Below are 72,089 nucleotides of genomic sequence, written 5' to 3' on the forward strand. Positions count from 1 at the left end.
TCTCACCTAATTCGCCTTCAGTAGAACTGAAACGTTATAGGATGAAACTAATGACAGTCTCAAACTATTTAAACAGACAAGTTGTAAAACTGTCGCTGTCTGATGGCAAACAAGTTATGTTCTAAAATCATGGTGCAAAACATAATAAATTAAGGAAGCGGGGGGGGGGGGGGGGGGGGGTCCAAAAAAAATTCTCCAAAATTCACCAAATTTGCTGATATGTTTCATATTATCTTAATTTTCATTTTAATATGGACGACCACATTACAATCATCGTTAATTTTATCATGTATTGCATCTGAAGAAATTGCACATTATGTAAAAAAAAATATGAACAATATTTGAAATATAAATAAAGGCAAAAAACATACCAATAACATCACAAAAAATTAACAGTAAGAAAAACTTAACATTATTTGTGATAAAGAAAAATATCACAATTTTACCAAAAATATGTATGTCATACAAATGCAAATATGTAAAACAAAAAAAAGTAGCCACAAGATTATTTCCAAATTTTAACATAATTAATAATCAATACATGTGTAATAAAGATTGAGCATTTAAAAAAAAATTTCGATGGTGAAATTAAAAAAATAAAAATAAAAGGAAAATATTAGAACAAAATATTTGAAGTTTTACAAGTTACCTCCCTTTGAAAAGTTAGAAAATGCTGAAAAACAGCTGAAATAATTTTTTTGCATCTTGTAAACCTTGGTTTACCATCACTTGACTCTTTAAATAATGCTTCAATACCATCATATCAATTTCTTTCAAAAGACAATTTCAGTACATTGTTTGAGTTATAGAACATTAAATTGGAAATTTATTTTGTATAGAGATAAAAACGCTTTAAAATGGCAGCCACCCCCAGCCTCGTTAGGTGCTTTCACTTACACTTGCGCACAGACCATACACACCCATGGAAACTACTTCCAAATATAGACATAGTGTAGCTATTACCGGTGTTGTATAGCAGTTTTCCCCTATAGTAGCTTTTCCCCTCGGAAAACCTACTATATTGTAGCCTTTCCCCCGGGGGGAAAAGCTACTATATAGTAGCTTTTCCCCCATAGAAGGATTTCTCTCGCACGTTTTTGGTTCAGATTTTATAAAAAATATTTATGGAAATCGAGTAAGGATTAAAATCAATGTTTCTACACTCCCATGTTGCATACATGTATATCTGCATTCATCTGTACAGGTTAAGTTTCGTTTTGCCGATTTATTATCTTTATAGACGATGCTGAAAGTTGAACATGTGTGTAATGGAATTACACATAGAACTTAACTTATGGAAATTTATTGAAAAAGTTTTACAAGTTATGCACTTCTGTGTTCTGAAATTGTATTAAACGAGAATGTTTTAAGAATTTCTTGATAAATCTATCAGACTGTTTGTCTGTTTGTGAAAATTTCATCCAGGCTAAACCTCTCTTTTAGAGAAATTTTGTTTCTGATGTTTCATGATCAGAGCCCGATTTTTAAAATCCTATTATAATATTTATAGTGCATATTCTTTAGGGTCCAATGTCTCATAAACTAGAGATGACCATATCACCATATTTTTTAAGTTGCAAAGGTTTGCCACTCTGAAAGATGACTCAAAGATGACTCTGAAAATTTCAGCCCTCAGGGTAGGGGCCCTTAATGTTTCAGGGCCCGATGTTTAAAACCCCATTATAATGATTAAATAGTGTTCTATGAGTGGTGACCCGAATCTCAAATTCTAGAGATGACCAATTAACCATATTTTCACAGTGATAGTGGTATACCACTATTAGATGACACCGAAAATTTAAGCCCCCATGCAGGGTAGGAGCCTTTGTTGTTTTCGAGCCCGATGTTTAAAATCCAATTATAAAGAATATGTATTTTTAGGGCCCCATATCTCAAAAATTATTGATGACCACATGAACATATTTTTACGGTCATTTAAAAGTAAAACCATCATTTAAAAGTACACAGCCACTCATATATTTCTTTATCAAAATGATTGAGAATTACTTTAATTCTGCTTCTTTTTTTTTTATTTACAAACAATTTTTTTTAAAAAGGTTCGCGGGTCAAATTCATTATTCTTCAAAACATTTAATCAATTCATAAGATGACTAATGATATAATACCGTTGTTTAATTGTTCGAAGAAATAATATGGTACACAAGTAAATCTGTATTGCAAAAATATGAAACAAATAGTATACATTTTTAGGTAATGGAATCGTACATCTTGATTTATATGGCATCGTTTTCAAAATTGTATATTTATAAATCCCGTTGCAAACTTAAAAGTGGAAAAATTAGCAAATAGTGAGTGACAATACAAACATAAAGTTAGTTCAGGATCCATTTCACATTTTCCAAAGTAACCAGGAAAGATACCGACATTGTTCTGGTTGTGAAGACATTTCATTGTTTTTTAAAATGTTTAAATCATAATATCTCGCGTTTCATAGAAATGTGCTTAAAATATGAATATGCGTAACTTTAAAACGAAATGGTAAACACTAACATCACAAATGCTTTTAATACATAATTAAAATACCCCTTACCCATGATTTAGAACCCCATCAATCAAAGTAAAACTAAAACATTTCAGTTTCTCGTCATATCATTGCATCCTGTCTCCCGTTTGATATTTAGCAGAAGAAATATATATAAGATCGTCAATTCTAACGGTATTAATTTAAAATTGATAACCTTTTGGACGAAGGGAGTAATATATTTCAATTTTTTTATTCACGTTCTCTACAAAGTTAAGTCAAGATTGGTCAGTTAGTTCCCTGGGAGAAGCTTATACATTGATGGTAATACATTGGAAAATTAAATTTCCAAACCAGCGTATTTTCACTCAAATGTGTGCTCGCGTGTTCAAAACGTCGAAGTCAAAACTGTGGATAAGCATCGATTAGATGAAAAAGATTCGAGGAATTCCGAAATCCGTGTAAAAGGTGTTCCAAAAAGGGGTGAGAACAGGTTAAATAAACGATGATGACACGTGCATGTTATGAAGGCGCATGTCTTAGTTCATATTTGGGGTTGAAAAACCATGTATTTTATTCTATGTATTAAAAATGCCATAATTATCCTTTTTGTGAGAAATAAATATCATATCAGTTATTGCAAATTATTGTCACGAGTGCAGCAATAAACATGGCCGGAAAGTAAAAATGGGGGAAAATCCACTATATAGTAGGTTTTCTGTGGGGGTAATCTGGCTATAAAAAGGGGAAAACCCACTATATAGTCAGCTTTCCGTGGGGAAAAACTGCTATATAGCCATTTTTCCGGGGGGAAGAACTGCTATATAGCCATTTTTCCGGGGGGAAAGATGGCTAGGGGGATAATGCACTATATAACACCGGAAATGGTGAATCACAACCCGAAATGACAGATTCACGTGACAGAACACGAATACCAGTCAAACACGAGTACACCATGAATGAATCAATAATGAAATGTATGGATGAATTTATGAGTAAATAAATAATTTATTTGATACTAGATTATTTTTAATTGTATCCTAGTGACACATTTTTACTTAAACATTAAATAGAATTAAGTTTTAATGGCTATGATTTTAGCATTTGGTGAGAAAAATAAACTTCTCATGATATAATAAAGTCCTTCATTGATACACTGTCACGCCGCTATTATTGTATGACCTCCTGGATGATTTATAACACAGGGTTTTCCATTGATGAGTTAAAATATCTTGAAAATGTTTTTTTTTTACAGAATATATTAACGTTTAAATAAAATGAAGTTCATCATCTTTATAAATGCATTCAATTGCATGTTGGTGGAAATACTGACATACAGTGCACATGTTGTGAAGTTGTTGGCTCATTTGAAAGCGTCGCCTGATTTGTTGGGCCCCGGGTTCAAGTATTGTTTATTGCTATCGCAGTAACGTTGTAACCTTGGCCAAGTTTGTTTACTTTACTAGTGCAATCTTTTCACCATAGGGTTAAAAAAGGCACCTGGCTATGTTAATGATAAAGCTTAGCGCCGTAATTTGGCAGCATTCTGTGTATGTTTCCCAGGCAGTTGATGATGCTATGCATTGAATAGGTCTCGCAAGGGGGTAATATAAAAGTCGTACACTTACGAGTAAATCTACTTAACGAACAAGACTATAACCCCCCATATTAACATTTACATTTAAATCTTTTAAAGAAGGTACTTTATATCATTTGAGAATTTCAGGTAAATTTCATTTCTTTCAATTAGATATGATGGGATTAGCTCAAACCTCTGCATCGAACATACCGCAATCACTATCAAAGAATGCAACGAAGACTATAACTCGGTCCAGTGACTCATATTTTAATACTAATGAATCAATTTTCACAAAAACACCGCCTTTGGTGTTAAACCCGAAAAAAGAAGACCAAAAAACATCAATCAAAGTGTCAATCTTAATCCTCGGAGTTGTATGCGTCGTTCTGTGTGTATTGTATGTTGCCTCATATGCCATCAAGTCCAACGGAAATCCAGTCAATTCATTTACATTAGAAATCGAGGAAAGAGAGTTTGACCTGAATTGAATTTTAAAAAGATACAGAAACAGTATTATTACCATTTTATTTTAAACATACAAAGTTTCGATGTAGGGATCTTTTCTTAATGAAGTCTTAAAATATGATGTTTATCTGTCATTATATTATAAATGATAATATACAGAATAAATTTACATTGTACAATAACAAAATGCCTATTATATATATGTAATTTAGAAGTAAATAAAATGTACTTTGGATGATATATATTTCAACGTATTTGTAACAATAAAATGAGTTGATATATGAAGAAATACAGATATCTTCATCTATATCGCGGTGTAATTACTTGAAATATAATTGATATGAACACTGGTGTAAAATGTATACGGAAAAGGAAAAGGAACTATTTCCTCAATTGGAAAACCAATATACTTATACTCAGATTTTAATATATTATAAATAAGTTAAGAGGAAGAATCCAAAATCACCCATATACAGACGATTATTTATATTCTTGTTTTGTATAAACGTATAAAACTGTACATGTTTGTTCCGAAATTAAGAAATTCCAACGTGAATATACCTCCTCTAAAAGAAAGCAAGTGTATTGGTATGTATAGAATTACCATTTGATGAATATTGGTGCATTTAAGTGTGTCACTATCTGTTTACCCACGCCCCCAATAAAACAAAACAAATAATCGCCAATATGACAGTGACTGATTGATATGACTATACAATACTAAAACTTTAAAAACAACTCAATGTGTCAGATGGCTTTAGAGCCAACAATTTATTATATCATTCTAAGGATCTTTGAAAGTTACATATAATATCAATAATTATTTTGATGCAAAGAATTATCACTAAACCTGAAAAATTAAAGGCAACCTAACTGCATTAATCTTTAAGGAAACAATAAAAATGTATATATAATTAGATATGGACATGTAATATTTGATACCAAGTTATTAACATTATTCTTTTGTCTCAATATTTGCCTTGCTTTGCAAAGTTAATACTCGTTCAAAAAATCTTTTTCCTCAACTCATTTAATTCCAGATGAATAAAGCTTAAGCAGGTGACATCAAAGTATTATTTGTATTCTCTTGATCTAGAACATGATTGAAAAGGAATGCATGTACTGTACGTCCTCATTGGCCCATTAGTATTTTCTTTACAAACAAAATATTAAGTAACAATATCTACCACCAAAAAGCACAAACGTGATCAGCTTAATCTATCTGATAATGCATCATTTCACACATTATAAATCCAATCATACTCATATTGGGTAAATTTGAAGTAACAGTTTCGATCCAGTTAGACATATCTAAGCAAAACCAAACAAAGCACGAGCAGGTATGTTGTCAACAATCTGAAAGAAGAAACAAAACAAGTACTGTTATTTTCTTTCGCTGTCATCATACATGTATACATAAATTGTTAATACAAACGCACGCGAGGAATTAATATTCGCGTAATATCGCGTGAAGCAACACTCGCGAATTTCAAAATCTCGTTTCTATTCTCCTGACAATTTTAAAGTAGACGAAATTATAACAAAAAAAAATATGCTTGCAATTCTATATTTTTGCGATTTAAAACACGATAACGGGATCGTGAAAATACACTGTAAGTAATTGCAGAAATAAAGGACTTTACCATATGGAAAAATAGAGAATAGTGTGTTGCATTAAAACTTAGTGTACAATTACCTTTCTTGGGAGGAATTGGGTGAAAGAAATCGCCTATTGTACACCAAATCATAGCAGGACTGATCTATAGATAATCACAAATATTAAAAATACAGTGTTAAATGTTCACAAAAAACAAGTATGATAATCAAAGGTGGTGATAACAAACATTGTTTTAATTCAAACGTCTAAAGGGAAATACAAAAGAGGAGCAGAGCAGACAAGAGCCTATGCAAACATTAAAGGTAGGATCAGGTGCCATGAAGGAGTGAGCATCCCCTGCTGACCGGTCTCACCTGTCGTGTACTTTTTGTCGTAATCGGAAAAATGGAATAAATAGCAGACAATTTGGTGATTAATAATGGCTTTACAAGTAATATGAAAATCGTCAGTCATCATTAAACCTAACAGAAAATTGTATTTGCTGACGATTGTACAAAAATATATCGACCACAGAACTTACAAAATAATGACTTCAATCAAAACTGTTGATGATCTTGTTTTATCAACCAGTTTATCAGTAGCCCGCCGACTTTTAGATACTGTTAATAAGTAGAACAAACCTTTCGCATAAGGCACGTAACCGTTTTAATTTTGTTATACTAGACTTTGACACGGGTTGACATTGCTTATGATATCGGACATTTACGAAATAAATACATCGACACACCGCGTATCGTTGACATTTACATAACAATGAAAGCTTTAATATTACAATAATGCTATTAATTTCCATACACTCTGTTAGTTAGAATAATCTAACTGTGTCTCTGAACAGGCCCTCACTACAGTTTAAATGCCTCCCACATGGCCGTTATGTAGCAAAACATTGCAGAATTGTTCCGAAACGATTTTGTGGAGAAATTTGATGAAGCTGCATTGAAAATAACAGTCAAATTATTCTTAACAAACTATTTTGAGGCAGAAAATACCTTTCATCTAAAAATTTAATTCATATTATTAAAAAATTCAACACTTTTTAACCAACTTTTTTACTAGCTTCTAATTTGCACACCATGTTGACATATTTTCATTCCAAATGCGTTAGAGTTAGAGTTATCTCCCGTATTCTCTTTGATGAACAGAATGGATAGCAAAATTTCCATGAAAAATTACGCGTATTTGTATTATCATATCTGAGTTTATCTATGGAAATTTGATACTGTGGAAACATTTACTAAAGAGACTCCCGTGATTCAGCGTGAATTTAATGCGCACGCGGAAGATTGTAAAATCCAAAAAATCGAGATGATTTCCGGATTTTTAAAATGAATTTTCATTGTTTGTTTATTAGCGAAGCTTGATTGGGAAAAATAAAAACAAATTGGTCATCTTCAAGTACCAATAATGTTTAAAATATATAAAACAAAGCACAGTACTCTTCCGATTTCTCGGTATTAAAGCCCAAAAATTCGAGTCTATTATTTTAAGATAGTAGTATAGATAGCTCTTTAAAAACACATCAAACCTGTCAGCTGAGTCTAGTTTATAACAACAAAAAATAATCTTCACACATAAAAATATACATTGTACAAAAATGTATATGTGTAATTGTGATCAAATAACGTGGGTTTTTGTATATTTGAATTCTTGTTAATGATTTTTTTTTATACATGTACATGTACCCACAAATTATCATCAAGCAAACAACCCCACAGAAGAACAAATCAGTTTTAGTGTAAGTTTTTCTATATTGTTGACGTCACAGCAATCTCTAAACGCATTAATACAAACATAAAATAACCATCATTCTTATTTTTTGCCTTTCTCGAATCTTATTGTATGTGTTTATGTACATTGCTAAGAGTATATGAACTCGGTAGATACGTTATCATACCGTTTAAAACAAGCATGCTATTATCACGTGACAAACCAAGTTTGAATTCATGTAAAATGCATGTTTTACATAATGATTGCTGTTATTTTCCTTTTTAGTATGATAGTGAAAACACAGTTTAAATTCTGTGCAAACATCATTACAGAAACTAGAAATTAAATATGTTCCCTTCCAACAAAAAAATATTTTATGTCCGTAAGAAATCGATGATAACTGCGTAAGCGCGGGGAATCGCACATTACACACTGATAATTGTTTAAATGTCTTTATATTTTTTGTAGGACCGAAATAAAGCAGAAACAGCTGGATATGTCGAAGGAGCGGGCGAATATAAAAATCTAAACTTAACCCTTTGGTTATATGATAAATATTGATATCTACTGTTTCCTAAAAGTCATAATAGATCAGTGCGCTTGCATACTAAAGCATAGTAAAATGTAACGTTATCTTTTGATTTATTTTATTTATTTATTTTTTATTAAACACTAATAGAGCGCCCTATATATAAAACTCTAAGGTGCTGTACAACATAAAAAGTAAAACAATATAGATCACGGTCTATTTAAATGTCATAAGCTTTTATAAAAAGAAAAGTTTTCAGTTTTTTCTTAAAAATTCCTAACGAATCACATTTTCTTAAAAACGGAGGAAGGGAGTTCCATAGGGTAGACGCTGCTTTGTCAAATCATCTATTACCATGATTTTAATGTCCGGCATTGGGAAATAAAGGCATGCATTTAATTGCATTTTTTGCCATTAAGTATCATATCATATCATATTTTTAACTACTTTTTTATGAATCTATAAAACATGTGTCAGTTAACTAGGTCTAAAAATATAACTCACATTTATAAGCCTCTGCTGAATTGTAGATATTTGGACATGGCAAATTAAATTTTCTACAATCGGCATGATAGTTTTCCTGTATCAAAGCTCCATCTGTATTGAACTCTGCACAGTAGCCTAATTAAACATCTAAAATTTAATTGCATTGAACAATTTCTAACATACATAATACTATTGTTATTAAAGAAACCCCATAATTATATCTTCGATATTGATTTAAAAAAAATTAAAAAGTAACTTTTCTCCAGAAGAAAAACTTTGCATTTACCTAGAATGGAACGGTTCAGAGCACACACTTCTACAGTGGCATTCATCCAGGAATTTATCAGACAGTGGTACTGGAAAGTGTATCTTTGAGAATCTAAGCCCAAAGACTTTGAACACTCCTGTTCAATATAGTCACAATTCATTTTGCTCGCTGCCATATGCCAGGAAAGAGCGTCTCCGGGACAATGGCTGACATATCTTACAGAACTTATGGAGGATTGACATTTGGTGAATGCTGAAACCTAAATAAAAGTTTTAGTTTGTAATTTCCTGAACTCATTTGATCATTAAATATTAAACTCAAAGAAATCCATCATACCGTTATTATCTCTTTTGCCATATACCTGTAGATTGAGAAATCAATGCATATGAATGTTTCCCTTTCCTTTTTGATTACATAACTCGGGTACAGTCATGCCATTGTCCTACTCTGAATTCAAAACCTTTTGAAAAAAACAAATATGCATGCACAGCTATACTGTACGTGCATTGTAACCGTCTAAATTATTGAGATAATTTAAACGTTTTCCTATACATATTCCTAGTATATCAAACTCTGGAATTCGTCATAGGTCCCATGATTGTCCAAGTATGACATTTTTAAAAAATAATTATCAATACTATATCATGTTGTTTTAATCTCGTTTGTTTGTTTTTTGTTGTTGTTTTTTTTTTTGTTTTTTGGTTATTTATTTGTAAAAGATATGCACTCATTTTAATTTTGCCTTTACATAGTTAAGTTTTAGAAGAAGAAAAAAAAACCAATTGGAGTCTTAAATATACTGAAACTGTACTTTGAGTATTAAACAACTTGCAACTGCATAAAGTACAGATTTAATTCTAGAAAAGTTATAAAAAAATGTATAACTTCATCATGTGATTTCACATATAAAATATATATATTTCGTTGTGGGCGACGGCTGCGGACACCTTCTCCTTTTAAAAAAAATTAAAAGAAAATGTGGGGTTTTTTTTCATCATTTTTGACTAAATCTGCCATAATGTTAAAATATGCTAAAATGCAAAATATGCCATAATGTTGAAGTCATAATTATTTTTTGAAGCAAACAAAAAGTGTGTAACTTGATACTTTTTTCCCACGCATATTCAAGATGGTATATGTGTCTGTTCATGAGATTTAAACAACTTTTGAATTTTAGAACAAATATTGAAGGAAACTGTACCCTGTTCTTTATTCTTGATATAAATATATATTATAACAAAAAAGTTTAAGGGTATGAATTTACTTACAATGTCGTTAGTTTAACCAATAAACTATCAAATTTAAGGGAAAACAATGATTTATAAGGATTGTGAGACCAAAAAAAAATGTTAAAATGGTTTCGCATAATATAACAAATGCATAACCAATAGCCTACTCATATTTTAATATTGAATTTGTGGGACATTTGTTGTAGGATAACGACAATTAAATATTTGCTTTAATAGATACTACTAGCGACAGTTTTAGAACGCTTGAACTGCAATTTTTTTTGTTTTATAAACATATTTCCAAATTCATTTAATAATGATCATGTCTTTATAAAAATGAAATACACGTATGCTTATTCATATAAAATGAAAGGTGTACGGTTGAAAGGGTTGGATTTGGGTAATCGAACATAATGTATTATGGAATAATGAAATAAGGTATTATTCAATATATGCTTTAGTTTTATTTACACATACTCGTACATGTATAGACAAAAATGAATTTTAATGAGAAAAACTGCTCTATGACAAATACAGATACTAACTTAATGCAATGTTTAGCTTTATTAATTCTTAGCTTTTGAGTAACTCCGAACAGTTTTTTCGTGAATTATAAGAATGTTAAAAGACTTGCAAAATGCATTTACGTACATGTATAAGGAATACTATTTACCTCATTGTAAAATAAAACCATCAGAATCAGTAAGGAATGGCCGATCTTCATTTTCTTAGGTTTTAGATCAATGAACTGCAAAGAGATAATACACAATTTTGTGCGTGTTAGCGCAGAAAAAAAAATTACGATTACAAATTAACACGCAAATATTGTTAAAACAATACCAATCAATGATGACGTCTAAATTGCTATAATCAGCTAATTGCATATAACAAGCCCTGAATGTGGCATTGCATATCTTAAAATATGTCAATTTTAGTCTTTGTAAATTGCAATGTAAAGTTTGAAGTTTTATGTTAACATTCCATGATAATAATATGTATGTTCTTCAAATGCTATGTTTATACTAGTAATAATAAGTCAATAAATTGTTGGTTATGATTATTTATGTTTGATTTTAAGCTAAGAACCGAGCAACTATTTGCTATTACAGCGTGAGAAGTTTAAGTCATCAATAATTAGTACTACTTTATCTGATTTATCAAATGTGAATTACAATATTTTCCACCAAAGGCCTTCTGATAGATTAAATAAACCCACCCCTTCTCCTTTAATCTTGAAAGGATCTCGGCTCATAATCTAGCTCATAACAATTTTTTTTTGTTAGCAAAAGCTAAGGAGCGAAAGTGTCTTGGTATCAAATACATGTGAGTCGATTTTCCTGGTCATCTTTGTTTTATTTTAATATCGCGACGTATACATATCCATTATACAACTCATTGATGTGAAAAATAAAACCTTTGAACATTTGTTAAACTCACCTCATTTTAATAATGCCGTTAGATTGTATGATTTAACCTCCATGTTCTGTAATTTTTTTCCAAACAGTAAAACAAAATGGATGCGTAATATATGTGATTATGATGTAATCATCTAATTAGCTGCGGCAGTCAATAATGCCAGGAACGTAGCATTGTTTTTGTTAGTGATTGAGGTAGAAGTTGGGGAGACTAATTTGACTGAAATAATGCTATGCAGATTGAATGTTTTTACTTTTTAAAAAAATCTAAAATGTTGTCAAGATATTTTCCAGTATTTTATTTTAAGGTTTTAAATGTATGTTAAAAGTAAAAATCTCACAACTTTTATTTACTATCGTACATTGTAATAATATTATTTTATCAGGCTGCAATCATTTTGAAATACATTTACCAAAGGACTGATTTATTAAATATATTAGTCCGGGGTCACGATTTGAACAATTTAGAATCTTCACAATCTGAGGATGCTTGCATAGTTATACCAAAAATCATAGCATTGAAGTTATTAAGAAAAATATTTCATCCTGTGTTTGTACTGTTTTGTAATTATATACCCTTTGTTTCGCCTTTTATTTTAGCAATTTATAAGGGTCAGCTTTACAGACAAGACAAATTCTTATTAATCTGGTCCAGTGGTTCTAGAAAGAAGTAACAAGAAGTAACAAAATGTGAAAAGTTGATAGACAGACGGACGAACGGAGATACGGACAGACAGACATAGGGACGATGGACAACAAGTGATCAGACAAGCTCACTTAAAGTCTTCGGTTCAGATGCTTTCACATTAGCGACAATATGTAGATAAAATAAGCTTAATGGAGTCATACTTAAAATATATGTACAATAATGTATTATCAAACTCTGAATCCCTTGTGAGGCCAAAGAATCGTCCAGGTGTCAAAGTTTAAGCATTTTGTCAAATTGTTTGCATAGAAGTATAAAACCATACATTATAAAATTTCATTTTTTGTGAAATAAAAATTGTGGCCCCATTCTACCCGGGGGGATCACGGTTTAAAAAAAAATAATAAAACCACCTAAATCTACCTGAGAATGCACATGAACCATACAAGTTTCAGCTTTCCTGGCTTATAGGTTTCTGAAAATATTTTGAAAGATTTATTCTACATGTATATAATTGCTGTTTGTGAACTCGCACTCTATTTGTGAATTTGGATCCAGTTTGTCCTATATAGTTGTGACCACTAGTAGAGTACGTCATGCAGTACATTACAATATGTAGGTTCTTTGATTTGCAATTCATTGTTGAATTGACGTTAAAATGCATGCCTGTCTTTAAAAATATGGATGGGCCGGTTTGGAGAAAAGGACATGCCCCGCATTCTGGATCCTCGCATTAAGATACAGTTAGTTTAACGGGGTTTGAAGTGAATTTGGCTTTGGTAAGAACGTTCTTCAGATTTGAAGGTTGAGGTCTGCTGTGATGTATATCATTAGGCTGGATCTGATCTTGTAAGTTTTCCGATTGTTGTAGAATGGGAAAAAAATGTTTGGCTAATGCTAACATGCTATGATTTCTAGAGTTGTGGGTGAGAACAAAAGGAATTGTTCGTGTTGTTGCTTTCCTCGCGTTGTTTAACTGATATAAGTTCTGCAGTTGGTGTTTCTTTTGCCTTACGTATTGCTGATTCGATAAGTTGTGTAGTATATTTTTGTCTGGTAAGAAATATTGTAAGTTCGGACAGTCTTGTTTTTCTCCGTTCCTCATCTACAACGATGGTACACATTCGCCGGGCCATATTAATAGCAATGTTTCGTTTTCTGTGAGTAGGATGACATGAATCAAAAATCAAATATTGGCGAGAGTCTGTCTTGTAAAAAAGATCTGTAGTAATTTTCATTCCCTCTTTTATCAAATGTCTAAAAATGGTAATTCTTTTTCACTGATTTCAATTGTTAATTGTAGGCTGTCGTGTAGAGAATTAAGTATTTTGTGGAAATTTTGTAAGTGATTTTGTCTCAAAAAATGAAACAATCGTCTAGGTAACGTTTCCTGTTGTTTTTGATGTACATGGCACATTCGTCTCCAAAAAATGTTTTGCACTCTGGAATTAGTTTTTTCTTTGAAGTAACCAAGAACCAAATTGGTGTAAGTGGGAGCAACCTTTGTAGCAAAAAACTGCAGAATCGTCCCGATACGATTTTGAGAAAAATAATGAAGCTTTATTGAAAATAACGGTCAAATTATTTATAACAAACCATTTTGAGGTTGTAAATACATTTCATTAAAAAATTTAATTCATATAAATGAAGAATTCAACACTTTTTTGCCATCGTTTTTACTCTATTCAAATTTACACAGTGACGATGTTGACATTCGGAACTCTCGGGATTTGTCATATCAAATGTATTGAGTTAGAGTTATCTCTCGTATTTTCTTTTATGAACAGATTATTTACATGTAAGAAATTTTCAATGAAAATTAACACGAATTTGTATTATCGTTTCTGGGTTTATCCATCCAAATGTGATATTGTGGAAACACAAACTAATAAAAGAGCCTCCCGTGATTTAGCATGAATGTATTGCGCATGCGCAAAATTGTAAAATCCCCAAAATCCAGATGATTTCCTGATTTTTAAAAGGAATTTTCGTTGACTATTAATTACCGAAGCTTGATTTAGAAAATTTAAAAACAAATTGGCAATCTTCAAGTACCACTGATGTTTTAGAAATATAAAACAAAAGATTTTCAGATTTATCGGTCTTTAAGTCCAAAAATTCGAGTATATTATTTTTAAATTGTAGTATAAATTGAAAAATGACACTTATGTGATGATTTTGAATTTATATCATGTAATAAATACCATGTCATCAACTTTGATTTTACGGAGGCGCATGCTAAAGTGCGGCGCGTCGTTATTTTTCTTAAATTTTTCATGAGAAATACTTGCAAGTTCTAAGAAATGAGGTCAATTTCATCATTTTGAGATTAATTTATGAAAACAATTTGAAAACAACTATTAGAGTGTGCTAAACAACTTTTTGTGATAAAATACTTCAAAACTTAATCACAGGGATGATTTTACTTTATATTCAATACGAGTTTTGAAGTAGATCGAAATATACATGTAAATGATATGTTCACTGGCTCACACTCTGTTAAATAATCTTTGTAGATGATTACAAATAACCCAAACTATAACATAAAACTCGTCACAGTACTAGGACATTCCCTAAAAAATGTGTGCATGATAAATAATTTGTATTTCAATATGTAAAATTTTAGCAAGGTCAGCCACTACTTGTACCACATAAATTGTGCATTGATGACGAAGAAGAGTTATATTTTTCGTCATCAGCGATTTTTCATAGAGTTTTAGTGATTGTGACATAAAATTTAGAATTCGGTGTTCATAACAGTCAATCCAATTAGGTGCGTGATATATCTGGGCAAAGCACATTTGGGTGGGTTCGTCGTCCTTAAAAATTGTTTCACTTCTCTTTTTGATTAAAGATACTGGTTGAAAAGCGTTCTTTTGAAAAACAAATTAAATAAAATGATGCAATAGATTTTCTTTCCAAATCAAAATATACTTATACTTATTAGTTTAATCTCTATGATGTAAAAATGACAATATGCATGTAATTGACTTCTTTATTTCGGGAGCATAATTATGTCAAAGGTCGGTGTGTCGTTATTTTTCGTCGATTTTTCATGAAATGTACTGTGCAAATATAAGAAAAAAGGGTTATGTTCATCATTTAGAGGTTGATTAATGACACAGAACAAGTATTAGAGTGAAGAAGAAACAACTTTAAAACGTAACCACACGTTTTTTAACACGAGTATTAAAGCGGATCGAAATGTAATTGATTTGTTCAAAGGCTTAAACTGAGTTAACTTATCTAGTATGCAGATGGGTATAAATAACTAATATAAAGCCCCCTACAGTACTGACATTACTCGACCATGACCATTTTGTTGAAAAGCGTGCAACGCGTGTTCGAAATGTTTTTCGGAGGTGTATTTAAAAACCACTCTATTTGATAACGAATCGATTCGATCGGTTTCTTGCAATTAGCGTCTTATAAAAAATAAAACAAAATTAGTTAATTGCGGCGCATGTCTACCCAAGAACCTTAAAGATCAGTTGACGCGGTTTAAGCAAAACGCGGTTCACGATAGGTTTCTTTTACAATATTTGCTTATTTACATTTTTCAGTGATCATTTTAATTTGCCTTTGATAACACTACGTATCAATGTTGAACTATACAGTGCAAACAATTCATATTAATTGCCTGTACGCAGTACAGATAAGGCTACCCATCGCTTTAATATGCTAATGAAGGGATGATGAGATATGACGTCTTTTAAAGGTCTTTCGAGTGTCGCATGACGTCATTGGGAGCATTCCGGAGTAATTTACCGTTATCGTTTAGAATATTAGTGTTATGTGATGCATTGTATTGCCAATATTTCTTGATTTAACTTGTGTTTTACACATTTTAAGCCCTTTAAAGTGAAATGACACTAAAGTTTAACAATCTATAAAGAGTAGTTAAAGTTGAAATCGCTGAATTCATTGAAAAACTGATAAAACCGTACATAGGAAAAGTTGACAGAGACTACAATTCATATTTTTTTACCTGGCAAGGTAAATATTTCTTTGCAGATTTCAATAGGAGATATGACGAGTTACAAATGTACAAATTTTTAGTGAGTGTGCACCATTATTTCAAAAGTTATAGACGGTTTATGTTGCTAAACTGTACTTATTCATGGTTGAAAATTGCATCAGAATTCACTCTAATTGTGATAGCTTGCACACTGGCAAGTTTAAATTAAATGGTCTTTTAATGTTAAAATACATAAAATAAAGTGTGCAATTAATTTCTTTAAAAAAGTACTTTATCATATAGAAATCAGTAAAAAAAAAATGAAATTTGATTGGAGAGCATTCGTACCTGTGTTAGCTCCTATAGCATGAACAAAATATTTGCAACATACCAATATTTAAGTTCAATTTGATTGTTTACATATTAGTCTTCAAATTACAACAAATATCACACGGATTTAACCATAAAAACATCAAGGGTTGAGAAGCCTTAAGATATGCCCTGCCTCCGCGGTGGCGTTAAGGAAGAATATGGAATCTGAGTTGCATGTAATTCCGTGAAATCATAAATCTTAGTTAGTATGTACATATTCAAATATCTAAGCAACGAAACGTAGACCAAAAACAATTAAAAAATACACATTGATGACGTCATGACTGAAAGTTGAATGTCGTGTGAATTTGATCGGAAAGCATTGTAAACATATTCAAAATAAAACAAAATAGAACTCTAATAAAGTATTGTGGTGTGATATATGGAGAATTGAACATAAGAATACTGGGAGAGATGTTAGTTTGATCAATCATTCGCTATAAGGTATGTATATTTGCTTTTATTTCTCGGCCAGGCTTTCCTCTGTCGTTGTTTACGATATAAAAATCCGACTAGAACAACGTTACCCCGTATATATTGAACTTGAAATTTTATTCGTATTCGTAGTTTGATCAATGCTTAAATTAAAAAGTGCTGCTGGAATCCCATGTTTTGTGTTGTTTTGATGCAACATACCGTTTTCCGTGCAAACTTTATAAAAGTAGGGGAGGTTTTAAGACAGCCGGATGAATAACTATTTAATTAAGAAGAACATAGAATTCTAGCAGCGGTTTTGATTAAACTGAGATGCTTTGCCTTCACTTGGTATGTTTATTTTATTTTGGAAACCGCGGGATAGTGTTGTTCTATCACATTTTATGTAAAGGAATATACGTAAGCTATTTATAGTTGTCACGTGATAATGCACCAATGTGGCAGTAATGTACTACCCGATATTATTGCACTGGTATCTATTTTAAAGGATAATATTAAGTTTTTCATATTATTCAAAATAGTTATTTAATGTCACGATTTTGAGTAACAGTCAAAATAAGACGCTAAATTGCCCATATGCTTCCTTAACACCCCCGCGTCTGTATTTCCATGTATGAAAAATATACCAGAAACAGGAGTTTTGGCCAAAAAAATACGTTTGATTTAATGCTTAATGAGAAAAAAAAGTATAACTAAAAATCACTTATATATCTATAAACTTACAACAACGAAAATATACGAAGAATTGCCATGACACATCTGTCGTATGGGTATGAATCTGCGTCCTAAAAGCGCTCGTCAGGCGCTGTATTTAATGTAAACACCCGCACGTGTAGCTGGTGTTCCCGATGATAGCGGTCTTTTGATGATTGATCAGGTATGTAGAATAGATGTACAGTGTATATTTGTAATGGACCAGACAACCAAGTAATTTTTTTTTATTGAGTTTTTATGCAGTGGTTTAATTTCTGATCAACTTATTGTGTTGTTTCGTTCAAAATATAAGAAGAGACTGCATAGTTTTTATGTATACAATGTATTCATGTAGGTTTAATTTATTATCTGTCCGTTAAATTGTTAATCATTTTCATCTGGAACCAATCGACACGATCGAATCATTTCATAGCATTTGAGCTGACAATACTAAGCTTACACAACAGTTGTTTGGTGTGGGTTTTTTTCAATTTGTAATTAAACACAGAGTAAGACTGTGACAGCTGGTTGATCTACCAAAAATCAGTACAGTACAGGTTAGAGGATTATATACAGCTATTTTTATTTTCTGAAATTCAGTTGATCCATTGATGAAGAGCTGACCAATAACATATTGCTGCTGTATTGAAAATTCTTCTATGACAGCTTATTTTTTTTTTTTTACAAAAAAGGGTCAGGGAGTAATTGATATAAGATGCTCATGCACATTAATTCTTATTACAAACGTATTATATCACTCATAACACTGTTTGAAATCTTGTTACCTTGATTCACATTTATGCTTTTGTACTATTGATAATGAGACGCCAATTGATAAACAAATAAATGTATGTTACTCAATGTGATTTACTCTAAATGAGGTATCTATATAAACATGGTATGTTTGTTTGGAATATGCATTTGTAACTTTTACATTATACTTAAAGTGTTGGTCAATTTACCCATCCATGCAATAATTGTGCAAAATAGATATAGCTTTTACAGAATGTTCAAATTAATTACTGTTTATACAACGGAATCATGTTTATGTCAGCTGGTATCTGATTTGTTTTGGGATTTAAATAAATGATGTTCTTACTGGTGACATTTTACCCGCACACTTATCCTTAGAATATTCAAGATGAAAATGATAACATCAAAAACTTCAGTAAGAAGTAAGTTAGTAAAAAGATCAGTAAGACTGTGTTTTTTTTAAGAAAGAAGAGAGTAGAACTAAGAAGTCAAACAATACACAAACTGCAATCATATTATACATAACATATCTTTTTATTGTAATTGTTGTCTGTGTATGCATATGTCGAGTGCACATTTTGTAACAAACTTTTATCATTTGAAACTTTCAGAAAGTCCTTTATCTTCTAAAATAAATAAAACAAATGAACCAAATAATTCCTTTTTTTATTCATAATTTTGTTTTTGAGACATTAACTTAAGTCAGCTATTAAATATTAGATTTCTATATGCTGTTTGCATGCATAGAGGATGTAAAGGGGGTTGGCAGGGGGGGGGGGGGGTCTTCATCTCCTTACATAAGAAAATTCAGAATTATTTAAATTGTATGTATTGATGTGAACCAAAAATGGCTTTCAATCGCCTTCTCACAAGATCTATACACCCTCTTTTCTTTCTCGCTAATGAAAAATATGCAATTTATTTTTTGAATTAATATATGCAAGTCATCCCATCTTCAAATAAATAAAAATAAATGGGTAACCCCTTAATCAGTTTGCATGTACATGTGGGGAATTAAAAAAAAATGTCAATTTTAATAAGTGCTAAAAATAAAATGTAGTACAAAGGTGCATGTTGTTGAATGCTTAAATTATGGGGGAGGGGGGAAGGTCTTATACATGAGCAAATCCATAGTTCACCTGGAATATTCTAATTCATTGAATTCACAATTCACATACTTGTATGTAGTAAAATACCTCGGTCCCTGGCACCCGGGAAATAAGATATCCCTTGGACCACCCCGCCCCTCGAAAATTTGGTAAAAAGTTGGTAAAAAAATGCAAATATTTTGCTTATTTGACATATATATATAGGTTATTTTTCATTATATCTTTCATCATCAAATAATTTATAGTTAATTTGAGTAATTTCCAGATGTGTTATTCCACCTTCAGATCATAAATTTTCAACATATTTCTAAATCTTATCATTTTTTTTTTAAACATGAGAGACAAAGTAAACATATGCTCACTAAAATGATTTGTTTTAAACATGGGATTATAAATAGTAAACAACATATATGTTAAATGAAAAATGACAATAGCAAACTGTCAGTATAAATCATATACATGTACATGTAAATAAGTTTATAAAATTATGAGGTTTGTTACTGACTGACTACAGAAATATATTGCGTTGACATCTGGTGTATTTTCGTGTGTCATATGATAAGGATCCGGAGGAGAATTAGAAGTAATAGCATCAAACGGTTTCCAGTCAAACTTGAAAAAGAAAAGAAAACTTTAAATGGCTTTTATGCATCAAACAACTAATCTCGATTTAAGATTAACATTTATTTTATTCTTTTTAATGTTAGTTCCTCTTCACTCGGATTTGTAAAAAAAAATATCAACCTCGCTGATCTGACACAGTTTTTCTAACTTAGACACCCAGTTGCATCAGAATCATGATAGTGCAAATCTTGAAAACATGTAAGCACAAACACGTCAGATCAATACATTCTTATATAAAGCATAATTATATTGCCGTTTTGTTTTACCAATTTGAATAAGCTGTGGGTCCTTTCACAACAGCTTTATTGACCTCTCCTGTTCCATCAACCTCTGCAGAGGCATCTATCTCTTCAGCATAATCAATCTCTTCAGCATCATCAATAACTGCAGTATGATTATCATTTTCTTCAGCTTCAACTTTTTTGTTTTGAATTTTACGTTGTTTGTATACCAACTCATAACAATATTGATCTAAACAAAAACAAAATAATTTGTTAATAAAATGAATCGAATCGACTCTTCATAAATTTAATCTGACTATAAAATATTTGATTACTCATACATGAACATGTTAGTTTGTCAAAATAATGTTTTGCCTGTTCCGCTCGCGGTATACATGTACATGTACATATTGTTATAATTAAATTCATTTTTGTAAGCCATAACATTTTATGCTGTTACAAATAATGATAGTAAATGCTTATATAGCCAATAGATGTTCCCTCCCAGAAACTTTACATTGAATAAGATCAACTCATTATATTCATATAAAACCAGAAAAATCAAAAGAAAAAAGAAGAAACCATGGCCGGTAATGATTAATTCTATACTGAAATGAATAACATGTTTAAACTTGTTTCTAAACCATTAAGATAGTATGCTACATATACATGTACTACTGTTTCCAATACATGGATTTCTAATTTACGTGCATGGCGTTTAACACATAGACAGAACCTGGTGACTCCAAGTAAACAGCAATTGATCTTACCCCTTAAGCTTCTTATTTCTTGGTAGCAATCTTCTCAGAATGCATCTAATGTACTTATATTATTTGAATAAAGAACACACATAAGAAGTCAACTTGCATCTGTAGGCTTTTGTTGAGTGGTAATATTGCGGGCATGGTGGGTTGTACTGTTTGCAATTTGCATCAAAGTTTTCCTGTACTAAGGCTCCATTTGTATTAAATTCTGCACAGAAACCTACATTAAATTTATAGAAAGAAAAAGAACCTAATCAATCATGACCATTTTACGAAAAATGAATAAATGAAAAACGTGCAACATTTTAAATTACAATATTTATATATAGAATTTACACATTAAATTTATAAAGGGAGGACAATTTTTTTGTGTACGAGTACATGTACATTTATCATCATTAATTTTCATGAACATATTTTTACCCAGAATATAGCGACTCAAAGCGCAAACTTCCAAAGTTTCATTCATATGAGAATTTATGAGACAGTGATATTGAAATCGGTGATTTTGGGTGATTAATCCTAACGACATTGCACAATTCTGTCTTCTTGATTCACAATTCATTTTTCCCGCCCTCTCCTTCCAGGAAACTTCGTCAGTAGGACAACTGGTCACATATCTCACTGTAAGCATTGATTCTTGACAAGGCGTGTAAGCTGAAATCTATAAATAAATAGAAAAGGTTTTAAATATGATATCAAATTGCTACATGTAGTTTATTGACACTACGGAGAATTGTTTTTAAAAAAATATTTACTATGTGACAAACATAATGTTTAACGCTTTTATAATCCATCAATAATTGCTTCTGCAACAGTTATTATTTTGACAGAGTTATGGTAACTTAATTCTACAGGTCCCCTTTTCTTTATATCAATATACAGGCATCTCTCACATGCTATTTCTTATACAATAAATATTAACAGCAAGAACAATTGTAGTTAAAGCTAATGTTTGTTGTTGCCTTAATCTTTTAGTTATATGTCAAATATGATACACCTGCACTTATGTATGAATATCGTTAATACAAACAAGGTTTTTGGGGGTTTTTTCACTTTAAATATTCCTTTGATCGTTTGCAATTGAGGCTCAAAATATTAAATATTGACTTTTTGTGAATACACTTTTTTTGTGTTCAGCTTTGTTTTAATAGGCTTTTTAATTTGATGGATCTTTTAGATATGCATGCATATGTATTACTTTTGAAAGTTGATGTGCAATATTCAAAAGATACAGTACCTCCTTCCACGTGTAAAAGAACACCAAGTTAAGTAAAGCATATACTGGTCGCATTTTCGTCTTTAATATCTACAACTGAAAATGTGTATGTATTTTATGTTCCGTCTATTCAAATCGAATGCCCCCGTTCGTTTTGGTTAATTTGATATATCGCCACCCTTAACAGTTTATGTAATTGGGTCATGATGCGTGATGAATAAAACCAAGTCAATTGCAGGGTTCGATTCCTTTTAACAGTAAAAGGCAACCAAAGAACCTTAAGAGAATACTCTGTCCATCTACAATTAATACGTCAATAAAAACGGTATCTAAATGTGGAGACGTACGATGCGGCACGTGTCCGTTTTTAAAACAAGGCAGCTCGGTTGACTTCAGAGGAAAACAATTCCACATAAATTCGGACATGTCATGTCATTCCAAAAATTTAATATATACCATTATATGTGATGGTTGCAACAAATTTTATATCGGCGAAACTTGGACAACATTAAGAACAAGAATCCGGGTGCATAAACAGCAAATTAAAGACCCAGAGTACCGGAAAATAAAACTCAGCGAGCACATCGATGTATGCGGAGGCGGGCAATTTAAAGTGTTTCCATTTTATAAACTTTTTACAGAGAGTGCAACGGAAAGAAGAGAAAAAGAAAGACATTTTATTCAAACTTTAAAACCTTGCCTCAACAGACTGCTATAATATAACTTTTTTATGTATTGGGTATATATTTCATTGAATTACCCTAAAGATTACGCGGAAATATCCCTGTACTACGTTAACTTTAATTAACTATGACGTCATTGTATTGTAGACGTCACCAAGTAATGTAATTGTTATTTTAAAAACGTCTGAAGATTGAATGAAAGCGCTAACGTTTTACTCTGTGTTGTCTTTCGTTTTTCAAATTTTCTATATATAAAACCGGACACTGCGATATTTTTTGGATTTAACTATATATATATATATATATATATATATATATATATATATATATATATATATATATATATATATATATATATATAAACAAACTCCTACAAACCCCTTTTCAAGTGATTAATTTGATATTAAACTTTGCGTTCCGTTACGCCTTTCCTTCCGTTTTACATTCCCCGTTTTAGTTACATCCATACATTACATGAAACTGAAAGTCGTCTATTTTAAGAAATTGGAAACTTCCTGTCTCAAACAAAAACAATCAGGCTAAGAGAAGTTCAGCAGTACATGTAACAAATCTGTAGCTAAACAAGACATAAGAAACACTTGTTATGAGATTTTACTTACATATAAAAGTAATGACGGTTCGCTCTCAGATTTGCCTGACTCATCCGCATCTGTCTTGTGTACACTATACTACTTGGATAAGGCGGTTTTACTGTTTTTGTTTTGTTTTTGTATTTTAGTAAAAAAAAAAAACAACTGAGATATTTTTTATCGCATCAACAGATACATAAAGATATACGTCATACGATTGTCTATATACACAAATAAATATGATATATATATTCAGCTATAAAACCTTTTTTTGTGTACATAATTTTGTAAAATAAATTATGACAATTCAAGTTAAACTGGGTTAAATCAAAGGAATATTAAGAAGTCTTTACTAATCTATGTTTAACATTTAACCATAATAAAAAAAACACCACTATTTAACAACGTAAATTATAACATATACTCACTTTAAATACGTGCCTTGTACATGTTACACTTAACATCCTGAATAAGATCATACGGCAGCGGGGTGATGAATATATATATGCTACTTTAAATATAAAAATAGAAGCTGACGTGGTGTTATTTTTTTTTTTCTATGTCTACGAGAGAGAGAGAGAGAAAGAGAGAGAAAGAGAGAGAGAGAGAGAGAGAGAGAGAGAGAGAGAGAGAGAGAGATTAGCATCGAATATAATCTAATTCTGTAAACATGTAAATATTGAGGAACAGTCTTAATAATCTACCACCTAGAAAAATGCTTAATTTGACTTGATCTTAACCTTAACAACAGTTGTCACATGAACATTTGATTTTTTAAAAGTATTTCAAAATTAGTTTGCATTTAACGTTTAAGCTAATTGTAAAGATTTTGATTTTTTTCTCTCGAGGAACCCGACATTAATGAAACTGGTAAAAGACAAAGTGCATAAAATAAGTACAATTTTACGTTTTATCAATTGCACAATGAGCTGTGATAATGAATGGCAAATAGTTATTTGAAAGAAAGAGTTTTTTCATTTCTTTTAAAGGTGATAACAGATATAAGCACATGTAGATACATTTAGTTATTTAAACAATAAAATGGACGTGAAGGTGGCGACATTGCAGAAAACATGCATAAACTGCGTTTGCGGGTTAGGTAATTTTTTTGTTGCAATAATCGTTACGTTCAGAACCCGCATAAATCACCAAAGAAACCATTTTATTTTTCATATTTAGATCTTTTTTCTTAGATCGGTGTAGGCTTCGACCAATTATTAAACGGGGAGTGCATAATCTAGTCTTGTCAGTTTCAGTTGCTATAGGTTTCCGCCATTCGATAATTTGGGTTTGTTGCTGTTTCTATAAAGCTACGAATTTAAAGATACAAGTAGAGGGAATCATATTCGAGCAACTCACCCAAAAAGCCTTATGTTCGTTAAAGATTGATTGATAATTAAGAATCAATACAGATAACATTTTTTTTTAAATCGGAATTTTTTACCTGTGAAATAAATATGAGGGAATCATGCGAGAGTTCTACTCTGGCAAATTGATCGCATAACCTTAAAACACGACTTGCATTGTTTTTGTTCATATTGTTTTCACTGTACATGTACATGTGGCAAATAATTGTTTGAAAAATGACAATATTTTGAGATTTCTAGTTGGATAAAAGCAGTAGATATTGTATGTGATATGTTTTTTTCTGTGCTTTTAATTGGACTTGAACAGTAGAATATGCGAGCACGCACTTTTAATTATGGCGTCACTTACGTTAAATGATGTCATTTTAAATGAATAAAATTGAATTGAATTGAACAAATTTTATTGATTAAATCAAATGGGGTAGACACAAGTTCTAAATAATTAGGTAGCCTTCTCCTATATGTAATAATAAAATTTTATAAATATTGCCAGTAATAACGTTAGATATGAATACACATAAAGATACACGAACAAACAGTCTACTGCATTTACATTTTGAAAAGCGACCACATTCACCGAGAAGAAATTGTACCGTCTTGAAAGTTTCAGTGTTTTGTGTATTTGTCAAAGAATAACCCCCCCCCCCCCTCCCCCCCCCCCCTTAAATGTAAATGAGCGTTTATAATGTGTACATAACGTAATGCCAATAGCTTATTCATTAAAAAATTCCAAGCTCTTGTATACTTTTTACAGACAAAAAACAAATGATATGCATCTTCTAATAAGCCACACAAACAGTTTGAACTGGCTATTAAGCTACAGCGGAATAAGTCAGATTTTGAAATACAGCTGTGTCTCAATCGTGTATGAGTAATGTTTAAAAATCGTTTTCCAATTGAAAGATGTTTCTCAGGTTTTACCGTATGAAAAGCTGTCTCTTGTATATAGTACAATGTTTTGTATATAAGTAGGTACGAATTTATTGTGCATACATACATGTAGTTATTAAAGCCTTAGTTCTTCTGTGTTCCAAAGGTTCCCAACCTGTTTAAAAAAATTGAGTTTCTTGAAGAAAAACCTGTGAGCCCAACTACTATTCTTGCAGCATTTAATTGAACCTTTTCACAATTTCTCTATGCCCATCTGTGTGCAACCAGCCCAAACTTCAGCAGCATATTCTAATTGTCGTCTAATAAAAGATACATACATTTGTGATAGAATTTCTCTTGAACAGAATTTTTTTTTTTAAGTAACTTCAATTTTTGTGAGCTTTTTTAACCATGTTATCAATAGGTTCTGATAAACTTAAGATTAAAGATTATCATAACTGTTTACCCAGATGTTTGTGTTTAGTAACATATTCTATTTGACAAATTAAAAAAAAAATAATTAGGAAATTGATGTATATATTTCAAATGGAAAAATAAAGCTTTCATTGGTTTTCTGAGGATTGAATTTCAACGACCATTATTTTGACCATTCATCTTATATTTTGAGGTCATGATTAACATTTTGCTCAACAATATTAATATTATCCGACCATTGTTGTAAAGAGATGTCATCAGCATATAATCTACATACAGATACCATATTTTCAGCCACATCATTTACATACAATAAAAATAATGATGGCCCAAGTACTAAGCCCTGAGGAAAACCAGCTTTAACATGGCCTACGGAGGAAAAATGTTTCTATACATTATCATTTCTGTTCTGTTGCTTAATTAACTCTCAAACCAATCCGTATGTTTCCACTAATGTCATACATATTCAATTTATAAATTAGACCTTTGTGCCACACTCGATCAAACGCTTTTGAAAGATCGCAAAACACCATACAACAAAATTTGCCTTCAGCAATACTTTTAACAATCGAGTGGTATATTTCTAATAGTTGGTTCATTGTAGAATGACCTGGTAAAAACCTGCTTGATATTTGTAAAAGAGTTTCTGCGTTAAATAATATGCATAGTGGTTTTGAGATGGTATCTTTACATGATTTGAACATCAAGTCAGGTCCAACTGCCTTATTAACTGGAATGATAGATCTGTAATCTCATGCTCTTGTATTTTTATTTCTGAAAAAGAGTTATTAAATCAACACCCCCTTAAAACGGAAAGGTCATGGTTGCTGTCATCTAAGAAAGTAATAGATGGAAAGTAATTTTTAAATAACTTAATCTTATCAGTGTCTGAAAATTCATAACCCCTTTATCACTGTCCATGGTATATCGTATTGGTGGGATGTCATGTGTTAGTTTAGTGTGGAAACAATATTTCAATAAATTCCAGTATGTTTTATTGTCTAAGCTAGCATCCTTAAGATGATAATCTATTAATAGTGTCATAATAGTTTGCAATCGCATGTTTTTTCATGTTTCTTATTCTCCGAGAAATAACCCCGTCATTTTGAATCGCTTCGTGTGTCTATTGGTTTCATCATTCATTATATAATTCTAAACTGATTTTCAGTGCAAGATATTTCATTTTTTAAAGTAGTTGATCTTTATTTCATGTATTTACATGTAATACTGCTATGAACAAGAACTCGATCGTATCAAATATAAACAACACATGTTCCATGGAATCATTTGGGTCGCAGACTTCATTATTTTCTTAAAATGATACATGTAGAAATTTTTATTTTTCCTTTAGTTAATTTATGAAAAAATCATATATAAACCACAAAAGTGCAATCTTTAATATTTTAGATATGCATTATTTTCATTATTGTTATCTTTCAAACCATAAAAAATGCAAAAATCACTAAATTTGAATAGACCCAAAGTCGGCCCCGTGGCACAGAAGTGGTTACTTATTACAAATAAAGATTAAAGCTTAAGTTTGTATCCGTTAAAGAATAAAACCAAACTGTTAATCCAATTCATATACCTTTTTCTTTCAATCGGCCTAAATCGGCCCGTGGCACTAAAAATATGTACATACATGTATAAATATCAAATCGGTCCAAATTAGCCCTGTGGCACATGAATGGTTAAAACACGCGAGCTGTTACACAATTTTCAAAATAAATCGCCTATATTTATCGATGTAAACTAGGCTTTAAAAATATGTTATGCCTAAGTTCTGCAATTTAAACGCTGTCTTCTAGACTAAACATGCATATATTCACTTTATTTAATATTCTTTTTTTGCTAAGGATTTTGTTCCAACATTAATCAATACTTACATCATACTTATACATTATACACAGCAATAACCCTCTACCCCCAAAATAACTTTTATTTGTGGTTTGAGCGCTGGAACGGTACGCCAGAGGCCTTGATTTTTCGAGACCTGGATGTGACTTGACTTTTTACCACCTGTTGATGGGATTTCTGGCATCAAAAACGACTTCAATAAACAGGTAAGTATGGCGTCTGCATTTTGTTGACCTTCACCCAATAAATAATGATTCCTGAACCCGATCACACATAGACCTACTTAATTTGCAAATGTGTTACCAGTATATATAACGGTACTTATTTACTTACAGTACACATTTGTATAACACTGCTCATACAAAAAATAAATATTCAATCAAAAATTCTACATACATGTACAACAGCATTACATAATATGCATGGCTGAAGCAAATAAAGGTTTTATCAATGCATGCGCGGATCTAGAGTAGATCAACATTAACCGTGTTTCATTTCAATTGTTTCTTAAATATTCGTTGTTTTTTGTAATGTTTAATTAATGAACTCAAATGTTTCTTAATTAAAAATATCGGTATCACAAGGGCAGATAAAATGATCTAAAGAAAGTACAAAATTGAACCCCCCCCCCCCAATCTTAAAATAACACGGGCTTTCATGTATATGTTCATGCAATTTAATAATAATATTTTATCACAGGATTACTGGATGTTATTGGTTGTGTAGATGGAACAACTCTAAAAATTGTATCCCCATCAGAAAATGAAGCAGATTATTTATGCCGTAAAGGCTTTTATGCACTCAATGTACAGGTAAATAAAAAAATTAAAATTTTGAAAGATAATACATCTGTTGTTCCATGTATTTTTAAAAATAACTATTCAAACAGCAAGTCAACTTGAACATCTTTTTTTTTTACTTTCCCATGTTTTAGATATACCCTTCTAAAAATATATATAAACATTTTCAGATGACATGTGATCCTCAGTTTAGAGTGTTGGATGTCGTTGCAAAGTGGCCAGAAAGTGTGCACGATGCTCGGATTTTCAGGGAATCCAACTTATGCACACTTATGGAAGAAGGCGTGTGGGAATTCTGTAACAAAGATGTCCTGTATTTCTTAATTCTTGATACACTGTGAGTCAGATATTTCACGATGTACAAACTGAAATTTCAATGAGTAATTATTTTAAATATATTGATAAACAGGGCATCTATCGGGCTTTCTACTAGGAGATACTGGATACGGCCTGAAACCATATTGTGGATAATTTTTGTTTGCAAACTAATCTTAGGAGACCGATTAATTATATTTCAAAAAAAAATATAAGTATTTTTCGAACTTTATCACACTCTTTAAATATCGAAAAAGGTCGACACAGCAAGGTGCCAAGAAATGAAAGATTTTGCAATCATTGTAATAAAAAAGATTTAGAAGATGAGTTCCACTTTATACTCATATGTCCTTTTTACGCGGAATTACGAAAGAAATATATAAATAGTTTTTATTACAAAAAAAAAGTGTTTTTCAGCTAGCTAAACTTTTAAGTGTTAACAATACAAAGGAACTCAACAATCTAGGAAAATATTTGTCTAGCGCTTTCAAAATGAGAGCACAATAAAAGAAAAATGAGAGCACAGCATTGTAATAATACTACATTTAAGCTACTTATCATACAGTTACGTCCATTCATATTTTAAGATATGTACATGATTATATTGTCTTAATATGTCCACTCACTTACTGCACATTGCACATTTGTATATAATTTTATATGTATTATAATTTGTATTTCGATGAGTTGTAAAGCTCAAGGATAATAAATTGAATTGAATTGAAAATTATCTCTTGACCCCGTATATAGCGGAAGATGCTCCTGGAAACAGACGCTATAATGCAGCACATTGTAGAACAAGTTTACCTATTGCATAATATTTTCTGCCTCAAAACCAAAGAGACAGAGAAAAAAACTTTGTAAATAAATTGAAATCTTACAAAAATCAATTTCACACCTGTTATTTTCTAAAATCAGCCACAATGCTTGAATATGATAGTAAAGTGATATTACATTTCAGTTTAAAAATCTTATTTATTGCTGGATTTAAGTTCTTTGAAAACATTTCAGAGTCACGACTGAGCAAACATTTGGAATTTTGAAAAAGAGATTTCATGCTCTCTGCTGTGGCCTTCGGACCAAGACAGAAAGAGCGTGCCGAATAGTGACGGCCTGTGCTATTCTGCACAATATAGATATTCAACGGAGGGACATTCTGAAAGACACAGACTTGACGAATGCAGTTGATGTGGCCGAGGACGTCCACGTTAGGGTTCCAGAAGACGCTATAGGACGCACCGTGAGGGACCATGTGCGAGATAGATACTTTTTATTAGTACGTTTCTATGCATAGTCAACATCTTAGAGTTTTAATTATAAAATTACAGTTTACAATTTACTACTGTATGTACCGATACCTTATACATATTACTAACATGGTGAATTGATTATGAATAATTATAATAATAATGAATTAATGAATGTCAGGGTATTTCACTAATTACAAATAAATACAACAATTGGTGCTAAAGTAATCATTGATGATAACATTTAATAGCGTTGAAAACGATCAGATAATGCAACTTACGTATATACATGTAATCACATATATCCGTCATTCAATCAAATACATGTACATGTAAACTACTTAAATATTAAACAAGCAATACAACGCATCATCTCAACTTGCTCAAATGATATCATTATCAAATATTCAAAGATGAAACAATTATTCTTTCATTACAACTTTTATATAATTCTTACTGGAATTACAAACTACAGTGAATAAATCATACTACCATAAACTTGAATAATCTTATTGCTAAAAGTGCATGTATCACAATCGTATCATATAACATTCTTCAGTGAACAGTGACTTAAAATGCACACATCATCAATAATAAAAATATACAGCATTATTGTAAATAATAGCATTTATGTAAATTGTGATATGTTATTTTTATGCTGGTACCAAAAATAGTAGTCTAGTCATGATATAATTGTAATTCTAATTTTTGAGTACTTTTGAGTATTTAGCTGATCTTCCTTTTTGTCTACATTAGATAATCAGAGTGCGGCATTTAGTCGCGCGATGTTTTGACTACGTCACTTTAACTGTCAGCTGTCAACAAGTTTGTAAACACCGCAGTCAATTTTCATTATTCTTTGAGCTAAATTGCATTCATAGTGTTCAATATATTCACAGGCATATGCATAAAATTAACAATTAGCTGGTAGGTGTATAAAAGGTGTATAAAGAATGATATATGTCGTGTGTACTAATTTTGATTCACATGCAGAGTCGTGTGTACTAATTTTGATTCACATGCAGAGTGGTGTGTACTAATTTTGATTCACATGCAGAGTGGTGTGTACTAATTTTGATTCACGTGCACAGTCGTGTGTACTAATTTTGATTCACATGCAGAGTCGTGTGTACTAATTTTGATTCACATGCAGAGTCGTGTGTACTAATTTTGATTCACATGCAGAGTTGTGTGTACTTATTTTGATTCACGTGCATAGTCGAGTGTTCTAATTTTGATTCTAATGCACAGTCGTGTGCAATATTTTTTCTGGTTCACGTGCAGAGTCATGTGCACTATTTTTCTGGTCAGCATGCAGAGTCGTGTGGACTATTTTTTCTGTTTCTCACTCATGGTCATGTGGACTATTACTAATGCACATGCAGAGATTCCATTTTTATATGCTCATGCAGATTCATGCACACATGCTTTATTTGTATTGTTACATGTATGTAAGTTTACATGTGAATCTAAAGATAGACACTGTTTTGGCGCAAGTCCTGATAATTTCATTTTCCTATTTAATGTTTGTGTGTCAAAAATTGCAATTAATCAAATAATAATTAGCTCTTGTGCACCTATATCCGCATGATTTGAGTGAAAATTTGTACACTCAAAAGTTGCATTAATTGTATATTGGGTACATTTAGAAATTGAGTTTAACAGTTTTGAAATATCTTGTAGGCGTTACCATGCCAAAACGCAAACATCCTGTGGAGACAAGTGAAGGTACTAGAGCAAAACATAAACCTCAGGCTGAACCAATCGATTACCAAAGACTTGCGCAAGAAATTGTTAAATTGCAAAAACCCAACTCTGATGCATCAAGCGGTACAGTGGTACCCATAGAAAATGCTGCATCTGCTACATATGCAAACACCGTCAATGAATTACCTGCAACAACGACTGCTTCTTCGTCTTTGCAAGATAACCCTATATTGTCAGTAGTATCTCAACTTTAAGAAAACACTGGTGAGCCAGTAGGCACAAACAAAGGTTTCTTCAATTCTGATAATCTTATCTCTGTAACAGAATGTATTCCTCTTGGTGCGACAATACCACAAAAGATAAAGGCAAAAATTTGGTCGAATGAATTTCAGAAACACCCATCAGAAACTCCCCATTTATTAAAATACATGAGCTTTATTAGAGAAATGCAAAGACTGCATGGGGATGTTGCTTGGAGAACATATGAGGAATCTTTCAGAAAGTTTAGGGAGTCTTTGGCTGTAGATTGGCAAAAACCTATTGAAGAATTAAGAGGTAAATGTATTGCCATGTCCAACATTTGCAGTGAAAAATCTTACTAGTATTATTGATTTTGTTGGTTTGAACCCTGCTCTATACAAGGGTCACAGCTTCAGGATAGGGGCAGACACTCATGCAGCACATTTGGGTTATTCTGAAAACTGCATTCAATAAATGGGAAGATGAAAATCGGATGCTATTTGCAGATACTTACGTTTGTCAAGCTTTACATTTTAAATATGTGTAGCAAATGCTATGTATATATATTTTTCTTGTAAGATTTTCACAGTTCGGAAGTTAACTGCTGTGTATTAAAATTGTATCTGATATGCATTGTTTGTGTTTATAATTCAATGCATAGATTTGTTGTATGTCAAAATTCAGTTCTCATCACAATTCCCTATCATTTGTCTTATATTGGACATTATTCAAAGTGTGATTCATTTATAACATTAAACTACACTATGTGCATGATGTGGATACACATAACATAACACAGGTCAGAAGTAAACTGATGTGTTTATGTGCTGTATAGTTTTTTTGTTTTTTTGTTTTTTTTTTAACCATTGTTTCTGTTGTTTGATTTTGTCATTTGAGTAACATGTGCCTACTGGTTCATCTGAAAATGTTTGATTACATGTATATCTGTCTTTAACACATGTTTGATAGTATAACAAACTTTTAACATGTATATTATATAGCAGCTGTTATTTTAACACAGGGCAGAAGTCAACTGATGTGTTTATACTTGCAAGGTAATTAAAAATAAGATGTTCCTAGTGGTATTCAAATTTTTAACTGGTTTGGTTATAGATAATCTGTGCCTTCATGATATATTAATATTTATATCTCCATATAAGGCAGGGGTTAGTCATTGCCATATGTATTGTATGTACTGCCATATTTCATATTGTTGACTACCATGATCTGGCTAGTCCACTTTGTGTGGGGTCTTTTTGTGCAAACCTGCTGTTTGCTTTTGGTGGCTGTTTTTGGTCAACAATACTTTTGTTGCATGTATATTTGGTACATGTTATAATGTATACATCTTTGTTTAATGTGGGGGAGGTCATTTGCTCACCTTTTATAACTTACATTCAATGTCTGGTAATTGCTATTGTGACTGTTTGAAGACCTCCCCTTATTGCCTAATTTTTCTTATTAGCAAAAATAAATGGCAGTACATACACACAACCAAGTTTTATATTTTTCTATCAATCCTAGACAGATCAATAATATTACATAAACTCATTTTCAAAGAGGAAGCTTATCATCCAAAGCTTAGAGTGGCATAATATATTTTAAATTGTAAATGTAAATATTAATTAAAGGCCCATGGGCCACATTGGGATCAAATACAAAATACTTGACGTATAATTTACATGTTTAGGTCTTGTTTACAAAGATGATCAAATTTTTCTTCACAAATTTCTATGTTAAACATTTAGCCCCTTTCATTGTTCTATATATCAGAAGAAGTTATAATAACATCTATCCTATAAAATTTCATCACCTTTATGACAGCACCTTAATCATATTATATCTGAAGCTACCTCTGCGATTCCTTTATGTTATAGTTACATGCACAATAAAAAGCCGATTTCTATTAAACATTTGGCCTGTTCCAAAAAACCTCCTCCAGCATCCGAACCCTATGGCTTAGATTCAGCATTTAAGCCTGTCAGGTGCATCAGTATCATAAGATGCATCATCCATGCAAGCTTTGTGAAGTTAGGACCAGTAATAACCAAGATATCATTTTCAGATGGCACCAGCAACAGGTCTAAAAACTCTGAAAGAGGACATGTATAACTTTCTATTTTAAGAAACTGCAGTCGCCTTCATATTAAAATGCTTTGTTCATAGTTTGGTTAAAATTGACCTTGAGTTCTGAAGATGAAATTGTGAAGAGATTACAACATGAACGATGACAACAACCACAATAGACACATTTTTAATCAGAAAAGCTAAGAGTTATATTTTCGGTTCATTAGGAAAAACTCTTCACAACTGAAGTGGATTAATGATTACTTATATTATTATATATGGCACAAGAAATGTGCTAATATATCAGCTCTTACCTATCCTAAACTATGGAAATCGTCTCTGGTCTACATGTACATTGTAATAGAAACACCACACTGTGCCCTTCAGGCTGAACATGCTAACATAAACTCTCAGAAGGGCTTCTCAGAAGATTTGATAACTTAATTACTAACCAAGTTTATATCCCACTGAACTTTTTAACATTGCTGTTTATTATTTAAAAACTGCAAATTGGTTAGAACTGTTACAATTACCGAGATGTTATGTTAACAATAATCCAAGCCTGTGCTATGACTTTTTGACATCATGAAAAAGTTGATACAGAATTAAATGTTTTAATTTATAGGTTTATATAAGGAAACATACTAGCAAAGTAAAGTAAAGATTTCAATATACAACACAATATAGTTACCCGCTGTATCTATTCCCCCACATATTTCTCGAAGGGAAGGCCTTCCTTCCAGTTGTTCAAAAATGGAAAGCTCAACTGGTGTGGGGCTTGGTGGCTTGGGACCCCCTCTTATCTTTAGGCGTTTTGACTCTGATAACTTTCCCTTGGCTACAATTGATCATCATTCCTTGTTAGTGAAATTTAGAGATAAGAAATTATTCAAGAATAATCATCATCATGCAAACCAAATATATCACCTAATTTGATTGGCTAAACATTTCATAATATATATCATATAACATAACTTGCCTAGTAAGGTCATGATATGACATGCATGCCAAACGTTATAATCCGCCTGACATTACATTCAAATTTTACACAAATCGTCATTTAAACAAACAACATGCCTTATTTTCTAATTTCAGTTGTTTGAAGATTATTATAAGAAATGAATTTAATTTATATATGTACCTATGATGTAAATTCATGGGGAAGCGCTCATACCAACAGATACAATGAACATTAAGCCATACAACATTCTAATGATTCCATGGTATATATGAATCAGTTATACTACATGTTCCTACCCCTCTGCTTCAAGTTACTGTACTGCTTGGCAGCCTCCCCACTTGTCCTCAGTATTCCTGAACCACTGCTCCTAAAATAGTGTTTATTGTCGTGCTTAATTTGGATAAATAATCTGTGTACATTGCACATCATTATACAATTTATAAAACATAACCAATGAACTGTCTTGAAAATGAACAGTTTTCCATAATTTATATGCCCCTATATAAGAAGATATCTTTATAGTATATAACAATTTTTTCATTGTGTACTGTACTTTTTTCTTCATAAATGATATTCAAATTACTAATGAGGCAGAGCAATGAACAAGATCAAGACAAGATATACATGCATAACAAAAAACTGTTTGGTTTGCACTTATAGATTTAAGATGATTAAGGGCCTGCTTCTTCTAATCACATTTGATTTATAGAGCAGTGTACCGTATTATACCAAGTTCAAATTATGCCGTTAAGCAAATACAAACAAAACTTATCGCATTTTTTTTGAAGACTGGTTCTGCATCTCAGGAAACCCCATCCAACTCTGTGAACCCGCATGGAAGTATCAATCGCCATGTTTATTCTATATTTATCGGTCAAAACCTTGTGACACTTTGTGCGTTTTCTTCTGGAACCCGAGTTTCGTATTGAGTCGCGAGAGTTCGAGATAAACAACGAGAGTTTAAACCCGGGTTTACATCGAGTCCGACTCTTCTTCTTAGTAGGGTCAGAACTCTGAAACACGGCGGGGAACTTCGAGAAGTGGATACTGCAGATCTGTCGGTTTTCATTTTCTGAATTAATTTAAAGAATGTTCATGTTATATGAACAAATATGCATCATGTATGATATTGTTATGTTGATACACAAACGACTATTCCTAAATATACATTTCCTGACGATTTAATTGGAATTTTGGTGATAAATAGCGGTGATAACTGTTGAACAGGTGTTACAACTGAAATTGACGGAAAACATCAAATCGGCCGTAAAACATTTTACTAGCATTTTAAAGTATTTTGATAGGAAAGAGTCCAAGAACATAAATTTCAAAATAGAAAAAGTATACGATACATTTTCTTTCAAAATTAGACAATTATTTTTACTTTCCTGTGCACTTAATTTTCAGTAAATTGTTAGCTATTTATCAAAAATAACTTGTCATGAAAATGGAAATCGGGAATAAAGGATAGGATTATATCATCATCAAATTATTTGTTACAAGATAAAAAAGACAAGTATTATATATATAAAATTAATAATACTATGTCTCAATAATTTCTGACCAAAAAAAGGGGGCATAATTTTCACTTGCTGCTACCCTGATATTTTTCATCTGATAATACCATTGTTTTCATGTTCCACAATAAATGTACAGTGCAGAAAAAATTATTAATTATTAATATCTCATTCTGATATTTTATTGTTGTTTGACAGTGTGTCCATACAGGTAGAGGAGCATGGGTAGGTGATTTCGGCTTTTGTATAAAAAAAAACTAGCAGATATTTACGCTTCCCCGAATGGTTGTATGAAAGTAAATAACAAGTATTCAAATATCTTAGTAACAAAGGAACATACCCATTTCCCAAAAGTATTTTAATGATAATTTAATTTGAATAGAAATAAGACTGAATAAATGTGCATGTTTTAGAAGAAAAAAATGTCTCCTGTATAGAGATGTGAGATATTGTGTTTTGCAATCAGTATGTCTGTTTTTATGTCTTATAAGACAGATATAAGTCTGGGTTGAGTTAACCAGGCTAAATTAGTTCAAGGAAGTTACTTATACATGTCAATTTACTCGATAAAATATAAATCCATGTCATTTACAAACTGGGAATGTTTTTATTAACCTTTATATTAGATCCAGAAACCAAAAAAGCCATTAAAGACGCAATAATATCAACATTCGACAATCGTGACACCCAAAAAGATTTTGTATCACATGAAAACACACCCTCATCCTCTTCAACACGGCCTCTTCAAGCTGCTCAGGAGATTCTCAGGTAGATTGGAACTTTCAGGTAAATCATTCTCCTAAATCTTTGTCAGATAAAAATTAAGATTTTCTGTTAATGTCGACTTGTGAAAGCACAAAATATTTCACAGCATTATGGACAAATTCAGTCATTGAAGATGCGGATTTTACTACACAAAAAAACATTATAAGAATATATATTGACATAGCTGTAAATGTTGAAGAATTTCACTCTCTCTTATTAGAAAAACTTGATTTAATTACAGACATTCCATTTGTGGAAAGATATCGAGGAAATGCTATTGATCGATCTTAGACTTCAGAGGGAAGATTGATTCTTAGGGGTAAAGTCACATGACACTTTGTGGGGAGAGATTGCTAATGAGATGAAGGATATGGGAATTGTTGTTTCCAAATTACAGCTTCTTAAAAATGGAAATCCCTGAAAAAGAAATATAAAGAAGTGAATGATGAAAACAGTAAAACGGGTAATAAAGCACAAACATGGAAGTTTTTTGAATGATTCAGTGAAGTTTATGGCTGTAAAGCGTCAACTAGAGTTGCTGTTTCATTTGACACGGGAAGGAAAACAAAACTTGCTGTTTCTCATGATAATAGTTTACCACAAGCTGAGACGCCAACTTGTAGTCCATCATCTCCTTTCAAGAAACCTGATATTAAGGTTAAGTCCAAGAAACGGAAAAAAATGAAACAACAAAATTGATTGAAAATATACAGGAACAGAATCAAGATTTAATGCTGTCGATTGAACGTCACCATGATGATAAGATGAAACGGATTGATCGGATGTTAGATATTAGGGGAAACTATGTGAACAAAAAGTGAAGGCATACCAAGTGTTGATTATTAACATTTATTTTTAAAATGTTGTAAGCTGATAGCTAGGGCAGACCTTTATGTTTTTTATGCACATGGTAACTTTTTTTTATTACTTCAGTCTCCCTATTGATGATTATTCTTTTTTTGTTACTTATGTTGCAAGGAGTAAACGAACATGCATAATGATTTATAAAAGTAACTGACTAATGTTCATAAACTGTTTTTATTGTTTATCACATTCATCATATTGAAAACAAATTTCCCGACTTGGACACTAGACAAGACTGCATGCCTGCATGGTGTTCATGATGTGCTGCCGAAACGCTACACAATCCCTTCTGTTAGCATATATATTTGGATGGGCATTTGGGTGGCCATCCTGATCATTTTCAATAAAAGGCTCAACATCATCGTGATGTAGTATGCATAAATTGTGTAGTATACATCCTGAAATAAGAAGCCTGACTATTCGGTCCAACTTTCGAACTGATAATTCTCGCAACCTACGGAACCTCCCGTTTAGATGACCGAATACACGCTCAACAACTTGTCTCGCAGACAACAGCCTTTGATTCAATCGCCTTTGTTGAGCGTTTAATCGACCATTGTCTCGAAAGGGAGTGACCACCTAATTTCCCTTGCGTCACATTCTGTCCCTTTTCAGCTTTATCAAATAATGACGGACGAATTACGGAGTTTGCGGGCGTCATGCGTACACCAAGGCCATCCAGTATATGCGTCACGTATAAGCATGTCGCTGTCAGCAACAACCTGTTAAAATAATAAACATATTGTGCAAAACATGTCAAAGTGAAAAAATATATCACAGGCACGTAGCATCGTTTTTGAATTGGGGTGGGCGCAGACTCATCCAAATAATTTTGACAAGTAAAAAAAAAAAACCTAATCGGGAGGGGGTGGGGGGTAGCGTAGCATTTTCATATTTTCATTTCCTTACTTTTATTCCATTTGTTTATATACTCGCAAAAAATGGGAGGAGGTAACTCCATTATAATTCAATTTTTTATATGACTGTATATTTAAAATTTATGTTGCTGCTATAAAAAGTAGGGGGAAGGGTCCCCGATGCGACGCGCCTGTGTCATATTTTCCTTGCCAAAATATCAGAATTTGATGTAATTTTGTCATGTTTTAAAAAATGAATAGGCCTGTATCATTTAAAAAAAAGCATCATTTTACCTATATTTGAACTGAAGGAACATTTTTCCGGTTATAATAATCGTGGTCGCCGCCAGGAGCTGCAGACAAGCGAATATGCGATCCATCAAGACAGCCAATGATGCCTTGTATGCCAGAATTGAGTTGGAACTCTCGAGACAGAGCGTTTTGCGTTTGAGCATCAGGCCAATTTATAACCTAAATTATAATGAATGTGGTGAGACTTGTGTTTTCTATTAATTTTATGTAAATAATTATAATTATGATAAAAATAATAGTAATATTTGAATTACTGAAAAGGTGCCTGTACTAATTATACGAGATACTTGCGTTAATTAGGTTGTCATTGACAGCCGTTGAAACTCTGGCAACTACCTCATGCACTGTTGCAACACCAACCGCAAACGTAATCCCCACCTCTCGCAAGGATTCCTGGTTTGCTACCAAAGGACTATAAGGAGCTGTTTTTCTGGTATGATTGGTTCGGAACCACCTGGCCATGGATTATCGTCAAGCGAATGTATGATGCTATTCAATACTATAATAAAAATTTCAGGACTGACACGAAAATGTCTGAGAAATTGAGGGACGATATCCTAAAAAAACCCGCCTAACCTTGGAATATGACAACGTTCCTGGTTAAGGACAAGTCTGTTTAATCAAGAGGGTTTCATATTCATTTTCATCTGAAATTATCAATTCTTGAATAATTTGTTTATCAACATACTTCATTTTGGAGAGTTTCTAGAGGTAAATTGACGGGTTTATCTTAATACATGCGGGCGCATCAAGAGTTAGGTATCTAGAGTTAAAACTTGAGTTCCAGTAGAACACGCTTTAATTTGGGATTTCCCTAAAATAAAAGCAACAATTTCAACAGGTGAAGATAAACACACCAGTTCACTGCCTGTGCAACCTCTCTCCAGGCGACGTCCTTTGCAATTTTTCCACCCCCAGCACCCTTAAATTTCCCAAACATTCAACAAACATTTTCTTTTTCAACTCGGTCCACATGCAGTTAGGTTTTTTTATTTTTAAACTGGCGACTGAGACGCTCTCAGAACACTCGCTCGCCATTTCTAAACGTAATGAATAATATTTACATGCAGACGACTATCACATGTGACGTCAGTTATAATTTACACGTGTAATTTACATTAATAACGCGAAAAAAGAAAATGAAAAGCAGAGTTGACTTACCCGATCAACGCCATTTGAGAGGCCGCTTGCGGTAACGAAAATAAGCTGAGATTTTTCCGTTAAACTCAACTCTCGTGAGGCGACTCTGAGAAAATTTGGTGGCACGCCGTTTTAGCAGAATCTCATCAGAGTCAGAAATTTAAGATTTGAGGCTGAGATTTGAGCTGAACATTTTACATGTTGGTGGCCCCGAAGCCAGGTACGGGGGGTCAGATTAACATTTTTAAATATTGATTATACTACAGTGTAGCTCCTACTGCCTGCACAGGTTTGGACAATGCAGCTTTCAAACTTAATACCGGATGTCGTTACGTCATACAATTAGTTATGGTCATTTTTGTAGAAAATGTAACAAACTCGTATTTATGGGGGCAAATGAATTTAACATTTGTTTCTCTTTTTTTCAAAGAAATGTTTAAATCTAACATATATAGGAAGAGTTAAAATCAATTGAAAGTGTATTAATTATGTTTTTACAATTTTGCCGCAATGTGACAAAAATATATGCCAAATGCTGGCGTTATACATTTCTTAAGCATATATACTCAAACAGGGAAGCATTCGTTTTTCCATTTCACCTGAATGATGAGCCTGTAAACAAATGGATCATATCTTATTACATATTTATGATGAACAGCTATCATATATGTAAACTTATCTAACAAGGATAACTAACACTAAATATGAATTGGATTCTAATAAAATAAATACTTCCTGTTATTAAAAAAACGCCTTGTATTTAAACGGAAAATTATCAGCATATGACGAATGTCGCAAAGCGTGCATTAAATTCCCAGTATGCATGATGTGATATTTTATCTGATGCTCCTTCTTGAATGCCTGCAAAATGAATGGATCACAGGTTTGCAATGTGGCAAAAACAGGTTAGTTTTTCTATTACCTTTAGAACAAACTTCAAGCAATATTTTCATTTACCTTAGCCATGTATTTTGATAACTTCTCTCCTTTCAGGTCGGATTGCTGCTCAGGCTATGTGTTCAACAAAACCAAAAACACATGTGTTGGTAAGCACATAAAATAACTTATTGAATTAAGATAAATTCACAATCTTGAAATAATGCATAGACGAAAGATACTGTCAGTGCTGATTGATTGAAACATTATTCTTTCTTAATGCAAGTGTGTCCTGACGGATATTATGGTCTTCACTGCAAGGAGACATGTCCATTTCCTTCCTATGGGATTTCATGTCGCCATCAATGTACATGTGAAATGCATCAGTGCAATAACATAAAAGGATGCTCTTCAGAAACAAGTACTGGTAAGGAATAGAATGTGTGTAGTTTGCTCAGATAATATATACAAGCAGTTGTTCATTTTACTCGAAAACTGTTATTTCTATTAGTATTTGAAATAGTGTGCAAATCTGCCATTATACTTTAAGATTGAAGCAAGTGAACATCATTCGAATCCCTGGCTAAACTTCTCCTTTGAAGAAAAAGCTATCTTTTGATCAGAAAAATGAACTTTTCCGGAAAAAAACCTCATAGGTACATTGTCACGTTGCCATTTTGATAAGATCTGAATGATTTATATCAAAGAACTTCGATAAGTTGAAAACTCTTTAAAATAAATCATACAGAAGGTTTTGACATACAAATACAAGAGACCAATGGGCCACATCGATCACCTAAGCAACAATAGCAATGATATATGATGATGATGATGATGATAGATAATGATTTGTAAAATAAAAATTCTCTATACATTCCTATGACAAATATCGACTCTCTCTCTCTCTCTCTCTCTCTCTCTCTCTCTCTTTCTCTCTCTCTCTCTCTGTGGCCCCACTCTGCCATCAGGAATCATGATTAAGAAAAAAAAATAGAATCACTACTATATGGGTATGCTTTCACAAAAGTTAAATCATTCTGACCAGTTAGTTTAGGACAAAAAGATTTGCAAATATTTACTTCAATCTATGATTTCCTATTTAAAAATTCCATCCTCTAATTGCATCCCCACTCCATCCCTGGGATGCCCTACATGGATAGTCTTCCACACAAGTTACACATACCAACAACTTTTCAATAATTTCTAATTATACAAATGTATCCCCTTGAAAAGAGGGTATGACCCTTCATTTTAAATAAACTTGGATCCTCCTTACCTAATGGTTGTCTGTACCACGATGGGTTGAAATTGAAATATTGGTTCTGAAAAAGAAGTTAAAAACTTTACAGACAGACAGATGGATGGCCATACTGACACCAGACAAAAAATGAACAGTGATCAGAAAAGCTCACCTGAGATGAGAGCTAAGAATGAAATCCATTATGATGAATGATGCATTCAAATTTATGTTGGTAAAATTAGTGACATATTTATTTCTTGTAAAGGTGTTGGAGCTTTTGAAAGCGTCGGTAACATTGTAACCACGGACAAGCTATTTTACTTGAGCACTCTCTGAATTCAGGGGTTAAGATGGGTACTTGACACTTGTCAAGCTCTGCTTGTAAGCTCCTTAGGGAGTTGTGAATGCTATGAATTATACAGGTCTAGCCTGGAGCTAAAAGCCATGCAAGGCAATTTACCTTGCAAGTAAGAATATAATACTATACCTTAACCTTCACCTGACATTCTTTTAAAGAGGTGACTTTATATCATTTTAGAACTATATATTTAGTTAATTTCTTTCCATTAGAAAAAGAATTTTTCCAAATATCTGCATCGAACAAACCAAAATCAGTATCAAAGAAATCAGAGAAGACTATGATTTGGTCAAACGACTTACATGATCATACTGATGAATCATCTTTCACAAAGACACAACCTCTGATGTTAAACCCGAACAAAGAAGACCAGAAAACATCGATCAAAGTGTCAATAATAGTCCTGGGAGTGGTATGCATCATCCTGTTTGTATTGTATGTCGTCTCTTATTTCATCAAGTCTAACAAAAATCCAGTCAATACATTTTCATCAGCAGTTGAAGAAAGAGAAATTGTTGGGAAATGAAATTGTAAACATTTACAGAAAAGTATCAGTGCCTTTTTATTTCACATTACGTGTACATGAAGAACCAGGAACAATTAATTACGCTGGATCTAGGGATCATTTCTAAATTAGGTCTTAAAACGTGATGTTGAACTGTCAATACAATATAAATGATGAGACACAGAATACATTTACATTGTACTTAGGTACAATCAAAAAATGCCTCATCATATACTGTGGATGAAAATGAAATGTACTTTGGAAGATATATATTTACATGTACTGCTAACAATAAAATGAGTTGATATTTGAAGCAATGCAGTTATTTTCATCTATATAATAGCATATATACTTTAAATAAACTTAATATGAATAATGATGTAAAATGTATACGGAATAAGTATAATTACCCTAATTTAAAAATAATGTACTCGGATTTAATAACCTAATAAATAGGTCAAGATAGGACATAACAATTTACAAACGATTGAGAATACTCTTTGTCAAATTCTGTCTTTAAGTTATTTTTAACAAACGTACCTGACTGTACACGTTTGTGCCGAAATAAGGAAATTCCAACGTGAGTATACTTCCTCTGAAACAAGACAACGGCGTTTTTATGTATTTATACCCTTTTCATTATTATGGGTTCATTTAAGTATGTCACTATCTGTTTGCCCACCCACCCCCAAATAGGGCAAAACAAATTATCGCCAATGACAAATAGGCTTTTTTCCTTCATCATTTTTATTGCAGAAACAATAAATTAGTCAGATTCTCGTATATCATTGCCAGTTAAATTTACTATAACTTCTTTAGCAAAACTTTGAATATGGGATAAGTTTGTCCTTTTGTAAAATGGAGAAGTAAGACGTATTTGCAAATGGATAAACGATGCGCGTTTATTTTTGCAATGTGTTTTCTTAAAAACCAAACAGAGGATCATGGAATCAGCAACCTTCTTCTTCCCTACAACTGCAGATTAAAGAACATTTCGATCATCAGGTTCCAACAAGTTATTTAAAATGCCCTTAAAGGATGCCAAATCGTTTCAATCGCAATGTGGCAATCTAAGTTATACCGCGACTGAAGTTGGCTGGTTTATCTATGTCTTATCCAACTTTGGACAACTTCATGCATTATTAGTAAAACTGTGTATCGTAAACATTGTATGCTACCTGGAGCCCAAAATTGTCCTACAAGATTAAAAAATAATCTCTAAGCAAGGTACTAATTTGATTTGTTGTCAAATATTATTATGATTATCTGCAGTTTTTATTTATGCAGAATTCAAAAATTTTAAAAAAAATGCTAACGTTAAGATTATTACAAATTATAAAAAGAAAACGGTGTTAAGAATTGTAATAATAGCAATAATCGATACAAAAAATAGTGCCTTTTCACACTCCTCGCTCCGTGGTAGTTTCCTCTTAAAATCATATCCATGCAATGTAAGTAATGTTTCTCTTGTGGACCAGACAAGCTTTACATATAATTCTATTTTTGATATTCGTACATGTAAGCTGTAGCTAATTATTTTTACTTGTAAATTACAGCGAATGACTATATACATGCAACTTAAGAAAATTTATATTAAGACTGTGTATTTACATATACCACGGCTTGAAACCATACACGATGTTGTGTATTTGTTTAACAATTTAGTCTTTAGAGATCACTGCATCTTTTTAGAATGCCTCTCTTAAATGCATTTGCACTGCGTGTTTTACACTTACAAAAATATGTAATTGAAAATAAAATTTATTTTCTTTATTTCATATAACAAAATTGAAACAAATATATGATAAATATTTATATGGTGGCATATTTCTGCCATCCAGATAATTTTTGGCCAACATATCATATCACGTAAAGTTCAAGATACCCATCTCGTTAAGTCGAGATAACTTTCTAGTTTTTCAATCAAAACCGACTTTTTGTTGGGATAGATATATCTCTATAATTTATCTTGTATCTTGATAAAAATTCGTGCCATTCACAAGACAAGATAAGTTAGGATAAGATATTTGATAATAGACATTTGGAACTCATTACCATGGACACCTTTGATCTTCATAGAGGATTATAAAATTAATGAAAATTATAAGGCCGTCCTTAAAATATATAGATATGCAGATTTTTTCCCCAATCAATTAATACACTGTATTTTGCATCATTTCATCAGATTTATAAAGTCACTCTGTCTTAAATACTTTAAAGTACATGCAATTAAAAGTGGTTTCTAAGAATTAAAATAATCATCTTTTTACCTTTTGTTCTATTTTGGTGAATTCTACTTTATCTTAATAAATTTGTTTGTTTTTATAACTAATCAAAACATAATGAATATTGTTCTGGATATTGTTTTTTAAAAGTATTATTTTAATTTTTAATTGCATGATTTAATTTAATTGACATGTATTTCAATATCAACCTTGCGTCATCTGTCTTTTATTAAAGGTGTCTGAAGCTCTATAAGTCAGCAAATTCATATATTCATGTTAATTACAGATTCAGATATTTAACTGAAGATCAAATATTAAAAGATAATTAACCAGACACTAAATGACGATCAATTTGGTATATTTCATTTATATTTTCATATTTATCACAAGGGCCTTCCTATAAACGAAAGGGAATTGAGTAAGGAGTTTCTGGACTTGACGGTATATCCTATGTTGACTGAAATTATGTGGATGGCATAAATATGCCACCATATAGTTACACAAATATGTTGACTGTATTTTTTTCATAGCTAGTCTAGCTCTGCGATCGATGCACTTAAAATCATAAATTAAAATCCTGTTGAGGTTACACAGCACGTCCGTCTCGATAATCCAATTTATCTATAGGGAAGTGATCATTGGAAATTATGAGCAATTATAAAAATAGAAATTAAATAGTTATAGCTTTTGGTGACTTTTGCAGCGTAAACACATTCTACACTGTAAGTACTCGCGTATATTAGGGAATTTACAACATGAAATAAAAATACAGATTATTATGTTGTCACATGAAACTTAGCGTACAATTACCTTTCTTTGGAAGAAATGTATGAATTTAATCGCTTTTGTACACCAAATCGTAGCAGGATTGATCTGTAGATAACCAAAAACATTAAGAATACAGTGTTAAACGTTGACGAAATCTAGTGTAAAAATGAAATGAGGTGATAATGAACAGTTTTCAAAATCAAAAGTCTAACGGAAAATACAAAACAAGAGCAGAGCAAACGATGACTACTGCTAACTCTAAAAGTAGGATCAGATGATATGGAGAAGTGAGCATCCTCTGCTGACCGGTCACACCTGCCGTGTGCTCTTTGTCGTAATCGGGAAAATGAAAAAAAAAATCCGTAGACAATTTGGTGATTAATAATGGCCTAACAATAAGTATGAAAAACGTCAGTCAGCATTAGACATAATGACAAATTGTATTTGCTCACAATTGTACCGACCATAGAACTTACAAAATGATGACTTTAATATAGACCGTAACGGTTGAAGTTTTATCCACTTGTTTGTCTGTAGCTTGCCTATATTTAGAAACTGTCCATACGTAGAGTACAGTACCCTGGCAAAATGCAAGGAACCGTTCTATAATAATGTTAAACGCACCTCAAACCTGTTTATTTCATAATCAAATAAAAATATTCATTAGATATAAAAATAAACATTGTATATGTGCAACGATCAAATATCGTGGAATTTGTTTAATATTCATCTATTTCTTAATGATTTTTTTATTTAATTCTATATACCCACAAATTAACATCAAGCAAACCAATCTATAGAAGACCAAATCAGTTTCAGTGTAAGCTTTCCGACGTTATTTTTTGACGTCACAATAATCTTTAAGCGCATTATATTTTTACACTTATAAAACAGTTATAATCATCATTCTTATTTTTGTCTTTCTCGAATCTTATTATAAGTGTTAAGTACAATGCTAGGGGTTTTCTATATAAGAATTCGGTAGATACCTTTTCAAATTTTTTAAGACATGCTATTATCACGAAACAAACAAATTCAAATCCATTGAAATGAATGTTTATCAATGCTGTTTTCTTCCTCATATTTAGTATTATAGTAAAGCCAAATTCAAAACTATGTGCAAACATCCGTTCACAAACTAGCAATTAAAAACGTTTCTTCCCAACAAGATGATATCGTTTGTCTGTGGGAACTCGATGAGAATAGCACAAGCGCGGGGAATTGCATATTACACACTGAGAAGCTTTGTATGTTTAGTGATTTTACTCAAAACGTTTTTATATACTGATGTTGTTTGCATTCTACCGGTGGCTCTTTACATTCTTGTCAAAAGCCATGTTGCTTTCCTCTGGGCTAAACTGGTAATGTTCTTCTGACTGTATTTGTCCAAAAAGATGATGCATATTTTGTATTACTACAAAGTGATGTTGGTTACCTGGTGTGTACTCGCTTTTAGAACCTTCCATAATGGCACTCGTCTATACAATGCATGTCAACAGTTCTATGCATCGGTGAACATTTTTGACGTTATTTTATAGTCACAAACTTAAATTTATGCAAATACATTATTTGAAAGTTGTATTATCATTTTTTTATTTTATCTCTGATCGCTTAGTTTTTTTTTCTATCGACTGCTGTTGCAATATTAATAACTTAAAAGGCATGTGATAAGTAAAGTCTTGATTTAACATGGTTGAATTTCTCATACATATTGTATTTTTTGTCCAAGGTCTACCCATCCTTTTTTTAGTCATTGAAATGACAGGATAACAAACCATAATACTCTCACATAACATACAACTGCATCAATAATACGCCAACCATTACAATAAAAAAGCGATTTAAGCTATTTACACTAATCGAAATGTGACATTTGTTTTCAATCTTGTTTAAAATTATCAAATTCATGGTTTATTTTCGAAAAAAAGAGCCAGTAACATATGTTTAGGAATATCATCCTTTGTGTACGTTTACAAATTGGCAATAATCGCATGTACATGTATGTCACAAGCCACATTGTGATACTTCCTTGTTTTTGTCGATTGGTACATGTATGTATATTAATTTTGAATATATCTAAATCCACATAATGCATACAGAAATATCCCAACCATGAAGAAATTTATCATTCAGGTAGCTATTTTTCTGTCTTTTGAGTTCCTGCTCTCTGTAACCACAAGGCATTTACCATGCAATAAAAGAAGGTATGTTTGAAATGCAATTAGTTTTGACAACACTGGTTTTTTTATTCTTTAACTGTTACAATGCATTGGTTGTACAAACTTTCTTTTTATACAGGTCTAATTGCTTTGCAGGTTATATGCTAGAGACTCAAAAAAGCATTTGTGTTGGCAAGTACCAATTTTATTTTAACAAAACGCATTTTATGAAATAATAATATATCTATATTTTAATGTATTTCAACGTTTAGAATGTGAGGTCGGCTATATTGGTCCTCGCTGCAAAACACCATGTCCTTCTCCCTCATATGGACATTTTTGTCGGTTATTGTGTCATTGTAATCAAAGTGAGTGTGATAATATTAAAGGATGTGTGACAGGTAAGATTCTTGTTTTCTAACCTCATGTTTAGTTCGTATTAGAAGGCCTGTATGGCATGTTTTGCTGAGGATCTCTTTTTTCTTACTTGAATTAGAGAAAATTAATGTGTTAATCGGTTTATCATTTTTTAAAACATAATGAGACAGAAAAATAGCAACCTTTCTAAAACAGATATATAAGGATACTTGCATTACATATATAATTACATTTAACAACTTTCAGGACACGTGTGGTCTTGTTTGTAACCCTGCATCTCTGTATGAATAAAAATTATACACGAAAAAATGATCTTTGTATGAAGTTATAACAAATTCATATCCAGATTGTGACTTTTTAACTCTTTGAAATTTTTTTATTGTTTAATTATCGGTTAAAACGAATTGATGTTGTTTTTTTTAATTCAAATTAAGGCTCAGTGATCAAAAAAGCAATCGTAAAATCGTAAGAATAAAAGCAAATGCTACACAACAATTTGTAACTAACTGTAACTAAATGCAAATACCTTGACATTCGCATAGAAACGTATTGCAATCGAGTAAGACGGACGACCAATCATTGTCAAGCCAGTGTATTTTATTAAAAAAACCAGTTAATTATAGGTAAAGAAGTTTGATTTCTAGATTTAAAACAAAAAAGAAGGATTAATTATGTACACTAAAACACGCTTATAACGAAGTCCCAGGGACGGTCAATTTAACTTCGTTATAAGCGTAATTCGTTATATCCGTCAGGTTTACAACATGAAATAGAGTCTTGGGGAATTAAATTCACTTCGCTGTAAGCGCTGTTAGCGTCAATTCATTATAAGCGTGTTCGCTATAACCGTGTTTAACTGTAATTACTATTGATAATGCAACTGCATATGATTATGCAATTTCATTATTATGATATGTTGATAAAGCTGCAAATGTATTTTTGTGTAACTATGAGGCATGTGTCTGAATTTGCTGGATGTGTTAGGTTCATTATTGGCTTCACTGGAGGGAACTCCATTTGCAAGATGTATGATATACTTGTATGTATCTAGAGTTAAGTCTCTTTGTTTACATCCATTGGTAATTGGAAAAGTTTATAGATTTTGCTAACGTAACGGCATTTCGGATTTATATATTAAGTAAATGCATATCTTATTATGAATAGTGAAATTAGATTGCATTGATATATTTGATAACTATACATTTCATCAGAATTTACATGAATCTTTGAGTGTTATGAATTAGTTAAGTTACAATAGTTCTTCTCTGTTTCGTTTTTAAGGCGTCGAGCTAATATTCGGCATTCAATTGCGATCGTCCGGATTGGCAAGCGTCTAGATTTTTCTTCTGCACCGCCATCTAAATGCTAATAAGAAATGCGTTCTTTAAAGATTAAAAGTTTTACGAGACAAATCCATTTATTAAATTAAAATGTGCACAAAAACCCAACTATGCCTCCCTAATTATCGACAACCCATTGCATATGATTCAGTTTGCTTAATCAAGAAAAGGCGGAGGAATACAGGGTGTTAAAATTCATTAAATATTATTTTTGCTATTAGTACAAAGTATAATTTATTGCTTACATATGAACAGCAAAAGCACAATATACGTTTATTGCTTGCATTTATTTTAAGACCGTGCCCAATAAAGATAAAATTTAAAACCTAAATTTATTTGTTATCGGGCACGGTCTTCAAAAGCGATAAAAGTATCTTGCGATTTTGTTTATTGCAGCTAGTTTGGTTGAGCAATATGTATACGGCAGATCAACGCACATGGTGTCGACTGTTTGTAATCAACTATACCATAGGCAATCTTGTTTCAAACGAAATTGAAATAAATAAAAGAATGTTTTTTTTATAATTAGGGAAACACTTCATTTGTATCCTCGTATTCAATTTATGAACCTTTGAATATTTTTCAATGACTATTCATGGCAAAAAGAAAACATTTTTTTTTAAACTTTGATATTTCTTTGATTTTTGTTACCATAATGTATTATTGTAGAAGGTTAGTTTTTTAAAAAAACTAAAAAAGTCAGCCAGCAAAATTGTAATTTCTGGTCAAAATGAATACATAATCTAATTCAAAAAAAACCCCACAAAATAACAAATTTCTAGAACATAATAGATATGTGGGTGCAGATTTAGTTTGCACCCTTATTTTTATGGCTGTACATGTAGATGAGGAAATAAGCGTGTAGCAGTGTACAACAATGTATGATAGCACTGTTGCAACCACTATCGAAATAAAACCACTATTGAAATAAATTATTTCAATGGTGGTTGGGAATGTATTCCATTAGAAAAATCACCTTGCAACCACTATTGAAATAAAACCAATATTGAAATAAATTATTTCAATAGTGGTTGGGGACGTATTTCATTAGAAAAATCACTTTGCAACCACTATTGAAATACAACCAAGTAATGATTTTAGTAGAGGTTGGGGGTGTATTTCCTGATAAAAACTACTTTACAGACACCATTTTAGTTCAACTACTATTAAATTGACTTTTTTAATTGTAGATGGGAATGAATTACTTATAAATATAACTATGTAATCACTATTATGTAACACATTTGGAAAGAAAGAAGTTATATATCATATTTGCAAACTATTTTGAAATGCAAGAATTCTATCGAATAATATCAAATACACAATTATGTTACAATTTTCACTGCTGTGTAGAAGTAAATAAATAATTATCGAAGATAAACATGCATATACATTTGTTTTTATCTAACAAACAATTCAAATACACAATTAAGGTACTAAAGATTTGCATATTTTACGGTAATAGCAATGAAGACTTTGTATAAATGTATTTATTTTAGGATTTTCACTGCTGTGCAGAAATAACCAATCCTTGCAGATTAACATATAGAATTATTTTCATATTTTTTCTTTACCCTTCTCTTTCTATAGATATATCATGTTTTATGGAAATTGTAAATCATTTGTACTAGAGGACAACGTTGTAAATTGCCAGAACTTCTATTCAAAACCCCTGCATATTAAAACATAATTTATAACCTTTATATCATTATAGATTTATGTTATAATGAATATCACTATTAAGATAAATAAGTTCAATAATGGTTGGGGATGTACTTCATTAAGACCAATATTGAATGAAATAAATTATTTCAAGTGGTTAGGTATGCGTTTCATTATAACCACTATTGAAATAAATTATTTCAATAGTGGTTAAGTATGCATTTCATTACAACCACTATTGAAATAATTTATTTCAATTGTGGTTAAGAATGCAGTTCACTACAACCTTTATTGAAATGAAATATTTCAATAGTGGCAGGATGTTATTTTAATGCCTATTATTCCGACTGTGTATAACACTTTCGGTTCCAGATGACAAGTGGTATGGAAAACATGACCATATAGAGGTAAATCAAAGAACATTATAATCAAAAAGGAATTCATCATCTCATAAGACATACTTATTTTCTGAAGAAACTCCCCTAGCAGAATAGAAAGTGTTACAAAAAGACATAATAATAGACACAAAACTGAAATGCATCATCAATCGCTATTGAAATACTTTATTTCAATAGTTGTTGAAATGAAAGGTATCCCCAACCACTATTGAAATAAATCATTTCAATAGTGGTTGATGATGCATTTCAGTTTTGTGTCTATTATTATGTCTTTTTGTAACACTGAAATAATATATTTCAATAGTGGTCGTAGTGAAGAACACCCCCAACCCCTACTGAAAAAAAATATATTAATAGTGATATTTATGATAATATTTATCAATAAATAATTATTCAATATACAGGGAGTTTGAATAGAAGCTCTGGCAATTTACAAGATGTTCATAATAATATCATAGGACATGATATGTTTGTAGAAAGAGAAATCTACAGAAAAAAATGTAAATTTTCAAAGAAATATTTAAAAATAAATTCATTCTAAGCTACGATTGAAAAAATAATTTTAATTGTAATTGTACTTCAACAGTGTCTGTAAATTGATTTTCAAAATGGAATACATCCCTGAACACTATTTAAATATTTTATTTTAATAGTAGTTGTATTTCAATAGTGGTTGTAAAGTTATTCTTCAAATGAAATACATTCCCAACAAGTACTGAAATCATTTATTTCAATTGTTGGTTTTTTTCAATAGTGGTTGCAAAGTGATTTTTCTAATGAAATGCATTCCCAACCACTATTGAAATATATATTTCAATAGTGGTTTTATTTCAATAGTGGTTGCAACAGCACAGATTTTGCAAATATAGCTCACTGAATTTAATGGTCTCGTCGCAAACCACTACCAAAAAATTTACTTTCCAAGCTCAATATGAGAGTTGGTAAGATATACGCAGACTCCGGACTGTCGCTGCAGACGACTACAATTGTCAGTTTTTCAATACATTGATGGTTTGACCTACTGGCTAGAAATTGACCAGTTTCAAAACATCTTCGAATTGCTCTAAAACGAACTGTCTACAATGTAATTCCTTTCTAGAATTCCAACTGACGCAAGCGCAATTGAAGTTTCATCCTTACTTTATTAGTCAGCCCGCTGAAAATATTTTTGTTTGTTTATTTTTTTAACAGCAGTTCCACGAATCGCAGTTACACAAAACATAATTTATTCAAATTAATATATTATTCTGATATTATTTGATATACGAGTATTGGTACAGAAATTCAAATTAATGATATCAATATTTAAGAAAATGTCAGCTCGACGCTTTTGTGGGCGTTCTTGCCTTTGATTTTAAGTTAATCTTCTATGATAAGGTTTATCCTCTAACCTACATGTTTATCTACTATAATATCATGTATGGTAGTTTTGTAATAGTTGACATATAGATAGATTTGAAAAAAAAACAGTAACCAATTCACTCAGAACCAGTGTAGAAAGACAGGTCTATGTATTTAAACAGCTATTAAAAGTGAAGAAGATGAATATGTGATAAAACGTGCATGCGTAACTGGAGTGCCATTAGGGCAGATACTTTATTTTTACCAATTCTATGTGCAATTTGCCAATGCCTCTTTATATGTGATACTCATGATGTTTTGCGTCATATATAGACCAATCCACACATTACAAAAGTGTTGTCCCTTGACCGCCACCTTTTGGGGAAAACCCATATATTTCTCACAGTAGCCGTTGTAGTTTATTAAACAGCGTAACTGTAACTATTGAACATCCGTAAATTACAATTTTATAATCGACTTAAGTATAATCATTCTTGTTTTCAAAGCAAGATTATTAAAAATGTCACTGCAATAAGTAAACATCATGCAAGGGTAAGAAATCTCGTGCAAAAACGCACTTTTTATTGCCGTTCTAATTCTGCAAATATTAAGTGGGATAGAATGATATTCAATCCTAATAGATTTTACAGTCATATTGTTTTATATTTCAGGTGTTCAAGAAGTTCGCCAAACAACTCAATTTTACGATGGTTTAACATCACCGATCATCAACGCATCAGTTTTATATCATCGTTTGAATGTCAGCATGCGGAATGATCATTTCCTGAACCTAAGTAAATAAACTCGATTTTTTTCCTAACCGGTACCGTACCTTTAAAGTTAAAAAAAATCTGATTATATGTCTGCATTAAGCCTACTTAGAAATAAAACATACATGTGCAACTTATGTAATATATATAGACCTTTCTATGGGATGGCTTTTTAAAAGCTTAGAAAAAACATGGTTTATTGGTGTATAGATGATCCTTAAGCTATTGAAATTAATTTTTACATTAAAATTTTTAATTTGATCGAGTAATATTGATTCCTCATGCTCTTTCGTATTGATATATTTGCATTTCGAAGGTGTTTCTACAAATAATCAATTATTAGCACATGCAAAATATGTTCATTTTATACACAATAAATTAATGCACTTCGATAATATAATACACATTAAAATTTATCACAAAATAAGTTATTAATCAATTTAACACTTATTAAAAGTAACAGGTTAAAAAAATATAATAAATGACTTGTGCATGCGAAGTGATATAACTAAAAATGCCGGACCCACAGTAAAACTATATAAGAAATTGATATTACCAGAATATGTTGATCGCAATCAAGCCGCACGCACATAATAGCATTGAATGATTTATTTTTGACGCGCGTTATTCAATTTGTCTGCTCACCTGACCGCAGTTATTCCTCGTAAATTCATACGCAGTGAATATGTGTTGCATAAAGAGGCATTTAAACATCACGGAATTTAATGGAAAAACACAACAGAATGTAAATATACTAGTGTAAATGACATTTTATATATAATATATAATATATAATATATATATATATATATATATATATATATATATATATATATATATATATATATATATATATATATATATATATATATATTTAAATTGGTAAAACTAAATAAAGTAGATTTCAACCTTGTTAGTTTTTATATGAATTATTATATGTTTTGGTAAAAAAACACTTTTATTAGTTATTAATGTGAAGTTCCCAAGAATAAACTTATTTCAAAAGTTGGTTTCTTTTTAAACAATTTAAATTTGAAATTACCACATCGAATGCGCGTTTTCCGTATAACGGGATACTGTTTATTGGGATGCATGTAAGCGTTTGTATATAGTGCATGTTTATCATTAATTTTTTTTTTTTAATAAATGTGCACGTAAATCGCACGGTACCGTATTCGCTTAACTCAAAAAATAAATGCATTTTGTTTGTTTTTGATCTAAAACAAGGATGATATCGACATTGTTGCATTTTTTAAATTTTGTACTTCATGTATTTTATCTATATTTTTTCAAACCCAAATATCTATAAGACCACTTGTTGAGCTCAAAGAACTACATATAAAATGAAAGAGAAGAATATATAGATTCAAATTAATAAGGAGTAAAATTGATAACAAAGGAAAGTATGTAATGAAAGGAATTGTTTCCTATGGTCAAATTTCTTCAAAATTATGAACAAATTTGAAAGATTTTGAAAACTCTTTGTGGTTGAAATGGCATTGGGAAAAATCATAATTAATCAAAGTACTGAGAGTGCTGAAAGACGGGCTCTTGAAAGTTTGAATTTGTAATTGTCCTGGATTTCCTCGAATAAGCTTCCAAAATTTATGAGTTTGAATTAGTTGTTACAATCTACATGTATGTTAATTCGGGTTTTTTGCAATTGTCTGACACTTTGTCTAAATTTTACTCAATCCCGGCTCTCATAATTGTAGAAAATTGACACAATGTAATATATTATGTTAAATAAGACCCCAAGGAAAATTTTTAAAAATTACTACTAACTGGGAAAATCAAACAACTATATCAAAGTAGATAATTTTAATCATTAAATTTATTCAATTTTGTGTTCCAAGGGAAAATGCACAAGTCGGACGGTATCCGTAATAACAGTTTTATGAAAACCCCGAAAACTCTAAAACTGCTGAAGTAACAAACAAAGTGAACATTTGTATACCGATAACAAACACATGCAGCTGACGTTAGAAATATTTCATTTTACAATAAGATTCCAAGTACTCTTAAAATTAAAAGATTTGTCACGGTCGCCATTTTGATTTTTAAGACCGACTTATCTGACACGATTTTCTTCATTTGCGATTCATGCAAAATTAATAGGAAAAAAATTAATCCGTTCGCCACTTACTACTTGTTTGTGTAAAGTCGTGCATCATCAACACGAATTACGATACAACCGTTCTTTTCATTAAAAATCATACTCCATACACCAGAGACATACATAACAAAGATTGTCAACTCCGCCATTAGCGTGTAAATGTTACTGGACCAACCTTACTTTGAGAACTACAAGTACAACAGCAATCCTGTATAAGTCATTAAATTTGAACCTGATAGTGAACATGAACATGAACCTGTAAATATTTTAAGCATGTTTTATTTATGAAATATTTACAAAAACTCTTTATTTAGTTTTTTTTAATTACTTTTTTAAAACTTATTGACTTTTCACAAAGTAATTGTAATGCATTACTTTACTCATGTAATGGTAATGCAATGCATTACTTCGAGAAAATTAAGTAATGGTTATGGTAATTAAGGTTTTCCGCTCTCAGCGGAAAACCTTACTATTATTCTGAAAAATTTTCAAATTTCTTATTATTTTTTTTTTCTTCTAGACGCCATCTTTGATCCTTAATATCTCGCTCGTTTGTTCACCGATTGTTTTGAAATTTTCAGGACTGATCACATGCCGCGTGATGTTGTCGTTGCGTATATTAGTTGAGGAAAATCCCTATCCGGTTTTGAGTTATTCCCCTTTTAGTAAAATTTAACGACTTCTTTTGTCCAGGGGGTTTAGCTTTAACGATGACTGGCAGAGTCTCAAAGATGGGCTGGTTTGGAAGCTAATACATTGAATTTGTGCGAGATATATTTTATTTATTTTTTAAATGCAAATAAAAGGGGTGGTATAGATGTTGAAAGAAAGGTAAGAAAAAAAATCAAAAAAATTCGCGTATTTTCCGTGTTAGTTTTCTACCTGATAAAAATTTGTTATAACATGTATTTTAAAAGTTCTTGGTCTTACCTAGACCTTTCATTCGGTATACCGAAAAAGGGGCTGGCCCTTATAATTAGGGAGTTAGAGGCGTCCAAAGTTTCTTGTCAATAACTTAAAAAGGAATAAACATTTCTAATGCATTATTGAAGCAAAGTTGTAAAGAAATTAATTTTGAATCATTCTATAGTATTCAATTTAATGTTTTCGTAATTTATAGTCAGTGTTTGCAGAAACAATTGTTGTCAGTTCGGTCCATTTTTTGTGGGGGTGCGCACGTTTATGAGGTTATGAAAAGGCTTCTTGTAATGCACTAACTGATACATGTGGCGCGCAAAAATAATTCCACATAAAATTCCCAAATGTTTTTATACATATGTACATTTTCATTTCATATAGATAAACCTCTTTGACCTTATTTTTGTTGTTTGTTTCATAACTGCGCCCCTGTCTATATTTAGATGCATTACGAGACTCAGGTAACCGATCGATAGGAGAGTCGCTAGCTGTATTCAGGCCGTCGCCTAGACGACAGTGCATGTGCTTGTAGAGCTGGACGTACACGATTAGCGCCCCACTGTGTTACTGTAGCAAAGACATTTTGAATTGTTTCAGTACTGGGAGATGTTTTTATAAAATGGTTCCAATGCATGGTAATTAAACTCAAGTTTTCTACAATACGTATACATATAAAGCACAATGTGTATTACTGACATGACAAATGTACGCTGGCAATTGAAACGAACGCGGGATTGCTCCCGATAGAACAATTCTTTTTAAGCAAAAAAAAATAAATACTGATTTGCGATGGTTTAAATATAATTATCATCGTGGAGATGATTTTAAAAAGTGAACTTAATATTCGTATACGATAATATTTGAATCCAAAGCCGCTAGTTTTAAGTTACGGTTATTAGGGATATTAATTATGACTTGCCCCGCGTTTCAGGTTTTTTACTTGCAAAACATCTACAAACGAAAATACCAAACAACCTTCAGCAGCAACTTATAAATTATTTATTCCATACACAATTCTAAAGAGGTAATTAAATAAATTTTATAAATGCTTTATACTTGTATTCGCTATCTTCCATGGAAAAAAGTGGCATGGAAAAAATGTTGTTCAATGTTCATCAAATATGCTGTAGCCTTAGCAATCGAAAATAATTAACAAACTGTATATTGATAGATTGACATATCAACAAACATTCAGACCCGCAATGTGTTTTTTTACAAGTTCTATAAAATGTAGACTCAATGACTGAATTCTTTACCGTTTTCCGTCTGGGTTATTTTGAATCACGTGTGTACGTTATGTGTAGCCATATAGATGAACACTTTAAGTGTTTAATTTTTAAAAGAAATTGTGTAAATGCAGAGCAATGCAATGCTAGGACAATAAAATTCCAACAATGTATATGGTGAGGCCGGTCAGACTGATACTGGTTCTGCTTGTTCTACAATGTAGCGAATGTAAGACGAAGACTTTAGTATTTGGGTGTTATATTTTAAACAAATATAAGTATTGCTTTCTTAAAAGCTTGCATTACTCAACAAAGTATTTTATTGGAATCATTCTTAGTTACCTTAGCTGCATATATGTACCGCTCGGTCTGTATCCCGGAAAAATTGACTACCATCCGAAATTTTTCATATAAGGTCTACAGACTTGCAGCTAACATTACCTTTAAAAATACATTTTAGAATGTGCCGCTGTTTATAAATTCATTAAAAAGACGCGCAGAATCAAGTGGTAATATGTTGTTTGATATGGGATCTATGACGTCTATTTATATTGTTTTCATTCAAATTATTTCATTATTTCAAGCTGTGGGTGGAATGAAATCAGTTTCACATGTTATATGACATAAAGATGTCCTCTCCCAACTTTTTCTCGAAGCAACTATTTTTATAAAATTTACATAAAAAAATTGAATTATCATGGAGTTACCCCCCCCCCCCCCCCCATTTTGGTAGCATGTAAAAAGAATGGTATGAAAATCATGAAATTATGAGTGAAATTTTGAAAATTATGGAAAATTCAAATTTTCTTTTTCTTTTTTTGCTTGTCAAGATTTGTTGGATGAGTTTGCCCCCCCCCCCCCCACACTTTCAAAAACGATGCTACGTGCTTGGAAATTACTCATTTCTTTATTCCCCTCTTTAATAAACAAAACAAACTAACAAACATAACCGATCCAGATAAATATAATTACATGTATCAAAAATAAACTTAAAAAACAAACTAAACATTCATCCTTCACCCACAATATTGCCTTTTCGATATTTGTCATCGTTGTAGACCCGTGTAACAATCTGTTAAGTAGGTGCTTGCACGAAAAAAAGAACCCCTTGCTGATCTACATTTTCATTAACGCATACAAAGAAAAAATATATTTTGATTTATTTTTGAATTTCTTTTGATGTAAAAAAAAAAAAAGAGAGAAGAAATTGGTTCTCAGTCTCTCTTTATGCCTGTTTGTTAGCGGTTAATCCAAGTTCATTTTGAATATCCTTTTGTAATTTAAAAAATGCGATGTAAATTTTGTTCATGCAATATTTCGGATAAAGCAATGAAGAGTTGTTTCTGGAAATTTTATTAGACCATAAATTGTAAAATGCTAACATTGAAAATTGTGCCCGATTTCTTTCTTTTTTTTAAAGGTAAAACTTTATTGATTTAAAAAATTATTCGTTGAGACAAACAAATTGACATAATCAATAAGAGTTTGACAATCTCTAACTGCAGGTCTGTAGCTTTTAGTCAGAAAAAGAATCGGATGGACGACCTAGGACACAGATCGTCCATCCGAATTTCTTGAAAATTGCCATTATTTTCGTACGCGGACGCAATACTCACCGAGACTAAATGGTTCGTATCTTAAGTTTTAAGTTTTAACTGCTAGTAACTGAAAGGTAATATTGGTTTTCTGATAATTATGAACATGAATAATTAAATAAAAATAGTTAAAATTACAGTAAAATTACCGGCATCGGTCTTCTCCGTACGCGGATTTAAAAGGGGAAGGGTTCCAGACCCCCCTCCCCCCCAAGCGAAATTTCTTTCAATTACGTGTACATTATAAACTTACCAAATATGCCTCGGACATCCCTTGGCAAACTCAAATAACCGTCTGACTTTTCAACCCCCACCCCGGAAAATATTTCTGATCCGCGCATGTTCCCCCTCCTCGAAATACAAAATTATTCTTCAAAACCCCTTGTTAAATTCACAGGATCACTGCATATATACTAAGAGATTCATTGGCTCTTGCGTTCGATAAAAATGCGTGTAAAACGTTTGCCAATGGTCTTTTTACCTTCGTACCGGGCATAACCACAGTCCCACTCTGTGATTAAAATGCGGCGAATCAAACTAGAGACAACGTGTTAAGATCTGTATTTGCTTATAAACATGTAGTTGCATCGTGCAAAATGCACTGTTCAATTATAATTTTTTTTTACTTTACATGTAAAATTCAACATCTGTTTCGTTATTATTTCTCACAGTTTATTTCTTACATAGTTACTTTTTTATTTAGTGATTGACACTTTTCAGACTTTATATGTTATTTCAAAGAGACAGGGTGTCATGTCTCAAGGACTGTTAATCTCTTAAAACAACATTGTGCAATTATCAGATTTTCATGTCTTGGACATCAAAGACTCATTGAGTTTATTTGATTATTTTATATCTGTGAACCTTTCACTCAGCTTACTTATATCATTACCTGTCAATTTATACTCATTGTTAAGATTCTTATAAATAGTTATGTACAATTGTCAATGCGCAGTCTGGAATACGGCGGCCAGCCCCGGCCACGTCCGACTCTCCCAGAGTCTTGAGTCCGGAGGCCACTTCTGGCCATATCCGACTTGTTTGTAACATGTCTGTCTGTTAAATTGTTATAATGTTGCCATCGTTGAGTCTCGTCCAATAATGTGGAATCCTGCATCAATTGCCTGTTTATTTCTCTGGAACTGTATACTGGTGGACCTTCGGGAATACGGCAAACCTACCCTTCGTTTTAGCTTACGGCCCACAGCGCCCCCCCAACCTTTTACCTTATACACTTTACGCCAACATTCCCTCACCCGGTTCGTACTGCACACGACCGATGCAGATCCAGACGAATTCTCTATCACCGTAAAATCTACGCGGTCACAGAAATATAATACTTTGTTTCTCAGTGTTTACACATCTAATATTGTACTATGGTCAGCTATCAATTTTTTGTAATACGTCACAAGTATGACGCAGCTACGACGGAAAACCTAATCGTTGCTTGCAACGAGCTCGTCTCTAGTTTAATGCTATAATTCATGAAGAAATGGTAATGTAATGCATTATTTTACAATGCAATTCACCCCAAGCCTGATTCTAACTAAGCGGGAAAACATGAACGTTAACATTTAACTTGGTTCTTCAAACTATACGATTGTTATATATTATATGATGTATAAGTCTTCCAAAATGTATAATCTATTATAGATTTTGCTTACAATGTATTGTTTAAAAGTTTAATTCAGTTTAATCAACTTAGGAGCCAACGAACGAGAAGGCAAATTCAGACTTGTTTTTATTTTCTTTGTACACAATTCCTTTATAGACGAACAGCAGTCATACAATTGTTAACCCACGACGCACGACGCACGACGACGGACGAAAACGGATAGCAATAGGTCACGTGAGTGTACTCACCTCGCACGATACGATACGCTTCTGATACGATACGAAAGTCGCACGCTTCTCATACGCTTTTTTTGTGTACTAGTGCGTACCAGAGTCTGTACAAGCTAAAGAATATATTACATAACATTAAGTTTTGTTGGTCACGCATTTCTACCAAGAACACATTGGAGATATAGTGAAAACACTAAAGATGTGAATTTTGCTGTAAAAAGAATAAACAATTACATTTGTAACATCTATAATATCAATGGGGGTAGTTTTATCCAACGTCCAGTAATTCTGTGGAATTTTAGGTTTTTTTTAGGTCAGGTGAGTACACTCAGGTAACCTATTGCTATCCGTTTTCGTCCGTCGTCGTGCGTCGTGCGTCGTTGGTTAACAATTTTACATTTTTACCCTCTTCTTAAAACTACCAATCTAATTGTTACCATTTTGTGTGTGAGGCATTCCTATGGTAAGAGAAATCTAAATTGTGAAATTCGTCGCTCTATCACCCCCCCCGGGGGGGGGGGGCATCACAAGTGTGGCCAAATATGCAAAAAAGTCAACTTTTCAAAAACCTTCTTCTCTACTCCCATTCAAGTACAGAAAAAACTGGTTGCATGGTTATGATGTCCATGAAGCTCTTTACACAAACTGTGAAATTTATGGCCCCTGATTCAGGGATTCTGGCTCTAGGGTGGGGCCAATATGGTCATGTAGTAAAAATGTATCAAATCTTACAAAATCTTCTTCTCTTCTACCATATATATTTGTTAAAAACTAAATGCATGATTATAATGTCCATGAAGCCCTCTACCAAAATTGGGAAAGTTAGGCATACAAGGCCATGTATAATGCAATTTAATGTCATTAAAATGAAAATAAAAGGTTCGCGTTTGGGCAAATCCTAAAGACATGATGTTTTTGATAGGTCTAATTTTAGTATTAATCCTAATGAAACAGTAAATGTAGTGAAGTTGACAAATAATGTAATGTTTTATAATGATAATGAATATTTAATGATTTATATTCATTTTTACAATTTTAATGAAACATAATGTAATGTAATTCATTATTATGATATACAATATAGAGCCATTCCTCTCTCGCCAACAGTAATCTAATATATTACTTTATTACATGAAACTTGTCGTTGTTCTTGATAATAGGATCTATCCATGCATAGCATAAATCTAATTATTAAAGTAACGGCTCAAACCCGATTACCTTGAATCCGTTCCTTAAGACCAGTGCGTGTTAAAACTTCAGGGAAAAATATTTGCATCATAGTATATGTGATATAAATCAATATTAGTTGTAACGTCATACCGTCTACCGATAGTACAGTTTGTGTATTGTTAGATTTGCATACTGTTGGTGAAGACCCGCCCACTCACCCTATTTATATTTGCTTTCCCTTGGACTGAAATGTCACACTTTCATTGGTTTAGACATAGCATGTGATTGTCTCATATATCTCTATATTTGTTCGATAAGAAATAATATGAGGCAATATGGCCGTCATTGGCCGACGCTTCCTTTACTCATTTGACATTTCATAGTATTTGATACATAAACCGCATGCTGTAAGTTCTTAAAGTATTTGGAGTAGATGCCCTTTGAACCTTTTTAAAATTAGAGTAGTTGCCCTTAGAATATTGAAGTCACATTGTTTTGTCTGGAGCAGAACAAATTGGCAGCGTTGAAATTTGCTCAAATCTCTGCAGAGGAAAGGGAGAAAACTTTTAAAATTGAATAGCAACAAAAGATTGTAAGTGAATATAGGTGAAGCAACGATTTTTTAAGAGTATTTTAAAGGTAAGATTGAAAATTTTGAAGAATTTAAATGAGTTAAATTGGACGAGGTTTTAGGCATCCTGTACATGGCTTTGCGTAGATCACCGCTATTTGTGAATAAATATGTCGCTTGATAGTCCTCGGGAAAACAAAATACTTATTAGGTTAGTTATTGACTCGCTACGGAAATATAATGGGTTGATCGATTTCATAGACGGCTCGGCGTCGCCTCGCCATCTATGAGATTAATTAACCCAATATATTTCCGTAGTGAGTCAGTAACTAACCAAATAATATTATCTTGCAACAATAAATATCAAAATGTCATTTATATCAATGTTTACTTGTAATCTGATATTGAATTACTTGTTACAAGGGTCCGCTGTAGATTTCGTGCAGCTTTCATCTACGTTGGTTTAAAATAGAACAGTCAAATCTCTGAAAATAAATCTAACAGACACCTCCCGTCACGGCCTAAATTGACTGAATATTGCATCGCTTGATACTAATGAAATAAGATGGCAAATATTGTGTTTCGTCATACTAATGAAACACAATTGTTGCTTAGTATATGTTCACGCAGTACCAGCAAATTTAGGCAAACAAGACCTAAAGGCATGGAATGTAATGCAAAGGAATGTAATGTCATTATGATGATAATGAAAAATTCGCCTTTAGGCAAATCTTAATGACATGATGTTTAATGGAGGTCTCATGTTTGTATAAGTTCTCATAAATAATTTAATGTAATAAAATGGACAATTACTGCAATGTAATATTTATTGTTTTGTTTTGTTTGTTGGTTTGTTTTCAATTTTGTTGACAACTAAGTTTATTTCCTTGATTTATATCTATATGATTTTTGTATGATTTTTGCAAATGACAATAACTTTCGTCCTGTTTAAGCGGCACTCCGATCATATTTTATCTACGAGGGTCAATCAAAAAATACGAAGACTTTTGTCATAGCTATGTTACTTAACGTCATATCATTACTAAATTTGGTAGACATAATTTAGCAATATTTTCAGACAATTTGCAAGAAAAAAAGTTAATAAATTTCTTTATTTCTAAGAATTATTTATAATTTAATCCTGCAAAAATGAGGTCACGGCGCACGGTCAAAATGTGTGTTATGTCAACAATAAACCATATAATGTTGAAAGTATTATCTCTATAAATTTGGCTTAAAACCAAATTATATTGAAACTTCAAATTTATTATAGTCATGATATTCTATGTACCAAATAATGATGGGATATATTGTTTTGTCGAACAGATATTAGCAACTAAAGTCAGATAGTCCTCTTTAGAATTGACTAAAAACATCGACGTCGCCTGACGTCACGGCGCAACGAGAAGTACAAATAAAATGGATTTAACTCAGGAAAAAGCCGATACAAGCTGTGAAAATGCTCAATTGTGCAAAAAATAAGTCAACAATTATTTGCAAGTTTGTGTTTAACCGTAATAAATTTTGTGGGGGTGGTGGTCATTGTATTTTGAATATAAAACAGTCCGAAAGAGAGTAGAATATCTGTAAATATTTGGTCATAAAAGAAGTAACGTCAACCGACGTTCAGGGTTATCCTTACTGTAAACTAAGATATACACGGTTAGAAAATGAAAACATTGAAGAACTAACTAATGATTCTCGAGCAAATGTGTGCAAATAATATGTTAAGTGGTTCAGTGCCATTTTAAATTGTAAGAAGAAAGGCACAAGAGACAAAGCACGATATAAAGATGGGGTATATCTATAAATTGTGCATGTTTAATTTTGACGTCATGTTTTGAACGTTACCGTGCGCCGTGGTGACAAAACATGTTGTTTTTAAAAAGGGGTAACAAAAATACCCTTTCATCAAATGGACTAAAACTTCGCATATCAATAACATAAGTATTTGTGCACAGATTAATCTGTTAAGTATGACTTTCGTGAAAAATATATGATAGACAGCCGCATTGTCTTCGTATTTTTTGATTGACCCTCGTAGGTACAAAGTTTAAGTGTTTTTATGGTGTACTGAACGTTGATTTCCGAAATCACTGTTAATGCAAAAATATAGTTAATTGATAAAGATATTTAGGCTTAATAATAACTCATACAAAAGGATATACTTTTTCAATTTCAATGTAATTATTTGTTGATATAGAACGTGTTCGGAACATAATTTTCTTTAAGAATGGAGGCATATTTTATCATTTTTTTAAGCTTGGTAGCGTATGATGCGGCAAACGAATTTTTCCAATATCGGTAAGTATATATTTTTTAAAAATATATGTATATCTCTTGTGAAGACAAGTTATTATTTCAAATTGTTTAAATTTAAATTTGCGATTACGATCTCAATTTACATTGATTTGTATATCATCAAAATATAGAATGGATATTGTTTGAATATGGTATATTTCATGAACCAAGTTAAGAGCAGCTAAGGTAAAAAGATCAAAAACTCTAAAACTATACCAAACGAATACATACGCATGTTTAACATATTTTCTATTTCTAAACCCAAAATCCCATGAAGACCTTGTGGATAGCGTGTACGCAAATCTTTAAAATCATCCTATTATTCCAACGTAACATATGGAGAAATCACGTACACTTTATTCATGAGCTAAATGCCACGTGACACTTTTCTCATTAATATTCATCTTTTCAAATTGTCTCCCTTACGAATGAAAATAACATACCTTTTATGTATGAAATTTGTGTGATTACGTCAAAACGTTCATGTTTTTTGAATGAGAAAATGAGTTGGGGCAATGCATAGATTATCTGTGTATATATTTGTCACCACAATCAGTGATTCACACTTCAAATTAACTTTGAATACCTCTCTATCCAACCGTTATAGATAATCTAAAAATAGGACTATACCGGCTAAAATGAGTAAATAAATAAATAAACAGCTAAAAATATCAGCTTGAAACAGAATAGAATTATAAACTGAAAAATTTCATTCAATTTATAATGATAATTTTTAAATAGAAATATGCAATATGCCTTATGATTCAATATAAAGTCTAAATGCCTTGTTGCAAGTCCGATAGCTTACTGAGAAAGTCTTGAAAAATGCTAAATTGAAAGTAAAAAGGAACCGACAATATTTTTTCTTTTAATTCTAGTCAAAATTCTGGCACAACGAGTTTGCAATGTAAATTTTGTAAATATATGAGGAACTACTTCACATATGAATGGCAAGTTCCGATCCCAGGTGAAATAAATGACAAAACCAAATGCGGAGAAAATATTTCCGAAATACTTATTTTTTCATATGTAATTTTTCTCATTCCTTTCTATATACTCTATTGTACTGAAAATCGCCATTGTGATAACAATATGGCCGCTATGCAAATTAGTAAAATGTACATCATTCCAACCGGAGCTCATTTCTTTGATATTATTCTTATAAAAGAAGAACTCTATTCAAAGCAGCATCACTTTTCAGAATCTACCAGAAAAGTAGAATTTAATTATGATTTAAATTTTTTATTTAAATGAGGGTATGCCCTTGTAATATTGAAATCTGTTTATAACCTCCATTCGGGAGAATTATCAACCCATGTCTCGTGACTATCACCTCAGGGGATCACACTAAGTGTCAACTAAAGAAGTACATGTATTAACTATACTGTTTCATTTTATATAACATTTACATCATGAAAAAATAATTTTACATAAATATTTTGTAATTACAGATGCAACGCTTTACGAACATTTATATCCGCTGATATTTTCATAGTAAGCATTAACAGTGCTGCGATACGCGGATAATAGATTTGTGTCTATATGGACACGTGACCGTTTCATCCGAAATTCGTCAGAGCACTTGATGTATGTAAAATTACTTGTTTTTATCACTTTGATAAATTTCGATATCCTTAAATGTAATTGGTGTCTTCAAACCTTAATTACACAGGATTTTATCCCCTGCCCAAACCTAATCAGCGATCTCCCTCCTATTTATCTGAGACCGATGTTCCTAATCAATAGTTCATTCTACCAACCTTATTACTCCTCTTATGGCTAATGGCCACAAACAGCTGGAATAATCAAGGGTTCTGACCACTGGCCTGAAATCTCTACAGTGCAATTTATCTTTAATGAATGTCTCACATTCGTTTAAAAAAAAATATGTTTTTATTTTTTAAAAGTCAAACGCGAATAAAAACAAACAATGAAAAAAAAACGTATCAAATTTGTACATTTTCTTAAAATGATGTGTGATAAGATATCTATAAATAAAACTATAATATAATATTTTTTTCAGTGGTTTTGGTTATGGTACTTTTACAAGGACATGTAGAAAAGGATACACTGGAGAAAGTTGTCGATATAAATGCCCGTACCCACATTTTGGCTCGTTCTGCCATGAGAAATGTGATTGTATTAAATCCTTTTGCAATCATAGATATGGATGTAAAAAATCGGGTAAGAGCTATAAAAATCAAAGTACTGAGAGAACTGAAAGACGGGGTCTTGAAATTTTGAATATGTATCCCCGAGTACCCAAACTCCGTCACCATAAGCAGAAAACATTCCGCATTTCTCTGTTATTTTTTTATTTTTTTGTGGTTATTGTCATTTGCAGTCACTAAATATAATCTGAAACAATATAATTCATAAAATCATCAACAAAAATATTTTTATCATTAATCAAAAAAGCCCTCTGAATACGACTGAAGCACACGTGCTTATCATATCTTATGAACCCAACTCCGTCACCCACATGCTCTATGATAAGCCAGGGAATAGGGACACATTAGCAATTTTGTTTAAACTCATTTTGTATCAAGGTCAAGTTATAATAAATTAAAATATTGCATACAATTTAAATGTTGTTAAATTTCATCGAAATGAAATGATCGCCAGAAAAAAAAAATGGGTCCTTGTAACAACAACCACAATGACCTTTTCAGAATGTATGGATGCCGTTTGATGTCTGTCCTTATATATTTTAAATATTTTATACCAATACTTACTATAGGCCCTATAAATGAATATATTAATTCATTACTTTTTTTTTAAATAAAGCATATTCTTAATAGCGACGTATCGTATATATAATATATAGGCCTACCTTGTACAAGGCACACATTACGGCATGAACGAGTTGACGTTATCATCAAGTGTAGTGCATAAACGCTATTGCGCACTGAAAAAATGTATTAATTACCTTTATCTAAATTGCATTACATGTGAAATGTTTCGTCTTGACCTTTCTTAAAATGACTGACCACGGTAAATGATCAAATGGGCCCGCGTGTCAGAAATATCGTTATTTTAGTGCACCCATGAAAAGGTGTTAGCTGATTTCACGCAATTATTGTTGCATAAAATAAACAAGGTGTAATTTTGTTATGTTTTAAAACATTCTTGAATATAACCGTTGTAAATTGTTGACATTTGATTGAAGATTTTTGCAAAAATGACGTCACAATCGCACTTGATTTCAACCGGCGAGGAGTTTTCTGAGAATGACGGAGTTAGGGTAGTAACGGAATTAGGGGGCTTTGCAATAATTGTCCTGGATTTCCTCGAATATTCTTCCAAAATTTATGAGTTTGAATTAGTTGTTACAATCCATGTTAATTCGGGTTTTTTGCAATTGTCTGATACTTTGTCTAAATTTTACTCAATCCCGGCCTTCATAATTGTAGAAAATTGACACAACGGTATATTATGTAAAATAAGACCCCAAGGACAAATTTTATAAATTACTATTAACCGGGAAAATCAAACAACTATATCAAAGTAGATATTTTTTTATTATTAGATTTATTCAATTTTGTGATCCAAGGGAAAATCCACAAGTTGGACGGTATCCGTAATAGAAGTTTTATGAAAACACCGAAAACTCTAAAACTGCGGAATTAACAAACAAAATGAACATTTGTATACTGATAACAAACACAGGCACCTGACGTTAGAAATTTTTTTTTACAATAAGATTCAGAGATCTTTGACAATGAAAAGATTTGTCACGGTCGCCAATTTTATTTTTAAGACGGACTTATCTGACATGATTTTCTTCATTTGCGATTCATGCAAAATTAATTGGTAAAAATAAATCCTCTCGCCACTTACTACTTTTTTGTGTAAACTCGTGCATCACCCACACGAATTACGATGCAACCGTCAAAGTACTGAAGAACTGACGGGAGTTGATTTTGTCGATGTTTATTTATTTTAAAATCAATGATATGTCATTTTGCATGACAAGTACATGTAGTTTCTAATTTGAATTACGCACATTTTTATGATATGACTTTTTTGACTTTTTCGACAAGAATGTCGAGAAACCCCCATATGAATCATGTTAAATAATATTTAAAGATAAAATTAATTCAATCAAATTATGTATCAGTAATAGAAATATTTCTCGAAAATTGTATGGATCAAAGTAATATTGAAGTCTTGTTTCGTTCAACCAAACGCTCGGCTGACACCGTAAATCTCCGACAAGGATTTACGGAGACAGCCGAGCGTCGAGTTTAACGAGACTATATTGAACTCTGGCGTAGGAATACATACGACTACAAAAAATATTAAAATTGTTCGTACCATTTAAAATCTGACTATTTTCAATGTATTTATAAATAAGTCTCCTTGAAAAACGATGCTTTAGCATACATTACATCGAATTTATCAATTATTTTCAAGAACTTAGTCTTGTAAGCAACAATGATTTGTGCTGAGTCCAAACACTGTTTCACTTTCGGTTTGTCTGAGTAACTGCATAGGAGAGTTGATTAAAATCAACTCCCAAAAAGCATACTCCGAAAATCAGAGACATAAATAACAGAGATTGTCAACTCCGCCATTAGCGTGTAAATGTTACGGGACCAACCTTAATTTGAGAACTACAAGTGCAACAGCAATCTTGTAAAAGTCATTAAATTTAAAACTTATTGACTTTTCACAAAGAAATGGTAATGCATTACTTTACTCTTGTAATGGTAATGTAATGCATTACTTCAAGAAAATTAAGTAATGGTAATGGTACTGAGTAATTTAATGCCCTAATTCACGAAGTAATGGTAATGTAAAGCATTATTTTACAATGTAATTCACCCCAAGCCTGATTCCAGCTAAGCCGGAAAACATAAACATTAACATTTAACTTGGTTCTTTAATCGATAAGATTGTATGTATTATATGATGTATAAGAATTCCAAAATGTATAATCTATTATAGATTTTGCTTACAATGCATTGTTTAAAATTCAAATTCAGTTTAATCAACTAAAGAGCAAACGAACGAGAAGGCAAATTCAGACTTGTTTTTATTTTCTTTGTACAAAATTCCTTTCGAGATGAACAGCAGTCATACCGCAAGATGGACTAAAAGCCAATGAAACACCTATTTAATTTGTAAAACACCTGTGTATTATCCGTCCCGATTTTAA

General features: G+C 31.8%; 2 protein-coding genes, 1 long non-coding RNA gene and 2 pseudogenes across 6 annotated transcripts; 2 read left to right on the forward strand and 3 right to left on the reverse strand.

Moving 5' to 3' along the window:
* Positions 1 to 4,575: 4,575 nt before the first annotated feature.
* LOC128169851 (uncharacterized) lies at positions 4,576 to 11,889 on the reverse strand. Its single transcript, XM_052835900.1, has 6 exons — positions 11,801 to 11,889; positions 11,037 to 11,111; positions 9,153 to 9,393; positions 8,885 to 9,001; positions 6,223 to 6,286; positions 4,576 to 5,882 (listed from the first exon to the last, which is right to left on the reverse strand). Exons 2-6 carry the CDS (start codon positions 11,085 to 11,087, stop codon positions 5,828 to 5,830), a joined length of 528 nt encoding a protein of 175 aa, XP_052691860.1. The 5' UTR covers positions 11,088 to 11,111; positions 11,801 to 11,889; the 3' UTR covers positions 4,576 to 5,827.
* A 7,280-nt stretch (positions 11,890 to 19,169) lies between these two features.
* Positions 19,170 to 24,326, reverse strand: LOC128169853 (uncharacterized). 4 transcript variants are annotated; one of them, XM_052835904.1, is made up of 7 exons: positions 24,274 to 24,326; positions 23,876 to 23,966; positions 22,594 to 22,662; positions 21,777 to 22,017; positions 21,457 to 21,573; positions 20,635 to 20,839; positions 19,170 to 20,356 (listed from the first exon to the last, which is right to left on the reverse strand). In XM_052835904.1, the coding sequence occupies exons 3-7, from the start codon at positions 22,645 to 22,647 to the stop codon at positions 20,296 to 20,298; spliced, it is 678 nt and encodes a 225-aa protein (XP_052691864.1). In that variant the 5' UTR covers positions 22,648 to 22,662; positions 23,876 to 23,966; positions 24,274 to 24,326; the 3' UTR covers positions 19,170 to 20,295. The 4 variants fall into 4 exon arrangements, with proteins under 4 accessions (XP_052691864.1, XP_052691863.1, XP_052691862.1 ...); XM_052835903.1 differs by having other exon boundaries at positions 22,594 to 22,668; XM_052835902.1 differs by lacking the exon at positions 23,876 to 23,966 and having other exon boundaries at positions 22,594 to 22,668; positions 24,274 to 24,319.
* Positions 24,327 to 31,985: 7,659 nt separating this feature from the next.
* On the forward strand, positions 31,986 to 33,167 carry LOC128169856 (uncharacterized; annotated as a pseudogene).
* A 1,806-nt stretch (positions 33,168 to 34,973) lies between these two features.
* On the reverse strand, positions 34,974 to 41,064 carry LOC128169849 (uncharacterized; annotated as a pseudogene).
* Positions 41,065 to 41,939: 875 nt separating this feature from the next.
* On the forward strand, positions 41,940 to 42,528 carry LOC128169850 (uncharacterized). Its single transcript, XR_008241611.1, has 3 exons — positions 41,940 to 42,071; positions 42,160 to 42,212; positions 42,329 to 42,528. It is a non-coding gene; the product is annotated as an uncharacterized LOC128169850 (long non-coding RNA).
* The last annotated feature ends 29,561 nt before the right edge of the window (positions 42,529 to 72,089 follow it).

This window comes from Crassostrea angulata, unplaced genomic scaffold (genome assembly GCF_025612915.1).
Source record: "Crassostrea angulata isolate pt1a10 unplaced genomic scaffold, ASM2561291v2 HiC_scaffold_235, whole genome shotgun sequence".
Lineage (NCBI taxonomy): Eukaryota > Metazoa > Mollusca > Bivalvia > Ostreida > Ostreidae > Magallana > Magallana angulata.

Coding starts and splice junctions, on each gene's coding strand:
- LOC128169853 (XM_052835904.1), bottom strand. CDS start 22,647: ATGCGACCAGTATATGCTTTACTTAACTTGGTGTTCTTTTACACGTGG. Junction 22,018..22,593: donor TCTTTTACACGTGGAAGGAG/GTACTGTATCTT, acceptor ATTTATTTATAG/ATTTCAGCTTACACGCCTTG. Junction 20,840..21,456: donor CTCAACAAAAGCCTACAGAT/GCAAGTTGACTT, acceptor GTTTTTGTTTAG/ATCAATATTGTTATGAGTTG.
- LOC128169851 (XM_052835900.1), bottom strand. CDS start 11,087: ATGAAGATCGGCCATTCCTTACTGATTCTGATGGTTTTATTTTACAAT. Junction 9,394..11,036: donor TGGTTTTATTTTACAATGAG/GTAAATAGTATT, acceptor ACTTTTATTTAG/GTTTCAGCATTCACCAAATG. Junction 9,002..9,152: donor TCTGAACCGTTCCATTCTAG/GTAAATGCAAAG, acceptor ATGTTTAATTAG/GCTACTGTGCAGAGTTCAAT.